The 68948-nt window shown below is 49.1% G+C and overlaps 4 protein-coding genes and 1 long non-coding RNA gene across 8 annotated transcripts in view; 3 read left to right on the top strand and 2 right to left on the bottom strand.

The window, feature by feature from the left end:
- The first annotated feature begins 1927 nt into the window (after positions 1–1927).
- TRIB3 (tribbles pseudokinase 3) lies at positions 1928–8075 on the top strand. The gene is made up of 4 exons (XM_084775356.1): positions 1928–2159; positions 2569–2847; positions 4890–5182; positions 6800–8075. The coding sequence occupies exons 2-4, from the start codon at positions 2569–2571 to the stop codon at positions 7278–7280; spliced, it is 1053 nt and encodes a 350-aa protein (XP_084631482.1). The 5' UTR covers positions 1928–2159; the 3' UTR covers positions 7281–8075.
- Positions 8076–14143: 6068 nt separating this feature from the next.
- Positions 14144–31372, top strand: RBCK1 (RANBP2-type and C3HC4-type zinc finger containing 1). The gene is made up of 12 exons (XM_084775335.1): positions 14144–14559; positions 15949–16093; positions 19638–19731; positions 20500–20698; positions 22869–22984; positions 23066–23239; positions 24138–24298; positions 25368–25479; positions 27938–28117; positions 28431–28529; positions 28779–28922; positions 30738–31372. The coding sequence occupies exons 1-12, from the start codon at positions 14538–14540 to the stop codon at positions 30816–30818; spliced, it is 1527 nt and encodes a 508-aa protein (XP_084631461.1). The 5' UTR covers positions 14144–14537; the 3' UTR covers positions 30819–31372.
- A 2317-nt stretch (positions 31373–33689) lies between these two features.
- On the bottom strand, positions 33690–52838 carry TBC1D20 (TBC1 domain family member 20). 2 transcript variants are annotated; one of them, XM_084775348.1, is made up of 8 exons: positions 52637–52836; positions 44915–45100; positions 41887–41967; positions 38766–38952; positions 38512–38613; positions 37176–37317; positions 36137–36324; positions 33690–35943 (listed from the first exon to the last, which is right to left on the bottom strand). In XM_084775348.1, the coding sequence occupies exons 1-8, from the start codon at positions 52701–52703 to the stop codon at positions 35688–35690; spliced, it is 1209 nt and encodes a 402-aa protein (XP_084631474.1). In that variant the 5' UTR covers positions 52704–52836; the 3' UTR covers positions 33690–35687. The 2 variants fall into 2 exon arrangements, with proteins under 2 accessions (XP_084631474.1, XP_084631475.1); XM_084775349.1 differs by having other exon boundaries at positions 35687–35943; positions 37246–37317; positions 52637–52838.
- LOC311593956 lies at positions 51662–61352 on the top strand. Its single transcript, XR_014777878.1, has 2 exons — positions 51662–52091; positions 58010–61352. It is a non-coding gene; the product is annotated as an uncharacterized lncRNA (long non-coding RNA).
- Positions 61353–66368: 5016 nt separating this feature from the next.
- CSNK2A1 (casein kinase 2 alpha 1) overlaps positions 66369–68948 on the bottom strand; it is a 50266-nt gene continuing 47686 nt past the window's right edge. For all 3 annotated transcript variants that reach the window (XM_084775352.1, XM_084775350.1, XM_084775351.1), the window contains exon 13: positions 66369–67692. In XM_084775352.1, coding sequence (XP_084631478.1) covers positions 67577–67692 — 116 coding nt within the window. In that variant the 3' untranslated portion in view covers positions 66369–67576. The remainder of the gene's footprint in view (positions 67693–68948) is intronic.

The following is a 68948-nucleotide window of genomic DNA, read 5'->3' as shown; positions in this document are numbered from 1 at the left end:
TGGAGGAGGAGGAGGAGGATCAGAGGTCCCAGGCCAACTCTGGCTACATAATACTATTTCAACAAAACAACAATAACAGCAACAACAAAACCCAAACCATACGCGATATAGAACAAAAGCAAGAAAAAAAAAAGACTCTGAGGACATTAGTAAGGGAAAATTTAATGCTATTGGAAGTTTTATTGGTTACCTGTTGAGGTAATATGTTCAGTGTATATTAAATATGATAGACAAAACAAGACAGATGAGTAAAGTGAATTTCTTTTTACATTTCTTCAGCCACAAGTAAAAATAAATTTTCGAAACTATATATATATATATATGTATATGTGTGTGTATATATATATTGTATATTGGAAACAAGGTTTCTTTGTAGTCTTGACTGTCCTGGACTCACTTTGTAGACCAGGCTGGCCTTAAACTTACAAAGTTCCACCTGCTTCTGCCTCTGGAGTGCTGGGATTAAGGGCCTGCGGTTATTGGTTTTATTTTCCTGATTTATCAGATCCGTGGACTGAGGGTGGTCAGTGTGGTTGCCTTGAGCATTTGAACAGGCCTGGCGTAAGAAGCGAGCAAAGGCAAGCACACCTTGCTCAGGCCTGGGGCCAGGTGGGTGCTCAAAAAGCAACCATCCCGCCTCCTATGTCTCTCACAGCTCTGGGGGCTTCCACCCGTCCCACTTTCTGAAAATTAATTAATTCATTCCTCCCCAGCTGCCAAGTGGGCAGGACCAGATTAGATCCCAGAATCCTCTGGTGTATGTGGGGGTTGGGAGACAGAGACATGAGAGAGCTGGTCCCCTGGGTTCCAGAACCAGAGAAAACAAAGGTGTCCTGGCCCTGCCTCCCTCTAGCTCTTCCTAGAGGAATTGCTTGTTTATTTTTGACATGGATAAACTCAAGTATCAAGACATAAATTAGGGTGTTAGGAAAGGAGCTGGGCCTCTGGGGTTTTGCTAAGGTGGAGGAAGGGGGGTAGGTGTCACCATCATGTCTAGCCTCACCATGGCTAGCTGCAGCTGTGACCAGAATGGTGTTTTAAGCCGCAGCCATCAGTTTCCAGCGCTACTGAGTGCATACATGCACCACACACTATGTTTTGTTTGTTTATTGTTACCAAGGATTGAACTCATTGCCTAGTGCACGCTGGGCGAAATGTTCTGTGGCTGAGTTACATACAGCCTTCCCACTTCCTTGGCTTCTGCCCTTACGTTTCATCTCTTTCTTTCTTTTGGTTTTTCAAGACAGGGTTTCTCTGTGTAGCCTTGGCTGTCCTGGACTTGCTTTGTAGACCAGGCTGGCCTCGAACTCACAGCGATCCGCCTGCCTCTGCCTCCAGACTGCTGGGATTACACCGCAGCCTGGCTGCCCTTACATTTCCTTTAGCTAAAGCCTTTCTTTAGTCCCGGTCCTGGAGGACAGAGGCAGGCGCATGTCTGTAAATTTCACATCAGCCTCGTCTACAGAGTGAGTTCCCAAGCAAGCCAGAGGCTACATCGTCAAACATGGTATCCTCCTGCGGCAGGCTTCCAAGTACCTGAAGTTCTAGGTATACATAACACCCAGCTGTTCTAAAAGTTTTGCATACGCGAGCCTACTAATGCTCACAGCAACCATATGAAGTGAGCACCATTCCGAATCCATTTCTCCCGGAGCCACACCCCCTAGCCAGGCACGGCGCTTAGTGGCTTTTCTGAGCAGAGTGCCATTCATTGTTTGTTTGTTTTTTTCCCCACTAGGATCTTATTTCCATTTCCTATATGGGGAAATAGGTGTAAAATAGGTGTAAAGACAGTCAGTGGCTCCGGTGCTACGTCAGGGAGCTGAGCTGTGGGGGCGGGGTGGCGTGGGGGGCGCATGTGGCCCCGAAGGCGCGGGCGGAGCGCTCCAGGAGGCAGAGGCGGGTCATAAATGGTGCAATCCGGTGCCGCAGGGCGTCAGCAGCAGATTAGCTCAGGTTTACATCAGCCGGGCAGGGATGGGAGCCCGTGTCTCCCGGCCTCAGCACTTTAGCAGCGGAAGCGGCTGCTGCTGAGTACGCGGAGGCTGCGGTTTGGCACCGGCGTGCGGGGGACTCCGAAACCGGCTCAGTGAAGCGGGCTACGGGCAGCGTGCGCGGGCGCAGGAGGCTCTGAGACCGGACAGGGACCCCAGGACAAGGTACCCGGCGGGGAGCGGCGAGGAGAGTCTCCGGAGTCTGGCTAAAGAGGCACTGGGAGACCTGGCGTATTCATGAATATGCTTACTCTCTCGGTCTCTGTCTCTGTCTGTCCCCCGCATCGCTCCCCGCTTCCCCGCGCCCCCACGCCTCGGCCCGGGGCTTCCTGAAACTCGCCGTTCTCCTGCCTCTGCCTCCGTGTGCTGGCGGTGCAGAGGTGCATCCCTACGCCCAGCTTTCCTTGTTGCATTATTAAGTTTTTTATTCACCGCAGGTACCTTCTCTCTCGAGTAGTCTTTGAATTTGAGAGCACCATGCCTAGTGAGCTTCGGAAAACCCACTGTAATGTTTCTCTGTCCGGAGGGTCTTAGCAGGGAAGACAAACAGTCTTTTTTCCCCCCTTCTCTCTAGATGGAAGCCACTCCTCTGGCTGCTTCTACTGGTGTTTTCCGCCGGAAGAAGCCATTGGAGTTTGACACTGAACGTCCAGTCCTAAAACGAGTGAGAGTTGGGCCCGAGCCTGGGCCACCTTCTAGCCTGCTGTTCCCAAGTCCACCTCCTGCCTCAGACTTATCACCGGCTGTGGCCCCTGCAACCCGGCTGGGGCCCTATGTCGTTTTGGAACGAGAGCAAGACAACCGCACCTTTCGGGCCCTGCACTGCCCCACAGGCACAGAGTACACCTGCAAGGTATGTTCTATGGGCCCTCCCCTCTACCATTCCAGGCCCCTGCAAAAGATCTGGGATCCATAGGATTTTGGGGTTCTAGCTTTGAAGATTATCACTGGATTTCTCTCAACTGACAAACTTCATGGAGTACCATACATGCAATGCACTTGCTGTGGCCAAAAAACCAGACCCAAGCAAGGTGTGGTGGCGCATGCCTGCACTCCCAGCACTGAAGAGGCTGAGACAGGAGGGTTGCCCCACATTTCAGGCAAGCGTGGGGTCCATACTGAGACCCTGTCTCAAAACCAAAACAAATCTAGAGCCGTGTTCCTGCTGTCAAGCTGATCTTCTAGTGAGAGGCATGGACTGATAATAAAGAATTGGGCGTGTGGGACTGGAGAGATAGCTCAGTTAGTGAGCTCCAGAATCCACGGGGATCTGTGGGCGTGGGGGTGGGGGGGAAGGGATGAAAGGGCTGGAGACATAGCTCAGTAATTAAGAGTGCTTGTAACTCTTGCAGAGTTCTGCTCCCAGCATCCGCTTTGAGGTAGCTCAGCAACACCTACATAACTCCAGCTCCGGGGAAATCCAGGGCTTCTGGCCTCCTCAGCAGCTGCTCTCATGTGCACACACCCATAAGCAGAGAGATAGACAGGGGACAGACACACGCACACACACACCTGTGTGCACACACACACACTCACTCACCAGAAGAGAATGGGCAATGGTGAGCATTATGCAAATAAAAGTGGTGTCAGTGGGGAGGGGAAACACAGAGCAAAGGGAGGCAGACGTGCAGGAATACAGGGGACATGAGGAAGTCTGGGAGGGCCTTGCAGATGATGCAGGGCAGTGCAGGTCAGGAGTTGAGGCGTGGGGAGGAGGGGCTAAAGGCACTCTGTCCTGGCTGCAGGTACCAGAGGCACAAAGGACCAACTCTAGTGATGCACACCTCTTTTTTTTATTTTTTCTTTTTGGTTTTGCGAGACAGGGTTTCTCTGTGTCGCCTTGGCTGTCCTGGACTCACTTTGTACACCAGCCTGGCCTAGAACTCACAGCGATTCAGTTGCCTCACCCTCCCTAGTGCTGGGATTAAAGGCGTGTGCCACCAACCGCCCGGCTGTTTTTTTTTTTTTAAAGATTTATTTATTTATTATTATGTATGCAGAGCTCTGCCTGCATGTACACCTGTAGGCCAGAGGAGGGCATCAGATCACATTATAGATGGCTGTGAGCCACCATGTGGTTGCTGGGAATTGAACTCACGACCTCTGGAAGAATAGTCAGTGCTCTTAACCACTGAGCCATCTCTCCAGCCCTGTTTTTTGTTTTTTTGTTTTGTTTTGTTGTTGAGTGAGAGACTCACTGTATAGCTCTGGCTAGCCCAAAACGTTTTCTGTGTAGACCAGGCTAGCCTCAGACTCGCAGAGATCCACCTGGCTCTGCCTCCTGAGTGCTGGGATTAAACGAGTGTACTACAATGGCAGGCCTGCACTTTCAACAGTAGGCGTTCCCTTCTAAAATACTAGCCACGCTTGCCCAGCAAAAGCTGGCCCTGGGTTTGATCTCTAAGATTGCAATATCACACATTCTGGATTCTAGTAACCTTCTTATTGTTTTGGAATATATGGCTTGTGTGCCTGCGTGTGCTGCACTGTGGACACCAAGGGAACAGGGTGATGGCTGTGGGTCAAGTCAGCTGAGCAGGGGCTGCAGGCAGGCTACTGAGCTGGATATGTGGGAGCAGGGGGGGGCTATGGCGGTGGTCTGCCTCCTGTGTGGGTTACACTCTGGTTTTGATTCTCTGAGGCATGAGATCACACGGGGCAGTTTAGAGCGGAGATGGATGCACAGGTTCTAGTCCCAAATGTGCTATTGTGGCCCTTGGGCCTTCTGACTTGCAGAGAGCTGGCTGGTGACAGGCTGTGAGTGACCTGCTAAGCAAGGCCCCTTGTGTGTGTAGTACACAGGGTGGCTAATGGGTTGGCTGTCCCCTTTTGCTAGGCCAGCCGGTTTCCTGGGTCCCCAGCTGTGCTTACCGCTTCTCCCACCTCTGTCTCCAGGTGTACCCCGCCAGTGATGCCCGGTCGGTGCTGGCACCCTACGCACGGCTGCCCACGCATCAGCACGTGGCCCGTCCCGTTGACGTCCTTTTGGGCTCTCGGCTCCTCTATGCCTTCTTCGCGCAGACCCACGGGGACTTGCACAGCCTGGTGCGCAGCCGCCGCGGCGTCCCTGAGGCCGAGGCCGTCGCACTTTTCCGGCAGATGGCTGCCGCGGTAGCACATTGCCACCAGCATGGGCTAGTCTTGCGTGACCTCAAGCTGTGTCGCTTTGTCTTCAGCAACTGTGAGAGGTGAGTGGGACCACAGAGGCACATTTGAGAGGTGGGCCGTGTTGGGGAAACTGAGGTTCGTGGGAGCAGAGTAACTTAAGCAGGAAGAACTAAGGTGGTCTAAAAAAGCTCGGTAGTATAGCGGTATAGCATGTGCTTAGCATGTGCAAGGCTCTGGCTTCCATCCTCCGTAGCAAAAAAAAAAAAAAAAAAAAGACAGGGACAGAAATCCTCAGCACTGAGTGACAGCAGCCTGAGCTACAGCTGCCTGTGCCATGGACTCTGTAACCCTAACCACTGGGCTTGGGGGAGAGGAGCAGAGACAGGTGGATTCCCAGAGATCATGGCTGGCTAGTCTATCTAATCGGTGAGCTCCTGGTTTAGTGAGAGACACTGTCTCAACTTAAATAAGGACTAAAGGAATATGGGGTGGGGTGGAGGTAGGGTAGCACCCACCTTTAAATCCTGGGAGAGACAGAGACAGGTGGATGTCTGTGAGTTCGGAGCCAACCTGGTCTACATACAGAGCGAGTTCCAGGATAGCCAGAGCTACACAGAGTAACCCTATCTCTATCGAAAAGCAAAAATAATGAAAAAGTACAAAAATAAAGAAAATAAATGGAGAACAATCAAGGAAGACATTTTTTTGTTTGTTTTGTTTTTCAAGACAAGGTTTCTCTGTGTTATCTCGGCTGTCCTGGACTCACTTTGTAGACCACGCTGACCTCAAACTCACAGCGATCCTTCTGCCTCTGCCTCCCGAGTGCTGGGATTAAAGGCGTGCGCCGCCGCCGCCACCACCACCCGGCTCAAGGAAGACACTTAAGGGTGACCTCTGGTCTCCACATACACACACACCTACACCTACACCCACACACTACACACAAATACACATGTATTTGAAAATTTCAAAAATAAGATAAAAACTAAAAAGAGAGAGGGAGGGAAGGGACCTAAGCTAGCATTTGCAGCCTAGTCCTCTAGTTTCTTTGACAGATCTGACGCAGTGTTACGGAAGCCCTCTTGGCAGGTGGATCTCTATGAGTTTGAGGCCAGCAGCCTGGTCTACATAGTGAGTTCCAGGTCGGCCAGGGCTATGTAGAGAGACCCTTACTCATCAAAGTCAAAGCCAGCCAACCAACCAAACAAACAAAAAACTAAGACACTGAGGCTCAGCATGATGGCCCTCACCTGTAGTCCCAGCACTCAGGAGGCTGAGACAGAAGGATAGTTAAGTTAGAAAGCAGCCTGGACAATGTAGTGAAATCTTGTCTCCAAAAAAAGTAGTCCCCCACCCCCTTAAAAACAAACAAACAAACAAACAAACAAACAAGGGGGATGGAGAGATGGCTCAGAGGTTAAGAGCACTGACTGCTCTTCCAGAGGTCCTGAGTTCAATTCCTAGCAACCACATGGTGGCTCACAACCATCTGTAATGTGATCTTATGCCCCCTTCTGGCCTGAAGGTGTACATGCAGGCAGAGCACTGTATACATACTAATAAATAAATGAATCTTTAAAAATATTTTTAAAAAAACAATTAAAAGGTAAACAAAAGTCACGGACTGGAGAGATGGCTTAGGGGGCTGCTATCCCAGAGGACCTGAGTGGGACCTGATCTTTCTGTCTGTGACCCAGGACAAAGCTGGTCCTGGAGAACCTGGAAGATGCCTATGTGATGACGGGACCAGACGACTCTCTGTGGGACAAGCATGCATGCCCTGCGTATGTGGGACCAGAGATACTCAGCTCCCGGCCATGCTACTCCGGCAAAGCAGCTGATGTCTGGAGCCTGGGCGTGGCGCTCTTCACCATGCTGGCTGGCCGCTACCCTTTCCAGGACTCTGAGCCAGCCCTGCTCTTTAGCAAGATCCTTAGAGGGACCTTCGCCCTGCCAGAGGGCCTGTCGGCCCCAGCTCGCTGCCTGGTCCGCTGTCTCCTCCGAAAGGAGCCTTCAGAGCGGCCGGTGGCCCCCAGCATCCTGCTGCATCCCTGGTTGAGGGAGGATCACAGTCGACTCTCTCCTTCACAGTCTGACCACTGGGAGAGTGACCAGGTCGTGCCGGATGGGCCAGGGTTGGAGGAGGTTGAGGAAGGGGAGGTGGGACTGTATGGCTAAGGCCACACCCCACTGACCCCCTCAACTGCAAACTGTGAGTTGGGTAGAAGCTTTCTCCTGCCTCTTTGGGCCAACCTAAGCCTTAAGTGCCTTACTGGAGGAAGAAACAGCCAGTGTGCCTCAGGCATTCCTGTACTTTCCCACAGGCATTGTGGGGTGATGCTCCCTGGGTGCCAAGCCCTGTTCTAGATGCTTGGAACAGCAAACAGCAAGGGGGAGGGGAATACTTTGCTGGCCCAGTTGCCACAGTGCCACATGCTCCCAGGCCAGCATCTGCCTTCTGACTTCGGCACATTTCGTACCAGCGTTGTCCTTCTCTGGCCCGGGGCTAGGCTTCTGTTCACAAGACAGTCCCCTTCATCAGTGCCCCGGCTGCCTTCTATCTTGTGCCTTTAAACAAAAGGAACATCTCTGTGCCAAAGACCAAAGTCCTCACTCACCCTGTGCCTCAGGACCCCAAGTTGCGTCAGGATGCGGCCTCCAGGCAGAACCTGCTTGAAGACCTGGGCCGGGATTTAAGCCAAAAGGATGAGGCTTCAACAACGATGCCCCTGACTCAAGGAATGATCTGGAATGAGGAGCCAGGTCTGTTCACGCTGGCATCCTCCAACTGGAGCGCCAAGGTTGGAGGGGAAGGACCCGGCAGAGATTGCGCTACTACCATACAGAAAGCCTCAGGCCCTGTTCTGGGGACTCTTAGTACCCAGGCCCACTGTCAGTATGATGGCTTTTGTTTAGTTGAGTATGTGTTTTCACCATGTGCCTAATAAAAGAGAGCTGTGTGGTTCTATATTCGAGAGAGTTCCACCTCCTCACGGCCTTGGTGACTTTCCCAGCCTTCAACACTGGCCCCGCCATGAAAGCCAGAGACATGTTAGCATCTCCTAAGTGATCTCTGCACACTTTCCTACTGATCTTTCTGCGCATTTCTCCTAGAGCCCTTGGGTCTCAGGTGGGAGAGTGCCAAGCTGAGGGCTGGGGTGTAGCTTGGATGTGAGCGTACCTAACACATTCAGGCTTCTAGGTTCCAGCCTTAGCCCAAAGATGGGTGTCGGTTTAAACGGGAAGGAGCACACCCCCGCACAAGGATGCTCAGGGAGCAGGGTGCTTTCAGGCCAGGTTAAGCAGGCTCTCCGCGCTGTTGGCAGGATGCCTGCTTCCTTGACTCCTTCAGCCCTGGGCTGTTTTCCATGGAGACGGCTGGCACATGTGTCACTTTACACAAAGAAAAGTGGCATTGTGGTACTTAAGAACTCAGCACTAGCTGGGTTTGTGGTGGCGCACGCCTTTAATCCCAGCATTCGGGAGGCAGAGGCAGGCAGATCGCTGTGAGTTCGAGGCCAGCCTGGTCTACAGAGCAAGTTCCAGGACAGCCAAGGCTACACAGAGAAACTCTGACTCAAAAAAACAAAACAAAACAAAAACAACAACAACAAAAACAAACAAAAAAACCCACGCATGTGTGTGCATGCAGAGGCTGAAGGTAGAAACATTGAATTGTTAATCACATTTCTTCTTCCATCTTACTCCTTGAGGAGGGTCTTTCCCCCCCGCCCCCCCACCTCCGCCTTTTTTTCTTTCCCCAAGACCAGGTTTCTCTGTGTAGCCCTGACTGTCCTGGACTCTCTCTGTAGACCAGGCTGGCCTCAGACTCAGAGCTCCACCGTCCTCTGCCTCTTGCGTGCTGGGCTTGGATGCCTGGCTGAGGAGGGCCTCTGGGTCACACCCTGCAGTCTTGTCAGCCAGCTTGCTCTGGAGATCTCTGGATCTCACATGCGAGGCATTTGTGTCAGTTCTGTGGATCTGAATGCTGGTCCTCTCAGGGGTACAAAGGCTTTAAGCTCTGAGCGGTCAGCAATGACACACTTGCCCCAAAAAGGCCACAGCTATTCCAACAAGGCCACATCTCCTAATCTTTCTAATACTTTTCTTTTCTTTTTTAGACAAGGTTTCTCTGTGTAGCCTTGGCTATCCTGGACTCACTCTGTAGACCAGGCTGGCCTCGAACTCACAGCGATCCACCAGCCTCTGCCTCCCGAGTGCTGGGATTAAAGGCGTGCGCCACCACGCCCGGCCCTTTCTTTTTTTTTTTTTAAGATTTATTTATTTACTATTTATACAGTATTCTGCCTGCATGTGTGCCTGCAGGCCAGAAGAAGGCACCAGATCTCATTATAGATGGTTATGAGCTACCATGTGGTTGCTGGGAACCGAACCCAGGACCTTTGGAAGACTAGCCAGTGCCCTCAACCTCTGAGCCATCTCTCCAGCCCTCCACAGCTCTTTCTTGAGAAGCTTCTACAAAGTGTACCTAATTGTTCCCCATACTCCCAGGATGGTCCTATGGCTTCTCCCTGGCAATAGCCAGAAAGGAAGTATGTGTGCACTAAAAAGTTCTGCGGCCAACACCTTTAAACAGGCTCTGTGCAGTTTCACTGGTCAGCCCTTCCCAGGCTCAGCCATTACACCATGTGGTGGTCACACAACAAAAGTGGTAAGTCAGATGCTCATGCTGTGCAGGTCACACATCTTAGTTTGGTAGGCAGAAAAATGGATTCCTTCTTGATTGGAGGAACAGAACATGTGTGGCTAATATATATATTATATATATATATATATACACACACACACACATACACATATATTCATATGTATACAAATACACATGTGTATGTATATATATTGGAGCCTCATATGATGTTGTATGCCTATAAACTCAGCAGAGAGAGGCAGAGGGATTGCCGTAAGTTTGAGGTTAACTATATAGTGTGTCCCAGGCCAGGCAAGGCTGCATAGTAAAACCGTGCCTTCCTTTCTTTCTTTCAAGGTTCACTTTATTTTTATTTATGTGTGTGTGCAGGTCCCCACAGAGGCCAGTGAGGGAGCAGGGATCACAAGCAGTTGTGGGTGCCCTAATGTGGGTGCTGAGGACAGAATTCTTTTTCCCTAAGTCCTCTTAACTGCTGAGCTCTGCTTAACTCCAGACTCTGTCTTAAAAACCACAGTGTGGGGGAAAAACCAACCACTATGTGGGGGCTGATAGGAGGAGAGATGAAAGGAGGGATGGAAGGAAAAAAATAGATATTGGTTGGTCTGGGAATACAGCTCAGCAATAGGCGCTTGCCGGGCCAGCATTCACGAGGCTCTGGGGGTTTCTTTTGCTTCCCTCGCCCAGGTCGCTTGCACTGGGGATGGCCAGCTGCTATCGGATGAAGGCGTGTAATTAGCCTCCAGGAGAGAGGCAAGGACTGTGCTTCAGGATGAGCCAGGCTCACGAGGAAGGGGGTTTTCTGCAAATCTCTGTTCCTGCCCCCAGAAATGCTTACTGTTAGGGTGTCTGAGACAGTGTCAAAAGAAGCACATCCAACTGGCTTCGAGTCTGTGATCTCTTACCTCTGCCTCCAGAGTCCTGGGATCACAAATGTGTCCTGCACATCGTTCTAAGCTGCTAGCTTTCGGTTCTGTGATGTGATATACATCAGCAGCTGGCAGTTTATATAGATCCTTACACTAGCTGTGAGAAGAGAGTGGCCATGGCTATCACTGTGGAGGAAGAAACTGGGAGAGTCTTGTTTAGGGTCACACAGCCATGGACTGTCACCCTGATTTGGAACTCCAGGTTTAATGAGTGTTAGGTTCTATCCACTGAGGTAAAAAAAAAAAAAAAGATGTCCAAAGAGAATGCCAGCTCGCCCCTTAAAGGGAGAAGGCTGAGGGCTGGAGAGATGGCTCAGAGGTTAAGAGTACGGGCTGCTCTTCTCAAAGGGCCTGAGTTCAATTCTCAGCAACCATCTGGTGGCTCGCAACCATCTATAATCGTGACTTGGTGCCCTCTTCTGGCCTGCAGATGTACATAATAAAAATGTTTGTGTACATAAGAAAAAATAAATCTTAAGAAAAAAATGAAGACTGCACCTGCAAATGGTGCCTGATGGGAACAGCACTATACACATCTACATGAGCCACAGTAGAAAGAAAGCAAAGCTTGGGAATGCCAACCACAGACACAGACACAGACACCCAGAACTCCCCTGTCATTTGACACAGAGACAAAGCATGAGTGGATAAGCTCAAGGTAAGAACTATTGCAAAAAATAAAAGGAAATTTTACTAAGTGGCAGTGATCTGGATAATCTATCAGTTATTTTAGAATAAAAACATACAATTATTGTTAAAGGACATTAGAGTCTTAGAACTTGAGGGGGGAGGTGGCCATGACAGCAAGTTTGAGGCCAGCTCAGTTTATATGTTAAATTTCCACAAAACCAAAGTTGTACCCCAAAATTGAAAAACAAAACAAAATCAAAGTCCAAATGATGTGTTAAAGAGCAAATTAGATGTGACTAAAGGCGGGATTAGGGAGAAATCAAATATCATCGATTCAAAAAGCCCCATAAGGCCAGGCGGTGGTGGTGCACGCCTTTAATCCCAGCACTCGGGAGGCAGAGGCGGGCAGATCGCTGTGAGTTCGAGGCCAGCCTGGTCTACAAAGCAAGTCCAGGACAGCCAAGGCTACACAGAAAGACCCTGTCTGGGAAAAAAAAAAGCCCCATAAAATTTCACACAGACACATCAGAGTTCAGTGTACAAGAAAAAAGTTTATATATATATAAAATCTGAAAAGCACCCAGAGGAGCCAGGCATGGTGGCGCACGCCTTTAATCCCAGCACTCAGGAGGCAGAGACAGGTGGATCTCTGTGAGTTTGAGGTCAGCCTGGTCTACAAAGTAAGTCCAGGACAGCCAGGGCTACACAGAAAACCTGTCTTGAAAAACAACAACAACAACAACAAACCAAAAAAATCCAAAACAAACAACCAAACCAAAACAAAACAAAAGGGACACGGTGGGCTCCTGTAAGGGACACGGTGGGCTCCTGTAAGGGACACGATGGGCTCCTGTAAATCCCAGCACGTGGGGTAGGTAGAGGTGGGAGGGTTACACAAGTTGGAGGCCAGCCTGCTCTACAAAGCCTGTTCCACACTGGCCAGGTCTACACAGTTACAACACTGTGTGTGGTTTTTGTGCCTATAATCTCAGATTTTGGGAGGTATAAACGAAGATCTTCTCCATCAAAACCCAATAATATTTACTACCAGAAGATCCCAGGTGGAAATTCCTTCCATCCTTCCTTCCTTCTTTCCTTCCCTCTCCTTTCCATCTCTCTTCTAGTCTCCTGCCTCCAACTTCCCAGTTTACCAATTCTCAGCTGCGGGTGAAAAAGTCTAAAACAAAAAAAAACAAAAAAAACAAAAAAGGAAAAAAAAAAAAAAAGAAAAAGTCTAAAACAACAGCTGCTGGTGAATATTAATAATTAATAGTCATTAATATTATTACTAAGGCTTAATTACTCCTAGATCAGCAATTTCCCCCCAAATAACCACACACGGAGACTATGATTTATTCAAAAGCTAAACACAGAGCTGAGCATAATATCCACTCTACTACTTTAGAAATTGTCCTTTCTCCTCCCTCCTGCATCTCTCTCTCCTTCTGGTCTCTCTTTCCACGCCCCTTGCTCTGCCTCCATCTCTGTGCTCAGCTAGAGTCAGCAATTTTATTATCCAATCAGGGATAATTTGGGAGACAAGAGTTACAATGTCATTTTAGGTGTCTGCTATAAAAGACAGCCAGCAGACCCCAGGGAGCAAAATAATTAACATTAACACGCACAACACCAGATAGACCCCTCATTAAGAAGCTCCCAAACTTGGCTAACTTATTCCAGGATTCAAGAGTCAAGTGCTTCAGAGTGCAGTGAGCCAAGGGGAGGGTCGGTGTGGGAGATGCAGGCAAAGGCGAGGGCAGCTGGGAAGGTATTCATGCGTGCGTGGTGTGTATGTGTGTGTCCGTGTCCATGTGTCTGTCCATGTTCCTGTGGGGCACTGATTAGACTATCCTGGCTGGCTGGGGAACCCTAGGCATTTTCCCGTTTGCCTCCTCAGAGGTGGGATTACAATGCCCAGCTGAGAAGTAGTGAGTCGCTTGTCGTTCCTTCACCCCAAGACAGGGTTTCTTTGTGTAGTCTTGGCTGTCCTGGTGATCACTCTTTAGACCAGGCTGGCCTCGAACTCAAGAGATCCGCCTGCCCCTGCCTCCTAAATGCAGGGGTCACAGGCGCGCGCCGCCAGTTCCCCGCCTGAAGCAATGAAAACTGAACTGAGGTTCTCGCGCTTGCACTTAACCCACCAAGCCGTCTCCCCGCCCCTTTCTTTATAGGATGCTCTAGGGTAGTTGAGGCGAAACAGACAGGCCAGGGGGCTGGCAGGATGCCACGTGAGCACAGCAGAGGATGAGTTTTTCTGTTCTGTTAGCCATTCTGTAAGTGGGGAGGGGGGCACTGTATCTGCTAATCTGTGGGATCAAAGTGGGAGAAAACGTCAAATGAGTGGTGGCTGAAAAGAATTTCCCAGCCTTTGTTAGGCAAATAGGACAGCAGTGAACAAGTCTCCAGGCTGCCCAGGTTTGTTCGGCTGCCACATTTGGATTCAAGCTCCAGCAGTGTGGCTTTGGGAAAGTCATAAACACTCTGTTTCCTTAACTGCAAACCGGCCTAGAGCCGGAATTACCCTTTGGTGTGATGGATGCAGCGCTAGCAAGCACCCGGGTCTGAGGAGCCCTCCCTCCGTGCCCTCTAGCTCCACCCCTACCCCCTCCCCCGCCCCCGGCTAAGAGCTGCCTGGAGTTGGTGATTGCTCTGGGGTCGGCCATTGGCAGCTGGACCAAGTGTCCCTAGTCCGCCAGACCATGTGGTGGAGCGTGAGTGCCACGAACAGTCTAGACAGCAGACCCAGTTGGTGAGCCTGCACAGTCTCGAGTGGGGGAAAGTTTTCCATTCGGCCTGCTGCACTTCCGGGGCTGCCACTTTCACTTCCGGGGGACTCTGCCCCCCGCTGTTTTCCGGGTAGCTGGAGCCGCTGGGCTGGGGTTCCGGACTCCGGGGCTCCCGCGCTGCCCGGCCTCCCTCCGTCTCTCTCGCTCGTGGGTCGCGGTTACTCATCGCCCGCTGCAGGGTTGGTCCGGGGCCTCCTTCGCTCTGTGTGTCCCTCACGGGGCCCCGCCGGTTCCCAATGCCGGGCCTTGGGCCCTGGGCCGTGTGATGTTGCCCGAGTGTGCGGCCCGGGACACCGCTTGGGCCACGCGCGAGGCTGGCTGGGGCGGAATCGCTGCAGTCTTCCCGCCCTCTCCCTGGTGACCCCAAGGTAGCGTTTCCTGGGAGCAGCAGCCCTTTCTGAGGGGATGGGCGCAGTCAGACCCGATGGACGAGAAGACCAAGAAAGGTGGGCATTGACTGGAGCTGGTGAAAGTGGGCTCTAGGCGTGGTTAAGCGGCCGGAGCCCCTGTTTGAGCACAGAGGACCCGGCCTCCAGGTTCTCCGAGCATCCCTCAGTCCCCGCTTGTTAGGGGGCATGGCTAGCATACCCCGCCCTCTACCCTGAACTTTCCAGCCCAGAGAATGGGCTGCTTCTCCCCTAGAGGCTCTTCACTGTATAATCCAGACATCTTGGTCCCCGCCCCCACCTCTGCATTTGCTCTCTCTGCTCTCCCCCCGCCCCCCCCCGCCCCCCCCCCCGCCTCCTGTGAGGTCGGTGAATCCGCTTGAGTAGTGCCCCCAATAAACCTGCTTATATGCTATAATTTGGTTTGAATTGGCTCACTTCGTTGGCAGAGACTCAGTCATAGACCCTAGAGCTCCTGGAAGGAAAAGAAAGTAGTTGACCACGGTAGGACAGGGAGGGAGTAGACGTACCTCTCTCCTTCACCCTTCCACCCAGATTTGAGGGAACACTGATAGAGCTACTGCCCTGTTTGCCGGAAACCATGCCCTCCTAATAAAACCAAGCCCAGAGCTCTGTGCCACCGATAGTGTCCTCTCCCGTTTTGTTGCATTCATTCCCATCTGTCTCCTACTGGGGCTTGACCTGGGGCTTTATACATGGTAGTCAAGTGCTCTGTCACTGAGCTACGCCGCCAGTCGTTGACTTCTCTGTTCTGATCCAACCACTTCTTGCCCAAGGCCTTTGCCCACTCTCTGGCCTCATGGAATAGTGTTCCTTATGGATATTGGAATGCCAGCACCCCCCCATTCAGCCTCAGTTTCCTTACCTCCTAGAGGTCTCCCCTGACCTCCTTACTCAGTTAGTGCTCAAATGGACCACATCTGGTTTTCTTGTCAAACTTTAAATTTTCCGTTTTCTTGTTGAACTTAAAAATTTATGGGAGGAGCCGGGCTGTGGTGGCGCACGCCTTTAATCCTAGCACTCGGGAGGCAGAGGCAGGCGGATCGCTGTGAGTTCGAGGCCAGCCTGGTCTACAAAGTGAGTCCAGAGCAGCCAAGGCTACACAGAGAAACCCTGTCTCGAAAAAACCAAAAAAAAAAAAAAAAAAAAAAAAAATTATAGGAGGGACACTAGTCTGAACCACTCACTGTTAAAGCCTACTTTTTAGACTAGTGGGTGCATACAGTAGAGTTCAGAAAAAAAGAAAGAAGGAAAGAAAGAAAGAGAGAGAGAGAAATGCTTGTCAGATACATGAATGGAGTATGAAGTTCTCAAGGGCACCCCCGTGATCCCGGGGTGCAAGAGAGTGAGGACTTAGATGCATGGGTCACCTCTCTAGCCTCCCCACACAAACTGGTGCTAACCTGCTTGCTCTGTGCTGACCTTCAGCCGAGGAGATGGCCCTGAGCCTTGCCCGGGCGGTGGCTGGCGGAGACGAACGGGCTGCTATCAAGTATGCCACCTGGCTGGCAGAACAGAGGGTGCCTGTCAGGGTGCAAGTAAAGCCTGAGGTCTCTCCAACACAGGACATCAGGTGAGTGTGTCTCGCACTTAAGGGGACTGGAGGCCTCCTGAACCTCTGTGGGGAAGTTATCTTTTTCCCCTGCAGTGCTGGGAATCAAATCCAGAGTGTCACTGGCAGATTGAGCCTCAGACGCCAGTCAACTGTGAACTAGGGCATGGCTGTTTCCTGTGCTGGAGTGCAGTTTTTTGTTTTGTTTTGTTTTGTTTTTAAGGAGACCCTGCACAGTGGGTATCATCTTGCACAGCAGCCGTGCAGATCCTTCCTGTATCGTTCCAATTTTAGTGTCTGCTGCCAAAGCAAGCACAGGATTTATTTCCTTAGGTGCATTGAAGTCAGAGCAACTTCGAGGAGGTCTCTCCTCCCCACTGTAGGATCTGGAGTGAAGCTCAGGCCAGCAGGCTTGCACAGCCAGCGCTTTCACACTAAGTCGTCTCTCCATACTTTACTTCTATTTTTTATTTTTTATTTTTTAAAAAAATAATTAATTTAATTTAATTTTATGTGCATTGGTGTGAGAGTGACAGACAGTTATGAGCTGCCATATGGTTGCTGGGACTTGAAACCCAAGTTGCTTGGTCCTTTGGAAGAGCAGACAGTGCTCTTAACCACTAAGCCATCTCTCCAGCCCCTACCTTGATTTTTTAATTTATCTTTTGTTTTTAGACATCAAGTCTTGCTTTGTAGCCCAGGTTGGCCTGTAAATTACTGTGTAGTCCAGGCTAGCCTTCAGCTCAAGGCAGTTTTGTCTCGGAAGGATTGAGATTACAGGTATAAACTGCCAAACCTGGTAATATAGTACCTTCTAGATTTAGCTTTGGTTTTTTTGTTTGTTGTTGTTTGTTTTTGTTTTTGAGACAGGGTTTCTCTGTGTAGTTAGATTTTGCTTTGTTACTATAAGGCTTCTGTAATTTGCACCTCTTTGGTTCTGAACATGCGTAGCCTGTGTGGCAGTGCTTCTCAGCCTTTGCACTGAAGGCTGAGGATGTCTTAGCTGGCTGACACGGTGATGGAGACCCGTCACCCCAGCACTTAGGCAGCATGAGCAGGAGGAGCAGGAGTTTCAGAGCCAAGTTGACTACAGGACACTATACCACACAAGGACACCGAAAGAACAAAACTCCCTTCCCATGAATACGTGGACAGAAAACTTTGAATCTTTATATATCTGCTTTTTTTAAAAAATTGATTATTGGGTATCAAAATCATTTTCCTACCCCAGGCATGTGGCATATATGCCTGTAATCCCAGTAGTCAAGAGGCAGAGACGGGTGAATCTCTGAGTTAGAGGTGAGCCTGCTCTACACAGTCCATTCCAGACCAGCCAGTGCTAAATAGTGAGACTGGGTCTAAAAAAGCAGAACTGTTTTCTGGATGAGTTTTTTTGGGTGCTTCGTGGAGAAGTTTCCAGAACAGAGGCTGCTGAGTCAGGGCTTGTTCTGCAGGCCCGGCTGGCGTGGACTTGGGGGTTGTCCTGCCACAGAACTCAGCTTCCTGAGTCTTGGGCTCATGGGCTTGTGCTGCCTTTGCTCTGGTGCTGCACTGTTTCCTGTGGCCCCCCAAGGTCTCAGAAGGCTGGACTCTGCTCCTGCACCGGAAGTTATCCGTTTTACTCTGGGGCCAGCTCAGTTTTTCATTTGCATTCTCAAGTTTTCTTGTCATTTGGTCTCTCAACAATGTTTCAGGAGCCAGGCATGGTGGCACACCTCCATAATGCAAGCTGGCCCTTGGAAAGCTGAGGCAGGAGGATGACGAGTGCCAGGCTAGTCTAGGCTGCATAGTGAGCTGCTGTCTTCAAACAAACAAGCAGACAAAAGAACAAAATAAAAGAAGCTTGCAGGCTTGAGAGAACTGCTGCTTATGGACCAGAGTGAGGACATGTAGCCTCCATGGTGCAGTGACCGCCTGGGGTGTGTGAGACTCTTGGTCAGTGCCCAGCACCGAGTACAAAGTCCAACATCATCTGTAGTGATGCGGTTTGGACTTAAGTTGCTATGGCAGCTGTTGATTACTCCCGCAGTATAGCTTTCTGTCTGGAAAGGGACATGGCAGGGCCTGCCCCAGGCTGCTGGACAGGATTAAGTGCGGCTAGTAGCACAGGTGTGTGTGTGTGTGTGTGTGTGTAACACCAGGCGCTGCTCACTTGGCGGAAGAGAGATTGTAATTCCAACCCTTAGACAATGGAAGCGGAGGATCAGAAGTTCGAGGCCATCTGTAGCTTCATAGGGAGTTCGAGGCCAGTCTAACCTACATGAGACCCTGTTTCAAAGAAAACCAAAACATGAGTCTTCCCTTCCCCTACAGAAAAAAATGTGCCAGGTTTGGTGACAGCTTCTTGGGAGGCTGAAACAGATAGATGGCAAGTTCAAGGCTGGCCTTGGCAATTTATTAACCCTGTCTTAAAAGAAAGAAAGGGCTGGGCCACAGCTCAGCTGTAGAATGCTGCTGAGCTGCTGTTCCTTGTGCCCTCAAAGCTACTGTGAGCCAGTTAAGGGCAGTAGGCAGTATTTCCTATTGGAAGGGTAGGGCAGAGGCTGGATCCAGGGAGACCCTGCCCCAGGTGGGCTGTCCATGCAGTTTTGGCTCGATTTCTTTATTTATTTAATTTTGTTTGTTTGTTTGTTTTTCAAGACAGAGTTTCTCTCTGTAACAGCCTTGGCTATCCTGGACTCACTATGTAGACCAGGCTGGCCTTGAACTCACAGAGATCCCCCTGCCTCTGCCTCTCGAGTGCTGGAATTAAAGGTATGCGCCCCCATACCTGGTCTTTTGGTTTGCTTTCTATTGTTGTCGTAAACTGCATGACCAAAGACAACCTTGGGGAGGGAAGGGGTTTTGGCTTATACACCCCAGCTCATATTCTGTCACTGAGGGAAGTCGAGTCAGGAACTCAAGCAGGGACTTGAGGCAGGAATTGAAATAGAGACTGTGGAAGAACGCTGCCTGCTGGATTACGAGCGTTTGTGGCCTGCTCACATTGCTTTCTAATACAACCTGCCCAGAGGTGGCACCACCCACAGCCCAGCTGAACAGCTGACAACAGTTAAGACTGCTTGCTATTCTTGTGGAAGACCCAAGTGGCTCACTGCCTTGTAACTCTGGTTCCTGGGAGTCTGACATCCTCTTTTGACTTGCACAGGCACCAGGCATGCAAGTGGTTCCTATGTGTATGTGCAGGCAAACACTTATACACATGAAACAAGATAAATAAGTCTTTGTTTTTGAGACAGGGTTTTTCTTATAGTCCTGGCTGTTCTGGACTTTGTAGACTAGGCTGGCCTCGAACTCACAGAGATCAGCCTGCCTCTGCCTCCCAAGTGCTATGATTAAAGGTATGCGCCACCATCCCTGGCAAGAAATTGTTTTTTTGTTTTGTTTTTTTTTTTAAAAAAGAAAGTGTCCCAAAGGCTTGCCTGCAGGCTGATTTGATAGAGGCATTTTTTAAAATTTATATTTCTCTTCTAACTTGTGTATGTTGACAAAACCTAACCAGCACATAGTATCTGCACCATCCCATGTGGCAGCCTAGATCCTTGCCTACCCTTGTCTTCCACAGGCTGTGTGTGAGCGTGGAGGACGCTTACATGCACACCGTCACCATTTGGCTCACAGTGCGCCCTGATATGACAGTGGCCTCGCTCAAGGACATGGTGAGTGAGGGGCTGAGGGGAAGTGGGCCCCTCTCTGGCCTGTGTCTCCTCTCCGTCCTCTCTGTGCTCACACCCAGCCATATTTTCTGTTGCTGTGGTCTAACCCCCGCCCCCCACAGAGACTACTTGAGGAGAAGCTTGTTTGGGCCTGCGGTTCAGAGGATACAGTGCGTCAGCATAGAAAGGCTGGACTTGAGAGGCTCCCATAGCTGCGCCTTCTTTTCCTGCCCCCTCCGAAGCATCTTTTAGAGTTGTTTGTTATTTTATGTGTATGAATGTTTGCCTGCATGGATGTATGGTTTCGTGTGTGTGCCTGGTGGATCTCCTGGATCTAGGGCTGTGGATGATGGTGAGCCGCCGTGAGGGTGCTGGAAATGGAGCCCAGGTCCTTGGCAATCGCTCCAGCCCTTCTCTCTCTCCTTTTGTTAATACAGGGTTTCACTAAGTAACAGGTCTGGGTGGTCTGAACTCACTTTGTAGACCAAGCTGGCCTCGAATTTTAGAGATCCGTGTGCCTCAGCCTTGTGGGTTCTGGGACTAAAGGTGTGCGCCTGCCACCATGCTGACCTCTGCTGTGGCTTTTCATATGGCCAAGGAGTAAAGGACTGGGGCAAAAGCAGGGTAGACTCCAGTCGTCCAAGCCAGCTCTAAGTGCACCCCAACAACAATTCCACAGCCTCAGGAAACAGCACCCCCAACTGGGGTCAAGTGCTCAGATGTGAGTATGGCAGTAGATATTTTACTATAACTCCCCACCCCACCCCCAAGGTGTTTCTGGACTATGGCTTCCCACCCAGCCTGCAGCAGTGGGTGTTTGGACAGAGGCTGGCAAGAGACCAGGAGACCTTGCATTCGCATGGCATTCGCCGGAATGGAGACACTGCCTATCTCTACCTGCTGTCAGCCCGCAACACCTCACTCAACCCTCAGGAGCTGCAGCGGCAGCGGCAGCTGCGGATGTTGGAAGGTGAAGTCCTCTGTCGGGTGTGCTGGAGGGAGCTGGCTACAGAGAGGCTGTCAGGTGGGGAGGGAGCTGTCTACAGAGAGAGAGGCTGTCAGGTGGGGAGGGAGCTGTCTACAGAGAGAGAGGCTGTCAGGTGGGGAGGGAGCTGTCTATAGAGAGAGAGGCTGTCAGGTGGGGAGGGAGCTGTCTATAGAGAGAGAGGCTGTCAGGTGGGGAGGGAGCTGTCTATAGAGAGAGAGGCTGTGAGGTGGGGAGGGAGCTGTCTATAGAGAGGCTGTCAGGTGGGGAGGGAGCTTTTCATAGAACTCCTGAGCGAGGCTGGCATGAGGAAAGGGGCTGTTTGCTTCTGGCCTGCCCTTTGCTGGCCGTGTGACCTTTGGCAAGCTCATTCCTGTTTCTGTTCCTCAGGTTTCCATGTTTGTATTTGTGTATGTGAGTAATGTAACTAGGGTGTAGTATGGTAGCTTTTACTGCAGTATGTTAGACCTGTAAAAAAAGTTGCGCAGTTATACAGAGAAATGTTTTCCTTCTGGTTTTTTTTTTTCCTCTCTGTGTAGCTCTGGCTTTCCTGGAACTCACTCTGCAGACCTTGTGGTTGGCCTTGAACTCATAAATCCACCTGCCTCTGTCTCCCTAGTGCTGGTGTTAAAGGCATGCGCCGCCACCACCCTGGCTGTTGTTTTGTTTTGTTTTTTGTTCATTTTCCTTCTTTAGCTTTGCCTCTGCATGCAGAATCTTAGGAGACATGATAAAAGTAACTGTAGGTGGGATCTCCCTCTCCTGAAGACTTGTGTAGTTTCTTAAAAAGAAAGGCCATTTTCCTGTGCTCTCCTGGACAGCTCTCCAATGCAGGGAAATAACATCAGTGTTATGCAGTCTTTTTTTTTTTTTTTTTTTAAATTTCTAAAATTACATTTATTGGGCCATGTGTAGTGGCTCACACCTTTAATTCTAGCACTTGGGAGGCAGAGGCTGGCAGTTCTCTGAGCTTGAGGCCAGCGTGGTCTACATAATAAGTTCAAGGGCAGCCAGAACTATTATCAGAAACCCTGTCTTGATAAAAATAAAACAACCCCCAACCTCCTGGGCTAGAGAGATGGTTCAGCAGATAAGAGCACTGACTGCTGTTCCAGTGGTCCCGGGTTCAATTCCCAGCACCGACATGGCAGCTTACAACTGTCCGGAACTCCAAGATCTGACACCCTCACACAGACATACATGCAGGCTAAACAAATGTACATAAAATAAAGGTAAGTAAATTATAAAAACAAACAAACAACCCCCTCACAAAGTAAGTAAGTAAATAATTTATAAATTACATTTCTTTGCTTATGTGTGTAGCCGTACATACGCCTCAGTGTACAGGGGAAGGAGAAGGAGAACTTGCTGGAGTCAGTTCCAGGGCTTGCACTCAGGTCCTCAGGCGATGTGGCAATGCAGGCAGCCTCATTTGACTTTTTACCAGTTGTCCAACCAGTGTCCTTGGTGGCAAAAGATACAGCATTCAAGCCAGATGTGGTAGCACACACCATTAATCCCAGCACTCAGGAGGCAGAGGCAGGGGGATCTCTGTCAGTTCAAGGCTAGCCTGGTCTACAAAGCCAGTCTAGGACAGCTAAGGCTGCACAGAGAGACCCTGTCTCAAAAAACACCCCTCCCCCCAAAAAAGATATAGCATTCAGCTGCCACATCTCAGTCCCTCCCAGCCCTGATCCCCTCGGATCCCTGGCTGTCATGCTGACTGAAGAGGTTTAGGCCTTTTTCTTCTTGGTGGGCATTTCTGCATGATGCAGTCAGTGGCAGTACCTCTTCTCAAAGGGACACTGGCTAACCGGATGGTGGTGGCGGCGCACGCCTTCAATCCCGGCACTCGGGAGGCAGAGGCAGGCAGATCTCTGTGAGTTTGAGGTCAGCCTGGTCTACAAAGTGAGTTCCAGGACAGCCAAGGCTACACAGAGAAACCCTGTCTCGAAAAAACAAAAACAACAACAAAAAGATGGTGGTCATGAAGGTACAGGAATGGGTAAGATAAAGCCTTGGCCTTGGGGTACCCTGATATCCACCTTCAGGAGGAGACTATAAACACTGCAGGGTTGGGAAATGACTCAGGGTGGGGTGTGCCAGGCTGGCTCTGCATGCGGATACCTGGATACCACGCATACTCCTTCTGCAGATTTGGGCTTCAAGGACCTCACACTACAGCCACGGGGCCTCTTGGAGCCTGTCTTTCCCAAGCCCAGGGCCCACCAGGAGCCGGGTCAGCCCAATGCAGCACCAGAGTCGCCACCGGTAAGCTGCCGAGCTTCATGGGCACCTGTGCCTTGTCTTCCCTGCCTAACCCAGCCGAGCTCACAGCCTGTGTCCTCCCAGGTGGGCTGGCAGTGCCCTGGCTGCACCTTCATCAACAAACCCACACGGCCTGGGTGTGAGATGTGCTGCCGCGCAAGGCCTGAGACCTACCAGATACCTGCCTCGTACCAGCCTGATGAGGAAGAGCGAGCACGCCTGGCTGGTGAGGAGGAGGCGCTGCGCCAGTACCAGCAGGTGGGCACACAGGTCCAGGGACAGATGCCTGCAGGCTGGTTGAGGAAGGCCTAAGCCAGACAGGGAAGCACCTGCATACTGCTGTGCCCCTGGCCACTGCCACTCCCCTCCTCAGCACACTGCTAAGCCACAGCCTTGCCCTGGACTGCGGGCTGCTTCTCTCTGAGGCCAGTTCTGTGGCTGCGACTCGTTCTCTTGGTGTGAGGCACAGCTAGGCTCTTCCGTGCTCTGCGCCCTTGCTTTGACACCTCCTCCTCCTCCCATGTGTATAAGCATCTCTGGCTGTGCCGACAGTGCTTCCTCTGGGGCCCTAACTATACCATGCTGCAGCCAAAACCTCCCCCTGTGGCCTGTAACCTCATCCTGGCGCCTACTGTATACTCCACCTCCTCTCCCCTCCTCTCGAGTGGACTGCCTTGCTGGGCTTTTTGGGAGTGACTCTGTCCACTCATTTCCCTTGGGTAGCCAGTACCCACCATAAACACACTGATTCTGTAGACATCCCACTGTGGTGCTCCCGCTGAAGTAGCGTGCTCCTCCCCACCTTTCCTTCCCTTTGGGTTCAGTGCAGCCTGCCCCACCTTGACCATGATCCCGTACCTAGCCAAGCCTTATCTACATCCCTGCTCTGGCCCCAGCTTTGACCTTCCTTTTACCATTCCTCCAGCCCTACCCTGTTCACCCAGAGTTTAAACCCTGTGAACCCCCTCACTCCCTCTTGTACCCCTAGTCCCCTCACCTGACGTCTTATTTTGCTGTGGCCTACCCTGGCCTTCCTGGCCTGCCCGTGTGCCCAGCCCACTACTGCCTTGCTGCCCCCTGACTACCCCGCCCAGTCCCACTTCCTGTCTGACCCATCTGGTGGCCCCGCCCTGCCCCACCCCTCCCGTGTGCCCAGCGGAAGCAGCAGCAGCAGGAGGGGAACTACCTGCAGCACGTGCAGCTGGAGCAGAGGAGCCTGGTGCTGAACACCGAGCCTGCTGAGTGCCCCGTGTGCTACTCAGCGCTGGCGCCCGGCGAGGCCGTGGTGCTGCGTGAGTGTCTGCACACCTTCTGCAGGTGCGGCCCCACTTCCACCCAGTGACAGTGCTTACCAAAGGACAGTGTGTGTGATGCCCACAAAACACCATTTACGCCAGAGGTGTTGTGACGTATGCCTGAAATCCCAGCACTCGGGAGGCGCAGGCAAGAGGATCAGATGTCCAAGACTAGCTTCAGCTGTGTAGTGAGTTCAAAGCCAGCCAGAGCTACATGAGACCTGGTCTCCAAAGTCCAAAGAAAAAGGAATGGCGGGCACAGGGAATCCAAGCATCGGTGTTGTCAAAGCCACACAGCTTGCAAGAAGCTCAAAAATGAGCCAGTGTCCTTCCTCACTGCCTGTTACTGCCCTGGCTATGAAAAGACACTGGGGCCAAGTGCTGACACCCACAGCACCCTGTCTCTAGTGCATGAGTTCTTTGCCTTGGGCCTCCTGTGCAGCCCTTCTGCCCTTAAGCTGGGAAAAGTATGTTTAAAAAAAAAAAAAAAGCAGGGTCCCAGTGGCCAGCGTGCAGGTCGGGGAGCCCAGGCATGCACAGGTCCTCCTTCCTTCCTGTCACTCCTCCCCTCCCCCCCAGAGCGTTACCAAATGATTCTCAAGCCCAAGCGCCTCTGCTGAGGTGGGAAGCGATCTGAGAGTAGAACCTTGGCCGTGGGGCTTCTGAGTGGTCGGCTCCTGGGCCAGGCTGAAGGGCCCTTATTGTGGTCTGAAGAGACCGGGCAGCAGAGTGATGATGGCTGTGGAGGGACAGGACAGTTGTGCCTGTGCAAGTGATGAAAGCTCTGGGCAGTGCTGGTCTGGTCCCCTTTGGGTGGTTCCACTGTAGCACTGAGAGTGCACACTTGCACTGGCTAGAGACAGGGACCAAGGAGGAGGTTCCTGCAGTCACCTGGGCGGGGCTGCCAGTGCCCCAGAGCAGATCAGCAGGGATGGGGGGTGGCCAGAAGTGAGGGCCTTGGTGATGGGTTGAAAGGGATGGGGAGGGAGGGTGGGAGGGAGGGAGGAGAGCCCGGCATCACTCCTGCCATCTGAGGGCTGGAGTTCCTGTGGAGGTCAGAATGAGCCTCACTGCCACCCTCCCCTCTACAGGGAGTGCCTGCAAGGCACCATCCGGAACAGCCAGGAGGCAGAGGTAGCCTGCCCCTTCATTGATAGCACCTACTCGTGCCCCGGCAAGCTGTTGGAGAGGGAGATCCGGGCGGTAAGGCTGTGTGACGAAACCATTCTGGTCCTGGGAGCTGGTTCTGAGCTTAGGAGCGTCAACTATCTGCATCCCCAGCAGACATTTGCCTGGGCCCATGCTGGGCAGCTTTGCAGGGAGCAGAGGAAACCTTGGCTGCTTTAACTTCACCAGTGCAGCGAGGGCTGCAGGTTAGGATGGGTGGGAACTGTGGCTGCAGCCTGTCTGTGGAACCTCAGGTCAGACACTCAGCCCTTGCCCTGTAGCCTCTGCCTGAAGCACAGGTGGCATCTGCCCTGGCGTGCAGGCGTGTGCAGCTGCTTTGTCAGCTGCTTCTGCTGTGTAGCCACTCACTCCAGGCCTGTGCCTTAAGACACTGCCGTTTGTGTGCATAGACTGCTTGGCTGTAATCCTTTAGCCAGTGCAAAATACATGCTCAGGCCCTGATTCCCTGTGGGGCCAGCATGAACTGACATCCTGTGGTAATGCAGCCATTCAAGGGATGGCAAGGCAGTACTCACCCTGTCACCTCAGCAGCCAGCCTGAGGTATATAGTAAGGCTGCTTTACAAAGGTAAGGGCTAGTACGTAGGGCACTGCCTAGCAAGCACAGCACGTGGGTTTGACCGTAGACTTAAAAAAGCCGGGTCCCAGTGGCCAGGGTCCAGGTGGGGGAGCCCATGCATGCACAGGTCCTCCTTCCTTCCCCATCACTCCTGCCTCTGACCACATGTCTCTGAAGTACCCCAGAGCGTTTCCAAGTGATTCTCAAGCCCAAGCGCCTCTGCTGAGGTGGGAAGGGAGCTGAGAGTAGAACCTTGTCCGTGGGGCGTCTGAGTGGTCGGCTCCTGAAGGACCCTTGTTATGTATGATCTAAAGTGACCAGGACACTGGCTCAGAGGCTTCCTGAGAAGGCCACCCTGCCAGAGGCCATATTCATACAAGAGGCTGCACGAAGCATACCCAAGAAGCCCCGAGCTCCCAACGCAGGCCTCGGGTGTGGCAGCAAAAGGAGGCAGGTGGCAGTTGAGTGGCCCGGTGTTGGTGCTCGTAATAAATGGCAGATAATAGAAATAGAAAAAGAGAAAAAGCACCCCCACCTTTATAGGCCCTAGACATCCGTCCTTCAGTAGCTTTGTCCTGTTTCCCTCTTTCATGACAGATGACATTTTGTTGTTTTGGTGGTTGTTGGTTTGTTTGTTTGTTTGTTTTGCCTTTTTTTGGAAACAATGTAGTCTTGGCTAGATTGACTGAGAAATCACCTGACACTGCCTCCTGAGTGCGGGTGTGTGGTGTGTGTGTGTGTGTGTGTGTGTGTGTGTGTGTGTGGTGTGTGTGTGTGGTGTGTGTGTGTGTGTGTGTTAAAGGCGTGTACTACTGCTCTCAGTTATCTGTTTCCTTATTTGTTACACTTATTATCAAATGTGTGCCACATAGCATGGGTGTGGAGGTCAGAGCACAGCTGGCTAGAGTCAGTTCTGTCTTTTCAATAATGTGGGTCTCAGAGATCAAATTGAGGACGGCAGGCTTGGCAGTAAACACCCTTGCCTATACGGGGCAGAATGCACCCATCTCGGTGTGTAGGTGTGTGAGTTCAGTACATGTGACTCCATAAGCACCACCCAGCTCCGACACAGAACAAGCCCTTTAAGGAGCATGTCAGCTTTCTGGCGTCCTGCTCACGCCTCTCCTCTCTGCTTACCTTTCCCTGCTAGGAAGTGCAGTTTCCTAGAACACTGCACTGCTTCTATGTGAAACAGACTTCCAGGGTCTGGGACGCCGCCGCCACATTGTTTGCAGAGTGCGGCGTCTCTGGACACTGATTGGTCTTTGAGACAGGTCTTGCTGGATGGTACAGGCTGGCTGTGAGCTGTAAGTGATCTTTCTGCTTCAGCCTTAAAGAACTGGGGCTTAGTGGCTTCCGGGTTCCAGGATATAGGAATTTAGCTTCTCTGTCCCCCTGTCACTCATGTCCAGTTTTTCCTCATGAAATTTGAACTGTTGGTTGATTTTACTCCAAAGTAGAGTCCTCAGGTATGCAGTTCTGAGGCATTTATCACTGTCAACTTAGCTCTGTAGCTCTCATGACCATCCATTGTTAGAGCCTTGCCTACCTTACGCCACAGCCTGCCAGGTGCTGGGATGGTAGGCCAGTGCCGCCATGACTGTCAAGTGGAGGCCTTAGGTGCTGGAAGGGCTCTGTGCAGAACAGAGCTTGAGTTACGTGTGGTCGCTCACCTGTAATGCCAGCCCTTGAAAATGGAGATGCTCCAAGAGTTCAAGGCCAGCCTCCATTACATGAAACCCTGTCTCAAAACAAGAAGAAAGAAACGGGGTGGGGGGGTGGGGGGAGGGGGAGGGAGGAGAAAGGAGCTTGGGTTGGGACAGGGTTGAGGTGCTGGGTTTCCTGGAACCATTCAGTAGGAGGAGGGCATGTGCTAGGTGTTCTGAACCCCAGCAACAAAGCCATGTATGTGCAGCTCCTGTCCCCCGAGGACTACCAGCGCTTCTTGGACCTGAGTGTGTCCATCGCCGAGAACCGCAGCACTTTGAGCTACCACTGCAAGACCCCCGACTGCAGGGGCTGGTGCTTCTTTGAGGATGATGTCAATGAATTCACCTGTCCTGTGTGCTCCCGTGTCAACTGTCTGCTCTGCAAGGTGAGACGGGGCCCATGTGGCCTCATTGCCTTCATTGGCTGGGGCAGCTGGAGGGGCTGCAGGCTTGGGCTGGGGGGAGCTGCTTTAGGGGTTACAGTGCCCATCAGCACCTAAAACAAACAGAATTTATATTAGGTTCCTACTGATGGTCCTGGCTCTACTTCCCTGGACTCTGTCTGTGCCGTCTGTAAAATGAGTGTAAGCTGTCTAAGTGAGAGCTGTCACTGATGGCACTCAGTGCTGGTGGTGGCCTCTTCTGCCCCTCACAGCCTAAGCCCCTGGGGACCGCCTCACTCAGCCCCTTGCCCTGCAGGCCATCCATGAGGGCATGAACTGCAGGGAGTATCAAGACGACTTGGCCCTCCGGGCTCAGAATGACGTGGCTGCCCGGCAGACAACGGAGATGCTGAGGGTAAGTCAGGGCCTTGCTGTTGGGAGCTACACTCAGGCACTTCTCGGGAAGGGCTAAGTTCACAGGCTCTTGGAGGCCTTGTCTCCCTCCTCGTCAAACCCCCATTTCAAGGTGTCTTCAAGTGAGGTGTCATGTGTGGAGCGGCAGAGTCTGGTGGAGGAGCTCGGGTGCAGAGTGGCACCTAGCCCTGCCAGGCTCTGAGGGAGGGCACACTGCAGCGTGCAGGGCCTCAGAAGCTCCCCTTCCCAGGTGATGCTGCAGCAGGGCGAGGCCATGCACTGCCCGCAGTGCCGCATTGTGGTGCAGAAGAAGGACGGCTGTGACTGGATCCGCTGCACTGTCTGCCACACTGAGATCTGCTGGGTCACCAAGGGGCCACGCTGGGGTCCTGCTGTGAGTCTGCCGGGTCCTGGAGAGCGGGGTGCAATGTCGGGAGTTGGACTCAGAACTTGAGCATGAACTAAGTCCAGTGTACCGTGCACAGCTTAAGGGAAGGTTGTTTCATTTGATTAATTTTGAGGTAGGGTCTCATGTAGCTCTGGCTGACCTAGAACTCTGTAGACCAGGCTACCATCCAACTAAGAGACCCACCTGCCTCTGCCCCCCTAAGTGCTGGGATTAAAGGTGTGTGCCACCACGCCGGGCTTTATTTATTTATCTAGAGTGAAAGTGCGTGTGCAGGAGTGGGAATGTGAGTGTGTTCCTGCCGTGTGCTAGCGTGGAGGTCAGAGGACAGTTAGTGGAGTTAGTTCCCTCCTTCCATCTTGATGTGGGTCCTGTGTGGCAAGTACCTTTGACCTGCCAAGCCACCTAACCAGCTTGGGGAAGATTTTTATTTTTCCTCCCTTGGTTTTTCAAGACAGGGTTTCTCTGTGTAGCTCTGGCTGTTCTGGAACTCACTCTGTAGCCTAGGCCTAGGCTGGCCTTGAACTCAGAGATCTACTTGCCACTGCCTCTTGAGTGCTGGGATTAAAGGCGCTTACCACCACTGCCTAGCTGGCTGGCACTCCTCCCTCTCTCTCTCTCTCTCTCTCTCTCTCTCTCTCTCTCTCTCTCTCTCTCTCTTTCTCTCTCTCTCCTCTCCACTCCTCTCCTCTCTTCCTTTCTCTCCCTCCCCCTTTTCTTCCCTCTCTCTCCCTCCTCCTCCCCCCTCCCCTCTCTCCCTCTCTCTTTCTCTCTTTTTGCTTTTCGAGACAGGGTCTCTCTGTGTAGCTTTGGCTGTCTTGGACTCCCTTTGTAGACCAGGCTGGTGGAATTCACAGTGGTCTGCCTGCCTCTGCCCCCTAAGTGCTGGGATTAAAGGCGTGTGCCACCATGCCCTGCCTCTCCCTCTCTCTCAAGACTGTTTCTCTCTAGCCTGGGCTGGCTTGTATTTTGTGGGAATCTTCCTGCCTTAGCCTCCTGCATGCTGGAGATTACAGCACCATGTGTCACCTTGCTGGACTTGAAGGTTAAGAATTTTTTACATTTTAAAAGTGTTTTAGAGGTTATTAAAAGCCACTGTTTGACAGCGTGGAGAGAACCACAGTAAATAATCGTGGAGCTGCCTACCCACGGCTCTGCCTCCTGCCTGCAACTGTGCTCATGCTGAGAGCTCAAGACCTATCAGACTTTGGACCTGGCTGGTGCAAGCAAGGCTTGTGTGCTGTTGTGTTTGAGGGGAGAGCAAGGCAGGGCCAGTCTGGAGTTGGGAGGGGGTTGGCAGTCCCTCCCTCTGACACGTAGTTGCTGTCTTACAGCTTTAGATTGTTTCTCCACGAAATGAAGACAGTGTCAGGGGCTGTCTCAGATGGTCAGGAACAAGTAAGAGAAGTACTCAGCGGGTGTGTGAGACAGGCTGTGAGTGCCCTGTAGACGGTGGCAGTTAGCAGTAGAGGTGTTGCTAGAGACAGTGCTGTCATCACTACCGGTGGAGGCAGAGTCAGGTGGTGCAGAGGGATGCCCAGGTGCTGGCCCACCTGCAGCAACATCCCCTTCTGTCTCTGGCCCAGAGGGGAAGATCATGGAGTTGAGGGTGCTGGAGTTGGGATGGGGTTGCAAGGCCTTCATGCTGCCGTCCTGAGGTGGCTCAGGCTGAGGCTGTTGTTCGCAGGAGGGCCTTTGGCAGCCCTTCTGCACCTTCAAATGGGTTCTGCCTTTGGGCTGATGGAGTGACTTGGGGATGGCTTGCTTTTACCATCCTGATACCCTCTTTTCTCTATTCTTCAGGGCCCAGGGGATACCAGTGGGGGCTGCCGCTGCCGGGTCAATGGAAATCCTTGCCACCCTAGCTGTCAGAACTGCCACTGAGTCGAAGATGGTGGCCCTCATAATGACCCAGCCCCTCATGAACAGCAGCGAACAAGCAGGGCTAGGACAGGGACTTTAGCTCTGGTTTGGCCACTATACCTTTTAAGCTTTTCCAGGGAGAAGGCCTTGAGCTATGCTGCCAGCCTGCTTGCTGTGTTATGAGAGCCCAGCTGAGCTGGCATTTTGTCAGTCCCACTGCCTATGTTGCTTCCAGGGGTTGCTGACCAAACCTCAGGCCCTGAGCTGAATACCCCACCCTTACTAGCTACCAGCCTTAAACACAGCCTTGGCCTAAGGCCTGGCTGGCTAGTGCTCTGAGCCTCTGAGTGACTCTGTTCTCCCCCAGCATGCTCCCTGAGGACCCACAGCCTCGTCCTTTGTCTTGCTGGCTTTCTGGGACTTCTGCTGCTGCTGCTGTTGAAGGCCTGGCACTTCTTAGGGCTGATGTGAACCTATTCAAGGCCCAGGTAGATTAAGAGGTCAGGAAACATAGCCCATGGAGTCCAGCTCTGTATTTCCCTTTGAATAAGAAAATTAAAGTGTTTTTCCAGGAAGGGAAGCGTGTTGTGTTTTAGAGAATATCCTAGGTTGGGTCCCACATAGGCAAGATGGTGAGCTCTGGAGAGCTTGGAACAGCACCTGGAGGTGATGTTGGGCCTGGCGGTTGGGGGAATAAGGCTGGCACCATCATGCCCAACTCCTGGGGCAAGGATTGCTTGGGCCAGTATTAGCCCAGACTGGTGAAATTTGTAGAGAAGGGCTTTAAGGTTGGAGGGATGCTGGGGAGGGAGGCCAAGGCAACAGCTGGAGACTGGGAGGAAAGGCTTGGCTGCTCCCTCCTTCTGGGCAGCTAATGTGGGGGGCAGGAGGTGGTCCATTCTGCCTTAACAGCTGAGGCAAGATGGAACGGCCTGCTGCGATGTGTTCTGGTGGTTTCCCTCCACTCTGACCCACTTGGTGCCTTTGGAGATTGGCATGCCAGCTGTCTTCCCACAGTGTGACCATTAACAGTAAGCACAGCACTTGTGGTGGTCAAAAGTCTCACCCCAGATGCTGGTGCCTGTATCCTTCCCAGCCCCTGGAATGCGGAGCCCTGTATGGACCAATAGCCTCAAGTGGGATCAAGAAGGAACCTGGAAAAGAGAAAGAGGATTTGTCTTGTTTTTAGAGAGGTCTATGTAAGCCAGTTGGCCTTGACTTGACAGCAGTCTGTTTTTCTTGCCTTGACCTCCAGGGTGTTGGGATAACAGGCATGTACCAAGTGTGCCCTTCCTTCCTTCCCCTGTTACCAAAATCCCACTTGGCCTTTGTGTTCAGTCTTAAGCCTGAGGGGCTTAGGACTTTTACCACTCAGAATGCCTTCTGTTGTAAGCCAGTCCTTGTCAGCCATTTGAGGCTCACAGCTACCACGTCAACAGGCTGGTGGCCTACTGTGGTGGAACAAGGAACAACAAAGAACGCCTATCCAGCCCCAGCCCATGTTCCTGGCTCCTGGCAGAATGTAGGGACTCAGTTGCAGTGTGCTCTTACTGCCAGAGGTGGGGCTGTCAAGAGGTTAGACCAGTGGTTCTCAGCCTTCCTACCTCTGTGACCTTTCCACGTGCTGTGGTGACCCCCACCCATACAATTATTTTTGTTACTACTTCCTAATTTTGCTGTTATGAATCATAATGTAAACATTTTTGTAGACAGAGGTTAGCTAAAGGAGTTGCAAGCCACAGGTTGAGAACAGCTAGGCTAGAAGCTGAGCTAAGCAGCTCAGGTGTTCCTCAGTGGATGAAAGCTAGGCGTGAGGGGCTGATGCACCTTCCACAAGCAGCTCACTGGGTTCTGAATCCAAGTGTATGTCTTCTGAGTTGAAGGCCTACAAAGCAAAACAGTCCAGAACGCCCTAGGCATGTCCTGCGCCTGTCATCTAGCTGTGATGGTGCCCACAGCATTGGCAGCATAAAAGCCACACTTCCTGTATGACTGGTACTTAGGAAACATGTTTGCTGGGGCTGGAGAGACTGCTCTTCAAAAGAACCCAAGTTCAGTTTCCAGCTCCTGTGTCGCGTGGCTTACAATCACCTGTACCTCCAGCTGATCCCATCTTCTGACTTCTGAGGATACCTCACACATACACATAACTGAAAATCTAAAAAAACATTAAGTAGCCAGGTGTGGTGGCACACGCCTTTAATCCTAGTACTCGAGAGGTAGAGGCAGGCAGATTGCTGTGAGTTCGAGGCCAGCCTGGTCTACAAAGCGACGTCCAGGGCAGTCAAGGATACACAGGCCTTGTCTTGAAAAACCAAAAAACCCCACCCAACTTTGCTAAAAATCCTGACTTGCACCCAGAAAGAGGTTAAAGGAAGGATGGAAGCCTGGTGTATCAGCTTTGATTTGGGGTCAGTCTCCTGCTTGCCTCTGCTTGAGAATGTTAATCACATGTCCCCGGTGGGAGAGTGGAGGTTGCCCCTTGGGAGTCATCATCATCTGGAAGCGCTGATCCACTGAATCAACAGTTAGTGCCAAGTCACAACTTGATCAGAACTGGTCGTTATGTGACCATTCCTTATTTTCTCCTGTCTATACCCCAAATATGACTTGCGGTCACTGGACCTTTGCTCCACATGCTGGCTAAGCTGCTTCTTACTGCCTGGGTCTAAGACAGAAGCAAGCGGGGGAAGCAGCTAGCTCAGCCCTTGCCTGCGGCTAGAGCCAGGATTTTTGTCCTAAACCAATTACACCTGTATGAAACAAAACTGAGGAGCGTCGCTGTACTGACAGCTGAGGTTGACAAGTCTGTCTACAGGCAGGCCCCAGCTGGCGGGAACCTGGGGGCAGGTCCACTTCCAGGCAAGCAGTGGTGACGCAAGGACAAGTGACTAGGAACCACATAAGGGCGTTTATTTCATACAGGGCTCTGTACAAAACATCTACACATTTTTTTTTTTTTTACAGAGTAAGTAAATACCTGAAGGTAAACTAACAACACTTTCTTCTCAGTGGCAGGGGAATCCTGTTACGGGCACAGGTCACTCTTCATCTCAGAACAAGCTGGTGCCACCTGCCTGCCTGGATGCAGAATTGTGGCTTGGACCCCTGGGCCCCTCCCCTCAGCCAGCACACTTCTTACAGCTCTTTAAGCAGGCTAGAGGCACAGGTGACAAGCCTGTGTTGGACTGACAGTATTTGTCACCTTAGCACTCTGGATCCTGGAAAAGTCTCCTTTGTCCTGAATTAATCCCAGTGAATTCTCACCCAGGCAGGGCTTCTGTGTGGAGGGAGGAGGACACGCCACTCCAGCTCGACTAGGTTAAAGTGCTTTATGTAATTCAGCCTGGACACTACGTGCTCTGGCTTCGTGGCTGCCCGGTATGCCGTGTCCCACTGCATACAGTGGGCACAGGGGACGAGGGGATGGGCAGGGGACACGTGGGAACATGGCAGGACTGGAGAAGAGTGCCCAGGAAAAATCAGGAAACTGGAAGCACGCAGTTGCTTCCCACTACGCTAACTCTAAAGCAGCAAAAGGCACTTTTGTTTTCAAGCCAGTTACTATAAAACACACCTGGCTTCACTTTTAACAAAGCCATCCTAGGAAGACCAAGTGATCCCATGAATCCGTGCACCTCTCCTGGAGGAGCCCAGGGGGAAGTGGGCTGGTGGTGTGGGTTCCTGCCAAACCCTGTCCACATGCTGGCAAATTTCCAAGGACACTCCCAGCCTGAGACCAAGGTGGGTAATTAGTGAAAATAAGGAAAACGAGACAGGAAGTGGCACTGTGGGGTATGGAGCTGTTCACAAAGCAAACTTTGGCTAAACTGAGCAGGGAACATATCACAGGTGCAATCCTATCATCCCAGACGATCGGGAGCGGAGGCAGGAGGATCAAAAGTTCAAGGCCAGCCTGGGAAACTTAGGTAGACCCTGTCTCAAGAATAAAAGCTACTAAAAAAAGCTGGGGCTGCTCAGTGGTACAATACTTGCTTTGCATGTGCAAGGCTTTGGGTTCTATTCCCTTCCAAAAAGAAAAAAAATAAGTGTTAACCCAGTAGAAGCTCATGAAAGCTTCTCCCATGAGGGAACTGTGAAAGAGGCTTGAGAAATGGCTCAGCAGTTAAGAGTGCTTACTGCTTCTGCTTCCCCAGAGACCAGTGTTCGGATCCCAGCATCCGCACCATGCTCCAAGAAACCTGAAGCCCACCTCTGGCCTCTGTGAGCATCTACACACACACACACACACGCACACGCACACACACACACACACACACACACACACACAACTTTAAAAAGTGAGAGTGCTTGCTATGTTAGGTGTGGTATACAATCATAAAAATAGTACTTAAAATGTCTTTGTAGGTAATGTGGCTTGTACAAGAGAGAACAGGGAGACACAGGCAATGGCATCCAGATGATTGACATTCCTCTGCATACAAGATCTAGGCTGGGACCATAAAATCAACTAGAACCCAGCTAATTCTCTAATTCTGACCAGCTAACAGAGCTGCTTTTAGGAGGGCCAGCTGGCTCCCTGGCTAGAATTCTCTCCCCTCACTCTCGTTCCAGGGCTGGACTTGTTCAGCAGCTGCTGTCTGCTTTGTTTAAGATACACAGGACATGTGGTGCTGTAAGGAGGGCATTTTCTAGGCAGTGAGTTGGGTAGCCAGGGGCTCCAGAGCCACTTCCAACAGGGAGAGATGCAGAGAGCACCCAGGTCCTCTGAGCCCAGTGTCAAGCAGCTAGCTCTGCCACCAGCCACCAAAGCCAAAAGACAAGCTGCCAAGGGCGGCGGACAGAACACCCCTGACAGAATCCCTTTAATCACAGCAATTCCACCCTCTTTCTGGAAATGGGGAGAGCTTAGTGGCTCCTTAGTTGAGTTTAGGGGAACAGCTGCAGCTGGAACTTAGGGGCCCACTCCAGCGCGCTCTTCACCACTGCTACTGCTGCTGCTCCAAGCGCCACTGTGAGCCCCATCACTGCCAGTTTCACAAAGCGGTTGGTCCTTGGTTTGGTCAGGACATCTTTTGTTCGAGCCTCAGGCCTCAGAAGTCCCCGAAACCGCTGCCGCAGCACCATGTCTGGCCTCTGCTGGGCCGATGCCAGCTCAAAGTCTTTGAAAGTAGAGGCTGCCGTTCTGTGGAAGGAAGCACAGAGGGACAGAAGACCCTGAGCAGCCTGCTGCAAAGCGGGCCACTGCTCAGCATGCTCTTCTGGTAAAGACCTACCTGGCCTGGAACACAGAATCTGCTGCCATGTGCTATCCCATACCCTCTAGACAAGTCGACCAACTGTCAAGGGCTGGTCTGGTTTCCAACTGCCCACCTCACCTCTCAGCCTCCTGCTGAGCAGCTGCCTCCTTTGCAAGTTCAGAAGGGGGAAACTGAACAAAGAGGTCTCCTGCTCTGCTGATGAGCGTCTCATATGGCAGGTCCTGAGGGATCTGGGACAACAGGTGGTGGACAGAGGCCATGTCACAGTCACAGTCCAGGACTTCCTGCTCCCGGTACAGCACGATCTGGTGAAGGTAGGCTTTGAGTCAGATACCAGAGGCACAGGACCTGGACACTTGCCTTTCTTTATACACAGCCTAAGTCTTAGTAACAGACAGTACTCAGCCAGGTTTGGCAAATGCTGTATCCCACTCCACCTAAGTAAAAAACTGTCCAATCTAGTAAGTCCTCCCAGAACAACTGCCTGCTCAAGTGTCTCCCTAAGTCTTGAAACAAACTGACACTTTTTTTTGTTAATTTATTTATTATGTATACAATGTTCTGCCTGCATGTACACCTGCAGAAAAGGACACCAGACACTAGATCTCATTACAGATGGCTATGAGCCACCATGTGGTTGCTGGGAACTGAACTCAGGACCTTTGGAAGACTAGCCAGTGCTCTTAACCTCTGAGCCATCTCTCCAGCCCCAAACTGACATTCTTTTAAGAAGAAAAGGGTCACAGGAGATTCTGAGGAGCCTCGGAACAGCTTGACAGAGCCACCTTGCTTCCCTCAGACACTGTCCTGACAGCACTGCTCAGGCTCACAGCTGCTGAAGGCCCTTCTCCACTCGGCCCTCTTGGGCTCCGGCCTACACTCCTCCACAAGCCACTCTTTTACGGCAAACACAGGCCTGCCTCTCCCTCCTGACGCCTGGCCAGGCAGGCACGCTCACCTCTCAGCTGTGCCTGTAAGGACTTATGCTAGCTACAGGTCCAGGACGTGTGTCAGCAATCACCGACAGTCACATGGCACTCTGGGGGTTAATGGGTCAGAAGTCTTAAAGCAACATTTCCTAACACTTCTCAGCCTGGGAACTACTGTCCCCTTTAAGAGCACTGAACCTAGTCACTGCCTCCCAGTGTGTACCTACCACAGCTGCAAAGTAAATGGGCATGAGCGGGTGGCAGGCCAGGAAGAAGTCATATAACCTCACAACGTGCCTGAAGTCCAACAGGACGTGTCCAAACCAGGTGATAAGCCAGCTGAGGGCAAAGATGGTCCCCACCTCAGCACTAGGAGCAAAGGAAATGCAGACGTTAGGTGCCCTGCAATAGCATAAGCATGCTGAACCCCTAAGCCCGGCCCCTTCTGTTTGTTGTGTTTTTACTCTTCAAGGTTTTTTTGATTTTGTGAGACAGGATTTCACTATACAGACTTGTCTGGCTTGGAACTCACTCTGTGGACCAGGCTGGCCTTGAACTCAGAGACCTGCCTGTCTCTGTCATTAAAGTACACCACCAGTGTCTGGCTTGGTTTTTTGTTTGCTTTTTATTTTGTTTTGTTTTAAATACATGTTTTCAGGTGTCTCAGCTTGGCTTCAAACTCATATAACCAAGGATGGTCTAGAATTCTTTGTATTATTTTGTAAAGACTTATTTTTACCACTGAGAATGGTGGCACATGCCTTTAGACCCAGCACTTAGGAGGCTGAGTATATTTATAATGAGTTCCAGTCTGGCCAAGACTACATAGTGAGACCCTGCCTCAAAAAATAAAAATAAACAGGTCAGCCAAGGCTACACAGAGAAACCATGTCTCAAAAATAGTTAAAATTAAAATAAAAAAAATAAATAAGAAATACAAACTTAAGTTAAAATGAATTTTTACATTGGGCGTAGTGGTACACACCTTTAATCCCAGCACTAGGGAGGCAGAGGCAGGTGGATCTCTGCGAGGTCAAAGCCAGCCTGGTCTTCAAGAGATAGCCAGGAGTGCAAGAGAAACCATGACTTGAAAAACAAAATAACCGCCACTCCCCCACCCCCAAGGGAAAAAAAAAACCAAAAATAAAAATTTACAGTCGAACATTGTAGTGCACATCTGTAATCCCAGTACTCAGAAAGGCAGAGGGAATCTTTGTGATTCAAGGCCAGCCTGGTCTCCCAAGTGAGTTCAGGGGCGGCAAGGCTACAACAGAGAAACCCTGTCTTGAAAAACTTAAAAAAAAAGGGGGGGGGGCAGTACAAGCTCTAACCACTGAGCCATCTCTTTAGCCCCATGCCTTGAACTCTTGATCCTCCTGTCTCTACCTTCCAAGTGCGTTACTGTAGGCATGTGGCACCACATGTGGCTTTCTCCTTACTCTCCCAAGAATTATGACACACCCACCAGGCGCAAGTCCCTTAAGCCTTGAGCTTTCATCCCTAAATGCTAGGTTTATGAAGAAACAGAAAGCGTGTCCTGTCTATACACAAATGTAGATTCACCTCTTCATGAAGTCATGGAGCTCAGGGCTCACTTGGTCAATGATGGGCATCAGATAATTTAGGATGTGCTTGGTGTTGTCCATCGTGGGATCCATGAAATCCCTACGGAAAGACAATCCAGTCAGTGCTCTTGGTCAGGCCCGGCATTCAGCTTAGGAGGGCTGGCAAATGGAAGGGGCTCAAACCATTCCGACAACTGGCTATCCCGGGAGGCCGAAGGAGTGCACCTGCCGTGGCATGAGATGCACAGGTACCTGAGATGATGGGTAGACAATTTTTCTACCAGGGATGTTGCCAGCTTCTCGCCCACCACCAGCAGAAAAGTGACCACGATGTCATGGTAGCCCTGGTAGTAGTGGAGCTGCGGGTTGCGGTCCAGGATGAGGAGGATGATGTCGATCAGTTCTTCCTGGAGCCCTTCTCTCTGCTCATCTGGCATGCCTGGGGAGAGGAGGGGCAGCGGCATTGGCAAAGGGCCTTGTGATAGGAGACTAGGTTGGCAATGGGGCGATGCTTTTCAGAAGTGTCCAGTGACAGACACTTACAAACAAGTTTCAATGCCTTGCAAAATCTACACATTGCTGACGGCACCAAGCACAGGAGAAGCCACACAGTAGGGCCCTGGTAAAATCACATGACTAAAAACCTTAGTGCACATGGCAAATCACGGGGAAAGAACAGCACATGCACTCTGGAGGGAGAGGCAGGCGGATCTCTGTGAGTTCGAAGCCAGCCTGGTCTACAAAGTGAGTCCAGAACAGCCAAGGCTACACAGAGAAACCCTGTGGGGGGAGAAGTAGGATAAATGGTGAAAGATATACTACTCTATGGATTAGATATTTTGGACAAAAGGGAACTGTGATGCCTGTTTAATTTAAGTAGTTGAGAAATAAAATTCCAGTGTACATATTGAAGGAATAGTCATCAGAAAAGTACCTAGAGATTTCTTTGTCCTTCTTGGAATGAAATTACGAATGATATGAAAATAGAACTGTTGTGTTCTTCTCTAAGCCAAAACTCATATTCTAAGATGGCCCCAATCTCCAGCTGCCGCTGGGAGCAGGGCACCCTACTGAGACCCCTCTGGAGTACAGGGCCAGTGTAGTGCATCTGTTTTGGTGAAGAATTATGAACCTGTTCTGCCTGAGGCCAGAGCTCAAAGAGGAGACGGTCATGCTCAGCCCATGTATCAAGATCAAGACACCCAAAGGCAAGAAGGCTAGACAGTTCAAATTCCCCATCTACCAGGCCCTCCCAAAACTGAAAGTCAACTTGAACCTCAAGGCTCTGTTAAGGGAGTTAAGAATCTCGCCTCCCTCCCAAAAAAAATAATCTCGGCCCCAGCCTTTAATCCCGACACTTGGGAGGCAGAGGCAGGTGTATCACTGTGAGTTTGAGGCTAGCCTAGTCTACAAAGCAACTCTAGGACAGCCAAGGCTACACAGAAAAACCCTGTCTCGAAACCCCAACCCTGTCCCCCCCAAAAAAGAATCTTGGCACGAGAAGAACCCGAAGCCGCTGGCAGTTGGAAGGCTGTCATAATCTGTTCCAATTCCTCTACTAAAAAATGGACCCGGGGGCTGGAGAGATGGCTCAGAGGTTAAGGGCACTGTCTGCTCTTCCAGAGGTCCTGAGTTCAATTCCCAGCACCCACATGGTGGCACACAACCACCTATAATAAGATCTGATGCCCTCTTCTGTTGTGTAGGCAAAACATTGTATACATAATAAATAAAATCTTTAAAAAACAAAAGTCTACCCAGAAAATGCCAATCCTTGCTCCTGCATGAACTGGAGAGCAGGTGTCTTTACTGCTCAACACATCCTGCCTTAGCTAGTCTAAAAGAGACACAAGAAAAATAAACAAATTGGCCCAGGAATTGCACACTGACTATCACATACATGTGACCCTGTGGAAAACTGACAGCACATGGTTAGTGGCCTGCTACAAGGATGATGCACAGAGGTCAGTGTAAACTCAAAGGCTGAACTGCCTGTCTTCTGTGAGAGCCCATGGGCAATGATGTTAATTTTGAGTTTCAAGTCTGAATTGTAAATGAAAATGACTGAGCACTTAGGGGAGGTGGAGGATCAAGCCTCGGTCTCATGGCAGAGTTCAGAGGAATGGCAGCAAGCACAGCTTTCTTATGTTTATAGCTCTCAGTTAAAAACAGGTATTGGGAGAGATAACAGCAAGAAAGAGCCCACAGTAAGCCAAACAACTAATTCCACCATCTCCAAAGAGGTGCACTGCAAAGAGAGATAAAAAAACAAACAAAACAAAACAAAACAAAAAAACAAAGCAAACCGAGAGCTAGGTGCAACCATGAAAGCATTGAGAGTAAAGAGCTAGATCCTGTTTGAATTTCTGGCTACTGATCGGTCCGGCTGGTCCAGAGGACATGAGTGGAAATGGGCTAAAGTGCCACCGAGGATCCAGTGTGCAGGAAGGTCACCATAGACTGGCGGCACAAAGGCATCATGGATGACCTTTAGCTCTCTAAGGGTTTAGTTTTGGCCTGGCAGTGGTGGCGCACAACTTTAATCACAGAATTCAGGTGGCAGAGGCAGGAGCAACACAAAGGATGTAGAGGAAAAGCGGGCAGCCCTTGCCTTACATCTCCTCCCCTGAACCACAGGGTAGGAAGAGGGGACTGGGTCATGGGATATGCTGAACCATATCCAGACTGAATTGGCCCCTCGCCTGTGGGAGCCTTAGAAGCCTCCCAGAAAGCAAAGCTCCAGGTAGGGCAGAGTGCCTACAACACACATGTTCTAAGCAGAGCTTGCTTCAGCTAGGCGTGGCGAGAGAGTCAGAGGCTACCACATCTCTTCAAAAGCCAAGGTAAAGTTACAAGGGGAAGAAATCTCGATTACATAGACAGGCTTGCTGCCTGTGTCCCTCCATCACGAAAATAAAAAGCATAGTCATTTTCCTTGTCCTGGAAAGCAAGAGGCAATTTCAGGAACGTACCCTATGAGCATGCAGGAAAAGGCTCCCTCCATCCCAAGGGACCCAGTAACTACACAGGTAAGGCAACACTCACTAATGAAGATATTAATAGTTCCTGTTAGGGCACAATTTCAAACCAGCCCGCTCTTCAAAGTCAATCCCTGCCCTGACAATCCCTAGGACGTTCCTCTAGGACACAGGGGCAGGCGGGTGCAAGGGCTTCTCTTACTTGCACCTCTCGGCCTCAAGGAGTCCACGGTGAGAACACCTGCTTGAGTCCTGGGAGCAGGGTTCGGTAGGTGTGTCTCTGCTTGCTGGGAAGAAAACCGCTCAACCTCAGCAAGCATCAATACAAGAAGGGCCAGGGACAGAAGGGACAGAAAGCCTCACTCCAGATGTGCCAAGTCAGGAAATGTGCTCACCGGGAGGGAAGCGCCGAAGAGACCGCCTGACGTCCAGCAGCACTTGCTGGTAGTCCTTGCTCATGTGTCGCAGATCCTTCCCTATTAGCGGAAGAGGAACATGACATTATTGCAAAGAGGTCTGGGAAAATAGATCAGGGGTAAATTCTTCTTGGGCTTCCAGTACAGTGCAGCCAGAGAGTGCTAACCTAGCGAGCTCCATGCCCAAAGCTTAGGCCCAGCACCACAAAGTAAGCAAACAGCAGCAGAACCACACTCTGGCATGACAAGTGAGACCTCAGGGCACCCAGAGCAGCCTTTTCCTCAAGAACATGACATAGGATAAAACACCACGTACACATAGAACCCCGGCTATTCAGTCAGGTGCAGAGCTGGCTCACACTTGTAATCTTTGTCCTTGAGAGACTGTGGCAAGGGGACGGTCTCAGGTTGGAAGCCACCCCATGCCACCCCAAGGCTACACCTAGGAAGACCCCATCCCCAAATAAAAATTGTAATAGAGAATGAAAAACAAACAAGCAAAAAGATGGGAATACCAAAACAGGAGGGAGGCCAGGGACAAAGCTTTCATGGTAGAGTGCAGGCCTAGCCCATGCGAGGCCCTGGATTTGACTCCTACTGCCACTAAAAACAAAAACCGACTAACCAAACCAACAAAAACCCAACCCAGCAAGATGCATTTGACATTTGATAGGCAATCTCCCCCCCCCCACTTTTTTTTTGAGACAGGGTTTCTCTGTGTAGCCTTGGCTGTCCTGGACTTGCTTTGTAGACTAGGCTGGCCTTTAACTCACAGCGATCCACCTGCTTCTGCCTCCCAAGTGCTGGGATTAAAGACATGCGCCACCACGCCCAGCTATCTTGCAAAACAAAACCAAACCACAAAAGGGTTGTTTGTTTGTTTGTTTGTTTTTTGTCTGCCCATGCACATATGCAGTGCCCCCAGGAGGCCAGAAGAGGGCGTGAGATCCCCTGGAACTGGTGTTACAGATAGCTGCCACATTAGTGCTGAGAATGGAACCTGGATCATCTGGAAGAGCAGCCAGTGCTCTTAACCACTGAACCATCTCTCTGGCCCTGATTATGAACTCTGTTGTTGTTGTTGTTGTTTTGTTCTTGGTTTTTGGAGGCAGGGTATCTCTCCATAGCCCTGGCTGTCCTGGAACCCATGCTGTAGACCAGCTGGCCTCGAACTCACTATAAAGTGAGTCTATAAAGACCAGGCTGACCTTGAATTCAGAGATCCGCCTGCCTCTGTCTCTGCCTCCCAGGCCCTGGGATTAAAGGTGTGACCTTAAACTCTCGATTCTCCTGCACCACACCAGTCTAGGATTACAGGCATGTGCCACCATAACCAGTTTTATGTAAGAGTGCAAGGACTGAACGTTGTGCATGCTAGGCAAATGTTTTTATCAACTGGGCTGGAGAGATGCTTACAGATACAAACGTGTGTTTCCCTCATCCCAATCCCCATCCATATAGACGCCTATCAGAGGAAGCTGTACAAGGGTCACAGATCCACAATTCTCCATCTCAGCATCCGACAGGGGCCGTGCAGAGTGTGAAAGAATGACACACAAAGCCGGGCGTGGTGGCGCACACCTTTAATCCCAGCTTCGGGAGGCAGAGGCAGGCGGATCGCTGTGAGTTCGAGGCCAGCCTGGTCTACAAAGAGAGTCCAGGACAGCCAAGGCTACACAGAGAGACCCTGTCTCGCAAAACCAAAAAAAAAAAGGAATGACACACAAGGCTAAAGCACGAAGCTCCCCTTCTAACACGAGGCCCGCTGCTCTGCGGCTTCAAACATTCAAAACAAGCACTACGTCATTCACCTTTAAGCACGAGTCATTTTACTCACGTCCAGTATGTGGCACACACCAGGAACACCAAGATTTGCCAAATGAACGAGAGACACTAGAACACCCAGCACACAGCCCACAGCCCCAGGACCAGGAAAGCAGAGGTATGGTCTGGTGCTTTGTATTTGTTACTTGCTCACTCCCTGCGATTCCTACTGCAGACTGTCATGTGCCCCAAGCATTGCTGTTTAACCCTGCCTCACTGCTTGACTAATAAAGAAAGCGGATACCTGGGCAGGGCTGGAGTAAGGTAGGCGTAGAGAAGGTTCATGGGCTTTTGGGGCAGAGAGGATCTTGGGAAGGAGGAGGGGACAGAGGTGGAAGAAAGAGGACAATCGCCGTGGAATAGGAGAGAGCCACGTGGGCCCAGGGGAGGAGCTCTGAAGATCTACATGGGAAAAAATGGCCCCAATGAAGAACCTTAGCAAGTGTTTTGGGATTATGGATGGGAGGTAGCCCCAAAAGAAACTATTAGAAGCTGATGGCAAGGGATGGAGGCTAGGATATAAAGATAGCTCAAGAGGTAGTATCTGCCTTGCCCCAGGTGAGTATCGGCCATTATAAAACACATCTGGTGTCTGTCTTTACTGACTGGAGCAGGCAGGATGGGCAGTGGCACTGCTGCTCTGGAGTGCTTGTCCTCAGCTGCTTTCCCAAGACTCCCTTCACTCCATGGCTTACAGACAGTTAAAGAATGGCTTCTAGCAGAGTTAAGTAATTCTGGAACCCCAAGGAATCTTCGATTTCAAACTCTACTACCTTCAGAAGCCAGAAGGTGCCACTGAATCTCCTGGGACTAGAGCTACAGATGGTTGTAAACTGCCACATGTGAACTGGGAACCGAAGCCAGGTCCTCTGCAAGAGCGACAAGCATCCCTAACTGCTTAGCCATCTTCCCAGCTCTTTAAGATAGGCATTTTAGCCGGGCGGTGGTGGCGCACACTTTTAATCCCAGCACTTGGGAGGCTGAGGCAGGTGGATCACTGTGAGTTCGAGGCCAGCCTGGTCTACAAAGCAAGTCCAGGACAGCCAAGGCTACACAGAGAGACCCTGTCTCAAAAAACAAAACAAAAACAACAACAAAAATGGGCATTTAAAATAAACTCTTCCAGCAAAATAATATTCCAATCCCTGGTAGAGGCTCCCCACCCAGGACTCTGCTCCCTTACTTGACACAGGCGGTGGCTCACTGGTGCTGACATTGAGGAGCTTGGGCCATACTTGGCACCTGATCTCATCAGTCAGGAGGCCCCCCTCACTGATGGCCATTCGTCGGAGGGCAGCCACGTTGGTGGGATCACTGTTCAGAGCCTGGTGTATCTCTGCCACCTTCTTTTTCCTTTTGGCATTAAAGTCTGAAGAAAGAAACAGAAAAATAGTGTGGGTGTAGAGGATGAAGCACACGTTAGCATGTGCAATTCTGAGGCATCTTCTCTTAGACAGCCGTGAGTCTGTTGCTCATTTCTTTTCTTTCTTTCTTTATTATTATTATTTTTTTTTTTTTGGTTTTTTGAGACAGGGTCTCTCTGTGTAGCCTTGGCTGTCCTGGACTCACTTTGTAGACCAGGCTGGCCTTGAACTCACAGTGATCCACCTGCCTCAGCCTCCCGAGTGCTGGGATTAAAGGCGTGCGCCACCACGCCCAGCCCCCTGTTGCTCATTTCTTACACAACCTACACATCTTTAGTGTAAAATACCACAGCCACACCCCATGTAAGGAACAAGGAACTAACAATTTTAGGAAATATTCAGTAAGTCCCAAGTATATCTAGCAGCTATTGTCAATGTTTTTTTGTTCAAACTTCACAGAGCATAGACATCTCAACGTAAGTATTTTGCTTGATCTGGGGAGTACAGTGGTAAAGGACCTGCCTAGGAATACCTGAGGTTTGGGGTTCAAAACTCAGTACTGGGCTTGGGGAAATGTGTCTGGCAGCAGAGCACCTACTGATTGTGTGAGACCCTGGGCTTGATGCATCCTCAACACTACATTTAACAAAACCATATGCAAGTCTCCAGGCACAGGCCAACAGAACTAGGCAAATGCCAGAATTTCAGTAGGGAGACATTTACAAAAGCTAAATATCAAAGAGTGTAGGTTTCTAGTGTGTCTGGTAGTTAGAGAGGCTGTGACATTGTGCAAGTCAACTGTTTCCCAAAAGCCACATTCAAGGCTGGAGAGATGGCTCAGCTTGTGAAAGGGCACAATGTGTTCCAGAGGGCCCAGGTTCAGTTCCCAGCACCCCCACATGAGGCAGTTCACCAGTACCTGGCCTCTGCAGGCACAAGGCATATATACATGCAGGCAAACACTCATATACAGAAATAAAATAAATCTTTCTTTTAAAGCCCCACTCACCATTGACAACCAGAAAGTGGTATGTTAAGCATCTTACAGATTCTAAAAAATATTTTAAGAGATTTATTTGTTCTTCTTTTCTGTATATTTGTGTTTTACTTATTGAAAGCCTGGGGCCAGTTTCAGATTCCCTATACTGGGTTATGGTGGCTCTGAGCAGCCACGTGTGCACTAGGCGCTGAAGCCTGGCCTCTGCAGATGATGCTTGTTAGACTTTATGGTTACCTGCACCACTGAGAAAATAAAAACTACAAGAATTTCAACACAAAAGCACCAAATGTTACAAGGTAGCACAGTATAATTGTTAAGAAAACATGCAAACAGTAAGGCCAAGAGCACAAAGAAACTACAGCAGGTCAGGACAACCTACTTATACGCGTGTGCGTGCACACGCACGCGCGCGCGCACACACACACACACACACACACACACACACCCCTATAGGACAGACACTAGATACTAGACACTAGAGTTAATGTAAGTCGGACACCACCAGCTTACGTAAGTGACACTATCACATAGTACACTAGGTTCTGGAAGAGGTACTGAACAGATAACCTCAGTAATGTCCTATTCCGAGACAACATCTACATCTGTGTTCATGGCAAAGACGATACTATTCACACAAAACGGAGTTGTGAAGAGTCCTGGTGACCAAGCATGGTGGTGCATGCCTTTAATCTCAGCACTGTGAGTTCAAGGCCAGCCTGGTCTACAAAGTGAGTTCAGGACAGCCATGGCTGTTGCCCAGAGAAACCCTGCCTGGAAAAACAGAGGGGGGAGGGGTGGAGGACTGCTGTCCTGGTGACCTACCTGTGTGAGTCAGGCCACATGTGCCACATAGTCAGAGCTTTGATGTTGGCTCTGTTTATTAACAATTAAACTTTATTATACAACCCAACTAGCATACACAAGAAGGAAAAAAGGTTAAAGGGACAGAAGAATGAACGCTCGCCTTCTCTCAACCTCTTGTTTTTCTCTCACCACCTTCCCAGTCACATGCAAAGGGCGGTCTCCTTCCCCTTCGAGGGTCAATTAGGAAAACAATAGCCACGGTGGGGTTCCCAGGTAGGCTTCCTGAATTCCAAGCCCAGGAAGGCTCCAAACAGTCTCTCACAAGGTATTCATGGTGTGCCCTAAGGGTAAAGCCCGCCAAGACTGCTTCCACCTGTGACAAAGCTTAATCTTTCCCACACTTTGGTGTCACATATAGCGGGAGGCCAGACAGGAAGACAACAAGTGATTTTTGGCCTAGGTAAAGCTGTTCTCTTGCAGCACAGCTGTTACAGTCCCCAGTGACACAGAGGGTGAGCAGTATCCTGGTATGAGTACAGCCTGTGAGCATAACTGCTCAGAGAAAATTCTTTACTCTCAAACTGGCTCAGGTTGGCTGTTAAATTAAATGGCTGCTTTACTTAGAAATAAAAATTCAGGCTCTTCTCTCAGTAGAGGACCTCCCAGACAACTGTTCTGTAGTGCCAAGCTCTTGCCTCAGCTCCGCCTCCCTCCCTGCCATCACTCATTTGGTGGTCCATCGTGTGAGGGATGACCAATGACTTCCTTGCAGCTTCTGAGACGTCACAGCAGGAAGGGGTACAACTACCACGCAGGGCATTTGAGAGCCCTGAAGGATGACAAAGACCCAGAGAAAAAACTATTTCAAAGGTAAGGAGGAAAGGCTTTGCCAGAAATTAATTCTGAAATCCTGCAAAAGGTTTGCCACAGAGAAGAGTGTACTGAAAGCAAAGCATTCCTGGTAAAGGGAAGAGTGTGAGCAAAGACCTGTCCTGTAAGCAAACCACTGTGGCCAGGAAACAGAGGAAGGATGGGGCACCCAATGAGAACAGAAGGAAGTTCTGACTGAGGAGCGGGGAGCCTAGCCTTCAGGTTGGGCTCTTCCTGCAGGCAGCGTGGGTGGGCTTTCTCTGCAGAGCTACATCCTTTGAAGACAAGGCTGCATGCTTTCCGAGAGCATCCAGAAAGGTAGGATGAACTTAGGGGCTGAACTCAGGGCCTATGCGTACTACACAGGTGCCCTGCCTACCGTGGGAGCTACGTGTACTTCATGCCTTCAGCAACACAGGCCGAGCAGGATACTGAGCAGGAACTGAATTACTTTCACCAACAAGCACAATTACAAGCGCCATGTGAAACTTCTGCAGTAAGTGCCCTTGCACCTTCCACACACTCCAGGGAAGAACACTGAAGTGGCCGCCCCAAAGACTGCCTATGGGAGCTGACATTTCCAAGTTCTGTTGACCCTTCACCAAGACTATAGAAAAACTTCATTTCTGCCCATTCCCAGTAAGTTATTCAGTGATGTCGGGGGAAGAACATAGTTTGCAATCTCCTGCATTCTCACAAGATCTGAGCAAAGGCACAGCCATGTGTTAACTAATTCTGGACCAAAGCACTTACTTCTCCCTGATGTTTTTAGCTTTGTTGTTTGTTTTTGTTTTTGAAAGACAGGGTCTCTCTATGTAGTCCTGGCTGTCCTGGAATTTTTTCTGTAGACCAGGCTGGCCTGGAACTCAAGAGTTCTGCCTACCTATGCCTCTTGAGTGCTGGGATTACAGAAGTGTCCTTGCCACGCCTCTTGACTTTGAGTCTGTAGAACTCAAGAAGTATGTGTCTAGTAGTATAAATTATTTAACTTACTTAGTTTCTGGTCTTCTGGAAAAAAATGCCCCAAAGTAAGTGGCAGTACTTTCCCCCACACTACTGTATGGCTCACTACTGTACATTTTTTTGGCTTTCCTGACAGCTCTGAGCGGCTCCCTGAGCAGTGTACTCAAACTGGATTTGGACTGCTGCCTGGCCTCTTGGGATGCTGCCTTCCTTAACCTTGCCTGCCAGCAGGTAAGGTTGGTAGGGCCAGTGAGATGGTAAAGGCACTTGCATACAAGCCAGATGACTCAAGTTCCATCCCCAGATCTTACAGGGCGGCAGCAGAAGTGACGCACGGACACTGTCCTCTGACCTCCACACTCACTCAATCACAGGCTTGAAGCTTAGTGGCAGATCAGGAGGTCATTTCTACATATGCCACCCCTACACATACTTTCCTGAGCCTAATGTGTAGCACATCATTGTGATACAGAAGAGGTAACAAGTCAGAGAACTGCACAGTAAAGCCAATGGCCAGCCTACACAACAGAGCATCCGTGTCACCACTGAACAACTAATTCACAAACATCCTATTTCTCCTATGAAGAGACAAGTCATAGAGTTACCCCACCGGTGTTCAGGGAAAGATCAAAATGCATCTGATCTGTTATGCATTTGATTTCAAGGTAAATTCTAACCACTTCACTTAGAGGAGTGGTGCATGACAGACTCCAAAGCTGACAGCTTCCAAATTCCTCTGTGGACGAGGCCTTGGCTATCATTACTATGATAAAATAAATGATTGTCCCAGGCCTTTTCAAGATATCACAACTTCAATTAAAAAAAAGCCCTAGATGCCTGAAAAGTATTTGATTCAACCAAAGAGCAAGAAATGATAATGGCACTGCTCTGGCCTGGTATCTGATACTGTTCACGACACAGGGGCTGGAGCCTGGGGCCTTGTACTTTGCAGGCAAGTGTGTGCTAGCACTGAGCTAAACCCCTAGCCCTAAGCATGTGCCACCATCGTCCAGCTAACATGCTTATTTCATTATTACTATTATTACTATTACTATTATTATTATTATTATTATTATTATTTGTTTGTTTTTCAAGACAGGGTTTCTCTGTGTAGCCTTGGCTGTCCTGGACTTGCTTTGTAGACCAGGCTGGCCTCGAACTCACAGTGATCTGCTTGCCTCTGCCTCCCAAGGCTGGGATTAAAGGCGTGTGCCGCCACCACCACCCGGCTACCACGCTTATTTCAATAAGGGCCACTAAAGCAAATCTTTTTCTTCTCCCTCCTTGGTACCAGAGAATAAACCATGGGCCTCATATTACGTGAGCAAGTAACTAACTACTGAACTATAGCCGTAGCCCCTATTCATTATTTTATTTTTGAGAAAGGGTCCCACTGTGTAGCTTGAACCTGTACGTAGACCAGGCTGGCCTCAAACCACAGAGGTCTGCCTGCCTCTACCTCCGGAGTGCTGGGATTAAAGGTGTGCACTATTATGCCCAGGCAGTACTAACATTATATAGTAATATTATTTTGGTTTGGGTTTTTGTGGTTCTGGGGAAATGTTAGCATTTTAAAATCCAATCTAATTTCTGTTTAAAGACTTTAAAGACCGTTTAAAGCTGTAAAGCTTTCTTGAGGTCAGTACGGCCTATATCAGGAGCTCCTGATATAGTCAAGGGTACATATTGAGACTCTGTTTCCAAAAAGCAAACAAACAAACACACAAAGAACTACTTTGCTTCCACAGCACATACACTGGAACAACACAGACAAGAAAAATAATGGTACTAACAGGTGTGGCAGTGCACGACTGTGCCTAACGGCAGGGATGTGGTTGCCCAAGATACAAACCAGGCCACTCTCTGATACACAGCAATCAAGGCCAGCCTGGGCTCCATGACACTTGATCTCAAAAGAAACTAACTAACTAACTAACTAACTAAATATATAAATAAAATAAAGGGCCAGGAGGTGGTGGCATCGCATGTAGAGACAGTGAAATCTCTGAGATAGAGGACAGCCTGGTCTACAGAGCAAATTCAAGAACAGCCAAGGTTACAGAGTGATGTCTGAACATCATGTTTGTATAGTACATGGACAGCGAGGGGTGGGCGTTGTGGCGCACACCTTTAATCCCGGCACTTGGGAGGCAGAGGCTGGCGGATCGCTTTGAGTTCGAGGCCAGCCTGGTCTACAAAGTGAGTCCAGGACAGCCAAGGCTACACAGAGAGACCCTTTCTGGAAAAAACAAAAACAAAAACAAACAAAAAAGACATGGACAGTGAACCACATTTTATATTTGTACTAAAATTCTTGTTAAAAGAAAATAAACCCAGGGGCTGGAAAGACGGCTCAGTGGTTAAGAGCACTGGCTGCTCTTCCAGAAGACCTGGATTCAATTCCTAGTACCTACATGACAGCTCACGACTGTAACTGCAGTTCCAGGGGATCTGGTACCCTCACACAGACACACATGCAGTCAAAATACCAATGTACATAAAAACAAACAAGAAAGAAAGAAAGACAGACAGACAGACCAACCCAGGTGGGTAGTTGTAGTGCACACCTTTAATCCCAGCTCTTGGGAGGCAGAGGCAGGCAGATTTCTGAATTTGAGACCAGACTGGTCTACAGTGAGTTCGAGAACAGCCAGGACTGCACAGAGAAATTCTGTCTCAAAAAAATATAAACAAGCAAACAAACAAACCCAAGGGCCCTGTGTCTTTGATAGTGCTAATTTATTTCTATAAAACATAACCAAACTAGAAGGAATTCATTAAGTACTAACATAAGGATGGACGGAGGCAGGAAGATGTGACATTCCAGAATAAATTACCAAGATCCTGTCTGAAAGTAACTGTAAAAGGGCCCTAGGCTAGCCATATAGCTGGGGTCCTTAAGCCACCTTCCAGCACTTCCTGTCCCCTTCAAAAAAAAAAAAAGACTACTAAAAAAAAAATGGAGCAATCCAATCCAGCCATGAGTTCTGTAAAGGAGGGCTCCTAGAATTAGCAGTTTGGCCACCAATTCTCCAATATACTTAAAACAATCTAAACTAAGAAAGATGGTCTGAATTCTCTTTCCATCCAGACAAGCTGAGGCTGAGGACTCCCAAGTTTTGTAACCAGGACACAGCTGTACTGCAACAGGTCACAAGACTTATGTCACTTGGGACACTGGCTATTATGCCATAAAGCCAGATGTCACACAGACACCGGCAAAGGGTGTTAACAAACATCAAAGGGTCCGGGGAAAGTAGCTCACGGACTACACAACTGCAGCCAGTATCAGACGTCAAACGAACAGAAAATAAGAGCAGAGAAACAAGTCATGGAATCCCGGAGCGTCATCCAAACATGTGGGTGGGCTAACAGGGTCGGTTCCAACATGCGCGCCACCTGTCAGAGGACTGGAGGTAGAACAGCGCCTTCGGATTAGCTCACCTGGCATGGGAATCTTCACCAACAAGCAGTCACCATATGGGAAATGTATTCCAGAACACGTGCACCACAAAACCAAGGTTTCATAGGAATGGTTTAGGCTGAGAGAGCACGGAAAGCTTTTCGTGCACAACTCAACACTAACATAGGTGGCCCAGGAAAGGATCAGAAAGTAGCTAAGCAGGAGTGAGCGTGGAGTGGAGAGCTCGCCGACGGGACTTTCCGGAATTGGACAGTGGCGACTTTGCATGAGTTTGTGTGTGTGCGTGAAGAGGGGGGAATTTCAGGGTCACGGGTGCAGGGTGGAGGCCGGAGCTCCGGCAGGCGCCTCGCGCAGGCGATCTGCTCTGCGGACGTGGCAGGAGGCGACCTGGGCGAGGCCCGGTTCCTCATCCGCCGCCGCCCCTTCCAGGCCCCGGCTGCGCGGCCCTCACTCGTCGCCCCAGCCCGCCGCCCTCCGTACCTGCCTTCCCCGCGCTTCGGTCCCAGCGGCCGGCGGAGCCGTCGCCCTGTGAGGGCCGGAGGGCCATCCCCGGGGGCCCGGGCCCCAGCCCGAGCCCCGGCTGGCGGCGGAGCCTGAGACGCGGCTCCCACCGCGGTCGTAAGCACAGGTCGGCCGGGGCAGGCTGGTCGCCGTAGGCCTGCGGCGCGCAGGCGCGCAGACGGCCACGCCCCCGCGTGACCCGTGTTTGGGATGGATGGGCGGGGCCGGGGCGCGCGCATGCGGCTTGACAGCGGAAAGAGCCGGTGCAGGAGCTGGCCTCCTGAGAATCCGCCGGTACGTGCGTGCTTGCTTGCACCACATTTTGCCAGTGCCGGTGCTTTTATTCGTGAAGTAGCTATGGAAATACAATACTGAAGCCCCGAGCCTGTACACTGCCAACTTCCATGGTCATGCGCGGACCTTCGCTTGCGAAGAACTTTACCTCCGGCTTAGCAGGGTCGCCGCGTGCAGCTCTGCCTGCTGTGTCTGCACTACCCCGGGGAAGGGTCGCAGTTCATGGAGACGGTTATGGGGAACTGCTCTCTTGCTAAGTTGTGCGAAGCAGTGATCCTTTGGTCAGAATACTAGGGAGGGGATCAGACCTTTAGCTCCTCCTCATCTACGGTGTTTCTAACTAGAAACACACTCACACCCAAACTCATTGAAACCCCAGGGTCACCCCTCAGACAGGTCAATCCCAGCGATTGCCTCACCTCCCAGATCTGCAGTGACGGTGCTCCCATGAGTCTAGTTGTTTGGTGGGTTTCTCCTCCAGCCTCACTGCTACTATTTTTTTTTTTCTTCTATAGATGTTGGCTCCTCCTGTTTCCGTATACTTTCTCTCTAGCCCAGTTTCCAAGGTTCACACTTTTAATCTACAAGACCTTTCTAAAGGGTCTTCCCAGAGGAACCCTAGTCAGCCAGTCTAGTCTAGTTGGTAAGCTGTAGGCCAAAGGATGGGCATTCTTAAGGCTGATACTGAGATTGTCCTCTGGCTTCATGCAAACAGACACACACACACACACACAAATTTAAAAAGAGGGTCTCTCCTGGGGGAATTTTCATGAGCAAAAAAAAATATTTTTCTGAAATTACTTAATTCATAATTTCAACTGATGAAGTTTGAAATTTTTTTGAAAATGTTATTCCTAATTTCCCAGGTTATAATGATCACTTTCTTGCTCCCATTTCTAGGCTGGGGTTCAGTGGCAGGGCACTTGGCACATGAGGCCAGACTGAGTTTAATATAGAAATATTTCCTTTGGCGCCAGGACACCACACTTCCATGCACTGATGAGCACATTTTAGTCAGTCGGGGGAGGGGGGGGAGGGCTTTTCTTTTTCTTTCTTTTTTTTTTTTTTAGGTTTTTTGAGACAGGGTTTCTCTGTGTAGCCTTGGCTGTCCTGGACTCACTTTGTAGACCAGGCTGGCCTCAAACTCACAGCAATCCACCTGCCTCTGCCTCCCGAGTGCTGGGATTAAAGGTGTGCGCCGCCACACCTGGCTACTTTTCTATACCTATTAAGCCTTGAATTAATACCTATGGCCCGGGCCTAGCAGCTCAGGCTATCATTGCTTCCACAAAGTGAGCTCCTTATATGGAGTGGGTTGGCGCTGCAGCTAAACCAGGTTCCTTTCTCTCTGGCTTCCTTTGTCTAATCATTTCCTTCAGTCTTTTTTTAGGAAACTCTCTCAGCTCTTGGAGCCCTAGGGTACTTAATACACTCAATAGATACACCAGTTCTCTCAGCAAATATTTGTTGTTTGCAACAATGCCAATAGGAAATGCTGCAGTCTCTCCCAGTTTTGCCATGGTGACCTCTCCCTACCCCGCCCCCCCCCCCCAAGACAGAGTTTCTCTGTGTAACAGCTCCGGCTGTCCTAGAACTAGCTCTGTAGTCCAGGCTGGCCTTGATCTCACAGAGATCCGCCTGCCTCTGCCTCCCAAGTGCTGCCCTGCCTGCTTTTCTTAAATCTGGAGACATGCTGGCCTTGAACATGTGGCGCGCACACACACACACACACACACACACACACGCACACACACACACAGTGTGTATGTGTGTGGGCACAGGAATGCCATGAAGAGTGTGTGGCAGTCAGGAGACAAGGTCAAAGTTGGTTCTCTCCTCCCATCATATGAGTCCCAGGAGTCAAATCCAACGCAGGCCATTAGACCTTACTGGTAAGCATCTTACCCACTGAGCCTGCTTTTCTTTTTTCTTTTTTTGTTTTTTGAGACAGGGTTTCCCTATGTAGCCTTGGCTGTCCTAGACTCACTTTGTAGACCAGGCTGGCCTCGAACTCACAGTGATCCGCCTGCCTCTGCCTCCCAAGTGCTGCCCTGCCTGCTTTGCTTAAATCTGGAGACATGCTGGCCTTGAACAGGCTGCTAACTGAAGATGACCTTGAACTTTTGATGCTGAGTGCTAGAATTACAGCATTGCTACCCTGCCCAGTTCATGGAGTGCTAGAACTTAAAACTCAGACTTCATGCATGCTAAGCAAGCACTGTTAACAACTGAGCTATATCTCTGGTCCCCTAATTTACATAAAACTTCCTAGAAACCTAAATTGTTACATTTACTACATTTCCATAGATTGCATAATTCAGTGACTGCATTATGACACCCAGGGCTGGAGATGTAGCTCAGTTTTGGAGCATACCAAGGCCCTAGATTTGATTCTATTACAAATACATGGACATTTGGGTCCAACCCTTTATTTTATACCACTGAGGATAATGAATGCTTTGTGCTTTTAGAGAATTAAGTCATCCCACTTGGAAATATGAAGAATGAGGTCATTCCACCTGGGAATAACCTGCTTAAGCAATTTGGGTCATAGTATGGATGACTGTGTGGGTCAGTGAGGCAACCGGTTCTGGATCCTTGGTGGTGGTCAGTCAGCGATTCCTCTCCTCCCTAGTACCATAAAACAGCCAAACTTCGTGGTCCTTCAGAGGCTAAGGCCAGCCACCCCCCATAGCCCCCCCACCACCACCACTGTAAAACAAGGAGGTGGCTGGCTCTCAGGGAGGGAAAGGGAAAGATGGTTAAGTGCAAGGAAAAAAATAGCTGCACATAGTGACTTATATAGATATTTTCTGAGTGGAACGTTTGTTTCCTCCTGGAGAGGATTCTTAAGATTCAGGAAGGAGGGCTGGTGATGGCTCAGCAGGTGGAGCCACTTGCTATCATGTACTAAATTAGCAAAGAATCTCCTCAGGAATTTAAGTGTAATATACCTAGTGCTACCTATATACGGATTTATTCTCTTTAGTGCTCTCTAAATGCCTCGTAGTGTTTTTGCAATTTATTCCTTCATTTATGTATGTTGCCTGCATGCTATGTGCACCACATATGTTTAGGAGTCCTCAGAGGCTAGAAGAGGGTCTCTGATCTGGAACTGAAGTTGCTAGCTTCCATGTGGATGCTGGGAATCAACAGGGTCCTCTGCAGGAGCAGCAAGTGCTAACCACTGAACATCCCCTCTGCCCCTTAGTATTCATTTTATTTATTGAGACAGGATCTCACTGTGTAGCTCTGACAGTTTTACCTGCTTCTGCCTCCCAGGTACTAAAATTAAAGGCTTGTGCGACCTCATCTGGCGTGTTACTGCGTGTAGGGCGTGTGGGCACAAGGATATGGAGGTCAGATGGTAATCTGTAACGTTCTCTCCTCTATGTGGATCCAGGGAATCAAACTGGCTATTAGCCTCGCTCAGCTCAGCATGCACTTTACAGGCTGGACCATCTCAATGCCCCCATTTTCTTTCCTTTTTAGTCTGATAATTCTATTTATATGCAGCTCAGACACTGAGTGGAACTGGTTCTTTCTACTATGAGCCCTGGGGATGCCTTTACCTGATGAGCCATCTTACCTGCTGCAGGATATTTGATCTCAGTGGGATCCCTGAGATTGTGAGCTGTAAAAAACTGTCGTTCATCCCATCGTGATCCCTGAGATTGAACTGTAAATCCCAGTTTCTTGTGGGTCTTAGCTCTTTGATCCGAGACGTAACTGTATACAGGATTTAATAAAGTTAACCCTACGTCAAGAGGTGAAGCAAGAAACCAGCTGACAAGGACTAACGGGGAGGAGGGACTTTGAGTTGAGGTGTGTTTACAAGTAGGACAGGGGTCCTTGGTACTTTAGCTTGAGGCTTTGGCTCTTTGGCTCACAGCTCTCTAGCTCCTGAGCTCCTCTGCCTTTGGTTTTTCAGGCCTTTTCCTCCTGGGCTGTCAGCTGAGCTACTGAAACCTTTGGGCCTTTCCCATCAGGACGAGAGCTGAGAAAGGTCAGCTGGGTGCTTTCTCTGCCTCTCTGAGCTAGCAGGTTTTTCACCACAGCGTCTGGCTCCCGAGTCCTTATTGGCAAAATAAATCAATCAGGGATTCTCAATTAAAACAGGTAGGCAGGAGAGAAAAAAAAAAACAGGTAGGCAGGCAAGTGTCCAGGTGGTTAGAAATTGGGGGAGGGGTTACTACCACTGAGTTACACAGCAACCCACTCTCTAACCTTTGATCTTGCAAGCTGGTTTTTGTTAATTCCACTACGTTATCACCCTTTCATCCACTATTTGATAGCTCCAGCGTATCACATCAGTCTAACTTGTCCAAGACTGGTTCTTGGAAGTGCATCACATAGTACTGTCTAGAAAGTGTTTGCAGAAGTTGGGTATCTATCTCATGTAGGACAGCGGAAGGGTTTCAGGTATGCAGTTAGGCACTTTTCCTTCAGCTAGGCCTTTAGTGCTCAAGTTAAGATGGGGCAGGTCAGTTTATTGTTGCTAAGGTCAAACAAACCCCATGTACAAGCAGCTTCAAATTCTGACGTCACTGACGTGACATGCAGTGTTCTTCTTACTGTGCCCTTCAGGCTTCTGTGGACATCTTCAGAGGTTCTTTATTTTTTGTCCCGTCCCCCCCCCACCACCACCACCACCACAGGGTCTCACTCTGTAGACCAGGTTGGCCTCGAGCTCATAGCAATCTGCCTGCCTCTGCCTCCCAAGTGCTAGGACTAAAAGTGTGTGCCACCATGCCCAGCTCAGAGGCTCTTTAGTATGAAACATTCCACGACCATTTGCTTAGCACTGACTGGGTCTGGAGCACTGTCCTGAAGCCACCTGTCCTCACCTGGGGTGTGGCCTTCTTAGCGCTCATGCCCTCCTGAAGCTGGCTTTCTAGACCCAGTATGCTTTTCTATCCCTGCTGAAGGGTGGTTTTGTTTTCTTCCTACCTTCCAACTTTGGGCTTTTGTGTAGAGGGACAGGGGACAGTGACCTTCTCCTCACAGTAGTGGCTGCTCCCTTAGAATTTTAAAAGACATTCTGTTTTTGGTTTGTAGTGAAAACATCAGCAGAGGGTTAACCCTTGCAGTGCCAGGGCCCTCCTCCTGCCATCTTTCACCTGTGCTCACATTAGTCAATCACTGGCTGTTTCTACATCATGCGTGTCTTTCTTTTACCTTGGATCTCTGCTCTCCAGAAGACTTCTCGTGTTCCTACAATCATGTACATCCTAGAAGAGAAAGCTGGTCATCCCTCCCACCCTTCAATTGGGGAAAGTGTATACAAGAAGGGGACGATTATACTGGGAGATGGCAGAGTCTGCAACTGGGAAGCTCTGATAAGTCTTGAAGCAAGAGACATGTTTCTGAATGAGTCTTCTGACTGGAAAGTTTAGGACAAAACTGAAATCAAGAAACAGGACAGTGTAAAAGACCGTCAGCTGCTGTGACAACCGAGACACTAGGATGGTGGCCTGAACAAGGAATTTTGGCAGTTGGAATGGTGGGAAAGAATGTATTTAAAAATAAATATTCATTTATTAAAATTTAGTTTATGTTTTAACCAGAGTTATACAGTGTTACAAATACATAGTTCTACTATTGTTAACGATTAAAAAACAAATAAAATCAACCAACCGACCAACCCAAATAAGAATTGTTGATTAACTTCTTCCCATTCTCTCAGAGCTGGTTACTTTTTGTTGGTTTTCCCATCTTAACATTTGAACCTCATAATTTTGCCAACTATAATGCATTATTTAACTAACAATTATAAAGTGGAAATGCATGTAGCCACTTCCCCAGTAAACACAAGACCCCTAGGCTGCACGTACCCTGCAGCAGGGCTATGTTGTTGTTCTGGCCAGGAGGCCTCAAACTTGGAATGATTTCAACTCTTGAAAAACAAGAATTACGTCACCGTGGAGGCGTACATTTGCAATCCTTGCACCCTGGAGGCTGATGCAGGATTGCTCCAAGGGTTGCAACCCTGCCAAATATAAACAAACAAAAGTCTGGAGATGGCTCAATGGTTAAGAGCTTCCATACAGCTCTTCTAGAGGACTTGAGTTCAGGCCCCAGCATTCACAGTGGTGGCTCATAAACGCCTGCAGCTCCAGAGGACCCGAAGCCTCTGCAGGTACCCACATTTATGTGCATATATCCACACACAAACACATAGTAAGAAAAAAAGATTTATTTACTTATTATGTACACAGTGCTCGGCCTGCATGTCCCTACATACCAAAAGAGGGCACCAGATTTCATTATAGATGGTTATGAGCTACCATGTGGTTGCTGGGAATTGAACTCAAGACCTTTGGAAGAAACAGCCCGTGCTAATACCCTGGTCCATCTCTCCATCCTGAATAACCCTTCCCCAAGACAGAGTTTCTCTGTGTAGCCTTGGCTGTCCTAGACTCACTTTGTAGACCAGGTTGGCCTTGAACTCACAGAGATCCACCTGCCTCTGCCTCCTGAGTGCTGGGATTAAAGGTGTGTGTCACCCATGCCCACTGAATAAACCTTTTTTAAAATGAACAAAAAGCACAAGATTTCTCTGATAAACACAGATATAATGGTCCTCTCTTTAATTGTTCTGTATCCACTCAATTGAGAACCAAAAATCTCCTTAAAGAAAAATATTAGCTTTGGATTGAACAAGGACAACTTCTGTCATTTTCCCCCCCTAAATCAGAGTACAGCTGCCGGGTGCTGGTGGTGTCTGTCTTTAATGCCAGCACTCAGGAGGCAGGTGGAACTCTGTAGTTCCAGCCTCATCTACGGAGTGAGTCCAGGACAGCTAGGGCTACATTGAGAAACCCTGTCTCAAAAAACAAAAGAGTACAGTAATTATCCAAATGACATGTACATAGTAAACATTGTACAGAGGTAACTTACAAGTATGTGGGAAATGTACGAGATTACCTACAATGCCATTTTACAGAAGGAACTCAAGGTTAGGTAGATTCTGGGTTCAGGGGTGTGTGTGTGTGGGGGGGGTATTCTAGAACCAATCCTTCATGGATACAAAGGGATGACTACAGATGCAACTTACATATGATTTAGTATACTTCAAATGATTAGGCTCACTCACAATGCTCACTTTGCTATGGTCAGGCTATATAAAGGCCCTTACGTTTCTGCAGAGATCGCATGGTTGACGGCTCCACTGCCTTGTGCCATCTTCTCTCCCTTATTACTTCCAATAGTTCTCAACATGAGGTGTATACATCCTTGTCTCACCGATGATGAGCTTGATGACTTGTGGCCAACACCTTCATCTGGCCTCTGTGCCTCCGCAGTGTACCACGGAGAACGAGTCCTGGGTGGCTAGGTTCAGCACGTGACTCAGAAGGAACCACTTGGAACAAATGTGAACCTGACTCAGCCGAGGCTACCCCGTCGCACGGCTGCTTGGCTGAACCTAGTCGAGACCAACTGCCCTAGAACGTTCTGTGGGTGCAAGACTATGAAGTGGAGCAAAAGCAAGAGACAGACAGTCGCTTAGGATGAAGAAGAAAGGGCTTGGGGACTCCTTGAAAGCACAGCCGAACCATACACACCACTCAGGAAACACAGAGAAGCCACACAATAGTTGATAGGTTTTTTTCCTAGCAGGTTTTCCTGTGCTACTGTAACCCCGTTTTCCAGGGGCGATTATAGCTAATACTATGTTTTCTTCCAGATGTTTCCCCAGAGGCAGCCTCTCAAGTATCAAGGAACTGCTTTGGTTTCTACCTTCAAAGGCCCCAAGGTGTGTGTGTGTGGGGGAGTGTCTCAGTTTTGGTCTGTCTCCCTCTATCCTTGAGGCTTACCTGTGTCTAGTCTTCCATATGTACTTGCTCTTTAGGGGAAACTCTATCTTCCTTTGAAAAGTGGAAAGAATTTCCCTTCTTTAATATGGGCCTTCTATTTTTTTAAAGTAAACTGTGTTATCTGTACATTATATGTATTTGGTGTAGTGAGTGTCTACAAAAATTGGTCCTGTCTGCCATGTTCACTGAAAATCTTTAATTTTCCTACATAATTAATCAATTGACTTATTTATTAGAATCCAGAGCCTTATGAATGCTGGGCTTCAATAATAAGCTTCAATCTCAAATATTTTCTAGGAAATTAAAAAACAGGCCAGTCGGAATTATTCCACATGTATAACCTTGATTCTTGATTGCTAGTTGACATTTCTACACAGCTTGGATCTAATCTCTTGCTCCAAGTTGTTTAGGATAGGACCAGGTTTATGAAATTTGTTGAATGGCATCTCATACAGTAATATACCCAGGACAGGTAGAGGGCATACAACTGTAATCTCAAGGTCTGTCTGTGCTACATATTAAATTCTAGACTAACCTGGGCTATAGAGTGAGATGCTATCTTAAAAAAAAAAAAAAAGCAAAAATACTGTATTTTTTGGACTATAAGATGTATTTAACCATAATACCCACCCAGTTTTTAGAGCAGGAAAACAAGAAAAACAGTAAAAACAGCAATCGTACCATAAGGCGCATCCTAATTTCCCCCTCACTTTTCAGGGGTAGAGGTGCGTCTTATGGTCAGAAAAATATGGTAAGTGTTTAAAATATATAAACTTTGGGAAGATAGTCAAGCAGGAGAGAAGCTGGATGAATCCCTGTTGGAGAGCAGGGAAAGGAAGGGTATGGGTACACAGAACAGGAGAGAGGGGAAGAAGGGGTGAACACCAGCACTTCAGGTAGAAGCAGGAAGGTAAGAGTTCAAGGTCAGCCTGGACCGACTCCATTTGAGAGGTTTAGGCCTTCTTATAGGACGTTCAACACCTACTTCCCAGGTTTCTGTTATAAATGTTTTATGTACAGCGAGAGTCAGACTCATGGGACAGTTTTAGGAACCTACTGTTATTCCCTTCTCTCTTTTCCTTAGAGGAGCCACTGAGACAAAAATGCTGCCCACTGAGAGATCCTCAATCTCTGCAGTCATTCCTTTAAGACATGGACTGGCCATTCTGGAAGAGCCTATGTGGAGGGCTCAGGGCAAGGGTTACTTCACTGTAGTCAGGAATCCCTACTGACTACAGTCAACAACTGAAAGTCAGAAGAAACAGTGGAAGGGACAAAAAAGGACAGTCCTGGGTTTTGGGAAAATCAGAGAGCTGAGTGAGCTGGTGGAAACCTGCCTAGCTTAACTTTCTTTCTAGTGAAGATGTTGCTGCCACCTTCTCAAAACTCAGGTTTTTCAGAGCTCTAGGCCTTTCTAGAAATGGTTTTATACATCCGATACAGCTACCATGGAGCTAGGTATGGTGGTGCACGTGTGTGATCCCAGCACTCGGGAGGCTGTGAGTTCGAGGCCAGCCTGGTCTACAAAGAGGACAGCAGGGCTACGGAGAGAAACCTTGTCTCAAAAAAACAAAAAGAAAACAAACAAAAAAAGAAGCCACCACCAGATCCAAGTCCACTACAGCCTAAAACTCCAGGGGGCACTTACACTTGGCTATTTTTTACTTCTGCCTTACATTTCTCCCCACCCCCAACACAAACACCCCCACCCCCACCCCAGGGTTTCTCTGTGTTGGGATTAAAGGCCTGTGCCAACAGCATCTGGCTTTTTTTTTTCCTTATAAGATTTATTTATTATGCATACAGTGCTCTGCCTGCATGTACACCTGCAGGCCAGAAGAGAGCATCAGACCACATTATAGACGGTTGTGAGCCACCATGTGGTTGCTGGGAATTGAACTCAGGACCTTTGTTAGAGCAGGCAGTGCTCTTAACCACTGAGCCATCTCTCCAGCCCCCTTATTTCAGTCTTACAGAAGAAAGTATTGGGACTTCTGGGACCAAGGAGGGTAGACAAGGGCCCTGCCCCAATGTAGAGAAGGTTCACCTTGGGTGTCTGCTCTTCTCTGGATCCGTTACAGCTTTCTTATTTCTTGGCACACATTGGTAATGTCTTACAAGAATAATTTATGTGTGAAGGTTCAGAGAGGTTAAACCTAACTTATCCCCAAATCAGAGTCAGACTGGGCACCTGCAGTTCTGATAAGCAGCTTCTTGTAAGTGGTTAGATTTTTCAGTGTCAAAAGAAAGGCTATAAAGTCTAAAATATCTGCCTATGTTAAGATGGGCTCCAGAACCCAAGTACCTTGTGATGCTCTTTATGTACTCATCTTATTTGGAGAACAGTTTGAGTTTTATATTCTTATACACAGGCATTTAAAAATAAATAAATAAAAGGTTCCAGAGCCAGGGCTTGTGTGTGCGCCTTCAATCCCAGCACTCAAGGAAGAAGCAGGTTCCAGACAATTCCAGAACTAGAGAGAACCTACCTCACAAATCCAAAACCCAAACCAAATTTCTCTGTTTAAGTCTGCTAAAGTGGTAGAGATTAGTGCTTAGTCTTCTGCCACTTAACCAGCCACTTAGCAAGCACTATTTACTCCACACAGCCTTCTTCACTCCTGGGAGATAATGGCCAACCTACATTTTAGAAAAAGGGTTTTAGTAACACAAGCAAGATCATCAGGGAGCTGACTTGCACGTGTGAGGAACTGACAATTACATCAACAAAACAACACAAGGAAAACTCGAAAACTCAAGTGGCATGCGAGAAAGAAAGGCTACAGGAAAAGCAAAGAGAGAAAACTTCAGATGGGTAGATGAGGATCCAAGTTTTCAGACGTTTCTGAGGGAAAAAAGTGACTGTCATTCCAAAGATTTCTGATTAATTTCTTCCTTAACCAAGAAATAGTTTTAGGGTTGGCAGTGTGGTGCACGCCTTTTTTAATCCTAGCACTTAGGAGGAGGCAGAGGTAGGTGATCTGAGTTTGAGGACAGCCTGGCCCACAAAGTGAGTTCCAGGGCAACCACACTGTTACACAGAGAAACTCAGTCTCAGAAAACCAAAACAACAACAGAAGGGAGAAATGGTCCTAGAAATCAGCCTCTCTACACACCGCCTACAACAGGAAGGGGAGAAACACCATCAGGAAGGCAGGCAAGGATCTGACTGTGAAGATTCACTCACACCCATTCTAAGCAGGGCAGAAAACATGCTGGTAGAAATTTGTAGATAGATTTACTCAAATCATCAATTTTAATTATGTTACATGATAGGTTCTTGTATCCAAACCTAACTTCTCGGTCCCCAGTAATCTCAATTCCAACAAGCTGGAGTGTAATGCAGGGAACATTTAAGGCAAATGAGACATTTAGGATACCAGCATTCTCCAGCGAGAAGCCAATGTCTGTGTAGACTTTACTCTAGGTACTGCTAGGGAAGCCATAACCTGTTGGAGGCACGTATAAAAGCTGCCTAGTACATTCCCACAAACTCACCAGCACATCCATAGTCCAGGTCTCTTAAGACTGCAAAACAGCTGGGCTATCTACAAGGCTGACTGTCCACAGGGATTGTAACACTGTTCATAAAAAGCCTGTCCCCTAATACAAGCTGTTCTCATAGGCTTTTTTTTTTTTTGTAACTTTTTACATTTAGTACCACTCAGTTCTAAAAAATCAGCGTTAGAGGTGAGCAAGGCCTCAGACAGAAAGCACTGTGAATTGATGACAAGTGAAGACCAAGGACTAGCCTTCCATATCAGGGGCCCAGAGGAATTAGGTAAGAGTCAGGTACCTGACATAAATGTAATCTCACTTTAATCCCATATAACAGATGAGACAAACTCAGAAATTATGTGATGTGACTAGTAATGAAAAATAGGACAAAAATGAAATAGGACCACCATGTTCCCTTTCACTGTACTTCAGTGTCCAAACTCTCAGACTTCAGAGTTCCTCTATCAATATCGTTATCTCCCACCTAACATCTCCACCAACCCAGAATTAAGTTCAAATTACACGAAAACTATGCCATCCTTTATTAAACACGGTGTCGGTTGGAGAAGCATATTGCTCAGGCTGCAGGGACATTTCATTTATTTAAATGTTTTTATTTAAAAAAAAAAAATTAAAGACCTTCATGGCACAACTTCTTCCCAGCACAGTTATGTCTTCGTCATACCAATTACAATACAATCACAACCAATAAACCCAAGAGGGGAATTCTGACTTTAAACTTAAAGAGGGGAAGGGCACACTTCAAAACAAAGTTAAAAAATGCTTTCAGACTAACTGCCAACATAGCTGTTTTATATTGGCATCCATTTCCCGCCATCTAAGCAATGCAGACACAGGAAGTGCTGAGAAATAGTGTCCCAATACAAGGTGTACAGATGAGGTAATTTACAACACAGAAGTTGTTACTCTGCAAACCCTGACCCTCCCTGTCCCCCACCCATTCAGGTCTTTTAAAACTCTCCACATTTGTGCAGTGACTCCTTGTTTCTTTTAAAATTCTGTTAAAAGGCCCTTAGGTGGCACTTAAGAGTCCTCTGCATTCACCCTCAGCTCTTGCACAGATCTGGTGAGTGTGAAGAGGCCCATCTGTCTGCAGCTGCCCACACAGCCTCAAACACACCTGCATTTCTGAGCTGTAAGCAGGGCGTGGAGTCCTGACCTACAACCTTCCTCTCCGCCTCAGTCTAAGTGTCTTGGTCAAATCACGATCCAGTGCAGACATAATCACAAACCGCATCTCTGGCACACGTGGTGCGTTCAGCTCTGCTCAACGCCACCATGGCAACCCTCACGGCACGCTAGGGCATACAAGAATCAAGTACAATAACTAGTCACTGCAAGTGGCCAAAAGGAAGAAAATCAATCTGCAGTCAGAAGGTTTCTGTTTGGCTCTCCCTACTGCTGAGAAACGTTAGGAAAGGCATCAGCGTCCTCTACTTCATCATTACTTTCGCTAAAGCCACCACCTTGAGAAAAGTTACTAAAGCCAAGATGGGTTACAAAGTTAGGTAAGTTACTTAAATTCAACTCCCCAAACAATTATGTTTTTACTTATGATGCCAGGTGAGAAAGGCTTATGAATCTATAAAGGTAGGAGAATGGGGAACTAAGATTTTAGGCCTTAAAATATGATGGAAGATTTTTTTTTCCTAGTCCCCACAGGCAGCTACTGTAATGTAATAACAGGAGAAAATACAGAGCTGATGTTTTGCTATTGTGCTTAAAAAACTAGGCTTCCTCAGTGAAGCACCTGATAAACTTAGGTGGTTGGATTACAGTGGAAAGTCCACTTTATACACACACAAACACACAAAACTGGCGACTTTTCCTATCCCCAATCCCTGCAATGCTGAGACACAGAATGAGTTTTATGGCAAAGGATCCTTAATCCCCAGAGACGCTTTGGCTTGTGGTGCTTGTTTAAGGCCTCTCTGCCCTGCCCAGTACCATGGGTCGAACGAGGGGGGTGTATAAAAGTGAGGGCCTTGGGAAGCTTCCATGGTATGGGCTGTAGTCCCCTCAGGTTTGAATGTGAGACACCCACCCAGCGAGACCTTTACACAGGGAACTTAAATCTAACCTTGATAAATAAAACCAAACGTTTATTTACACCAAAGAATTCCAACACTGGATCTTTCACATATGAAGGACAAAGTATTATATATATACACACAGCAAGGGATGGCAGGGCCGTAACAAGAGAAGTGATAGTTTCCCACAATTACAGGTCTACCATTTCTGGTTCACTGGAGATAGTGGCTCTGCCCTGCCTCTCAGATACACTTACAACTCTGAGGGCAGGTTTCCTCACAGATGGCATTTGAAAAAAAGGGGAAAGGTACAAAGCTTAAAATGAACCCAGTGTGGCCACATCACCCGTTAGCTCTTAAGAGTGCTAGCATGAAATTTATATGGATATTTCTTTTTTTAAAAGCAATAAATTATGTCCAGTAACTAACTGTCTTCAAAATGGCCAACTCATGGAAAATGAAAAAGAGCGCCTTCCGTCTCCTACCAGCTATTAAGTACAGCATGTCAGGAGATGAAAAGGGAAAGACCAAGGCAGGAGCCAGGAACAGAAAGTATCACAAATCTAAACTAAACTAAACTTAAATTGATTGAGGGTTAGGTCATCAGTAAGACATGATTCATTCAAAAAGAAGCCTTTGGATCTTTCGCAAGTTGGGTAGACTTTTAACATCTTGATGTGACTAAGACAGATTCACCTCCACCCAGAGCCGGACTAAGCCACGGACGCAGTCCTGGAGAGGTGAGCAAGTGGCCAGCAGAGCCGTGTTCACGATGGCCTGGTCCTCCCTGCCATCCTCCCCATCTCCCTTGATAAGCTACGTTTATCAGCTCTGGAGAAGAGCATGAGATACAACTCCGGATGTAGAATGTGGAGAGCAATGTGGGAAGAGGAGGAAAAGCTCCGCCCAGACGCAGCAGCGGACTGAGGCCAGTTTATCTCTGTTCTTTAGTGGTATAGAACTGAATTTGGAAGGGGAGAAAAAATTTTGTCCATGAAATATTCCACCTGCAGGTAATTTTTTCAGGGAATCCCCTGAGTTATGAAATTCCAAGTTAAAAAAAAAAAAGGAAAAAAAAAAAGAAAGAAAAATCAGCCTATTATAATTTTTTTTATGACTCAACTACTAAATCCACAAGCAACGGTTCAGACGCGGTGCTTCTGAAGTGTTCTCACCCCTCCCAACCAGGCGCAAGCTGCATCAAGGAGAGGGTGGACTTCCCCCACCTCTGCTCAGGCATCAGGAGATAGATGGGGTCATTACTGCTGAGCGCCAGCGGCAGCTGGAACAGGTATTCCAAGTGAGTTGGCAGCAGCTATCACTGGTGAGCCTGCCAGAGGTCCAAGGGGTGAAGGGGTTGGCACTGAAGTAATCCCTGAAAAAAGAGAGCCGTCAGTAAGCCAGAGACACCAAGTGCACCAATCATAGCTACCAAATTTGCTGTATTATTTTCCCCAAAAGTTAACAACCTTTTTTTGTTTTGTTTAGGTGTTTTGAGACAGGGTCTCTCTGTGTAGTCTTGGCTGTCCTGCACTTTGTAGACCAGGCTGGCCTCAAACTCACAGCGATCCCCTAACCTCTGCCTCCAGAGTGCTGGATTAAAGGCGTGCGCCACCATGCCCAGCACAATGACAATTCTATATAACTTTCTTGGCCACAGTTTTGCACACTTCAGAGTTTAGTCTATACAAATCCAAGTTAAAAGTTATAAATTCTAATTAACTGACAATTGTGGACAGATACCATTGATAGACTGTCTAGGGCAGCATTGCCCAGAGGCTAAGCTCCACACCCAACCTTCTCGAAGGGTGACTTCTGGCTAGGCAAGTGATGAGCAAGCATTTGAAATGTTGCTACAAAGACAGGGACTCAACACTACTTTTACTAAATAGCTGTAATACTTTTACTAAATAGCTATAGCTTGATACCAACTATCAAACTAAAATGGCCACTTAGTAGACAAAAGGTGCATTCTTGCCTCTAAGTGGTAACTACGCTTGGGAATTTTATTTCCATTTGATTTCTTCTTCATTTCCATCACAATTACATGTCAGTTTGCCCTCAATTAGCCAGTTGTTTCTCATACACACTCTCTCCAAATGCAAGGACCACCCCTCCTCCTGTGGGGTATGTGTTCAGAGTGCCCGAAGCCATGAGTAGTACCCAGCACTATATATATGTATAGTCTGTTTTTCTACATACATATACTTACAATAAAGATTACTGTATAAATTAGGCACAGCCATGGACTAGTTATAACAAACAAACAAAGAAAAACCGTAACAAAGGTTGTATAAATGTTTTCTCTCAACAGACTCCAGACAAATAATACTTTTGGAAGCATGAATATGGGAGATTACTGTATATGGTTCAAAATACAAAGAGTTGAAAAAATATTTTTGAGCTATACAAGAACCTGTTTCATAAAACCAACCATAACAGACAGACAGATATCTTCTTGTTGCTCTTCATAGAGTCTCTGCAAGAAATTTTCTGTAGGAATACTAGAATTTTGAAGGGGAGACACTGTTGATATCTTACAAGACAGTGTCACTAAAAGTGTACATGGGGCTTTTAGCAGCACAGATTATATACATCCACTGAGCAACTTCTGATCCCCAGCACCCATGT

Source organism: Acomys minous (assembly GCF_964271855.1).
Source record: "Acomys minous genome assembly, chromosome: 3".
Classification (NCBI taxonomy): Eukaryota; Metazoa; Chordata; class Mammalia; order Rodentia; family Muridae; genus Acomys; species Acomys minous.
This window is presented reverse-complemented; position numbering and strand designations above follow the sequence as displayed.

What these genes read in the sequence shown, in the direction of transcription:
- TRIB3 (XM_084775356.1), top strand. Translation starts at nt 2,569, where the DNA reads ATGGAAGCCACTCCTCTGGCTGCTTCTACTGGTGTTTTCCGCCGGAAG. An exon ending in GCACAGAGTACACCTGCAAG is followed by an intron (nt 2,848 to 4,889) that starts GTATGTTCTATG and finishes CTCTGTCTCCAG; the next exon opens with GTGTACCCCGCCAGTGATGC. An exon ending in GTCTTCAGCAACTGTGAGAG is followed by an intron (nt 5,183 to 6,799) that starts GTGAGTGGGACC and finishes TCTGTGACCCAG; the next exon opens with GACAAAGCTGGTCCTGGAGA.
- TBC1D20 (XM_084775348.1), bottom strand. Translation starts at nt 52,703, where the DNA reads ATGGCCCTCCGGCCCTCACAGGGCGACGGCTCCGCCGGCCGCTGGGAC. An exon ending in CCGAAGCGCGGGGAAGGCAG is followed by an intron (nt 45,101 to 52,636) that starts GTACGGAGGGCG and finishes TTCTTTCTTCAG; the next exon opens with ACTTTAATGCCAAAAGGAAA. An exon ending in TCTTCGGCGCTTCCCTCCCG is followed by an intron (nt 38,953 to 41,886) that starts GTGAGCACATTT and finishes TCCTCTCCCCAG; the next exon opens with GCATGCCAGATGAGCAGAGA.
- RBCK1 (XM_084775335.1), top strand. Translation starts at nt 14,538, where the DNA reads ATGGACGAGAAGACCAAGAAAG. An exon ending in GGACGAGAAGACCAAGAAAG is followed by an intron (nt 14,560 to 15,948) that starts GTGGGCATTGAC and finishes GCTGACCTTCAG; the next exon opens with CCGAGGAGATGGCCCTGAGC. An exon ending in CGCTGCGCCAGTACCAGCAG is followed by an intron (nt 23,240 to 24,137) that starts GTGGGCACACAG and finishes CCGTGTGCCCAG; the next exon opens with CGGAAGCAGCAGCAGCAGGA.